General features: G+C 36.0%; 3 protein-coding genes and 2 non-coding genes across 6 annotated transcripts; 3 read left to right on the top strand and 2 right to left on the bottom strand.

Moving 5' to 3' along the window:
• Positions 1-14,165: 14,165 nt before the first annotated feature.
• On the top strand, positions 14,166-14,271 carry LOC132638950 (small nucleolar RNA R71). Its single transcript, XR_009582005.1, has one exon. It is a non-coding gene; the product is annotated as a small nucleolar RNA R71 (small nucleolar RNA).
• Positions 14,272-19,090: 4,819 nt separating this feature from the next.
• On the top strand, positions 19,091-19,196 carry LOC132638962 (small nucleolar RNA R71). Its single transcript, XR_009582016.1, has one exon. It is a non-coding gene; the product is annotated as a small nucleolar RNA R71 (small nucleolar RNA).
• Positions 19,197-25,857: 6,661 nt separating this feature from the next.
• On the top strand, positions 25,858-35,105 carry LOC132635577 (uncharacterized). Of its 2 annotated transcripts, none has more exons than XM_060352017.1 (14): positions 25,858-26,283; positions 28,051-28,178; positions 28,298-28,477; positions 30,012-30,080; positions 30,171-30,227; positions 31,334-31,387; positions 31,452-31,514; positions 31,619-31,681; positions 32,549-32,713; positions 32,879-33,034; positions 33,892-33,972; positions 34,080-34,141; positions 34,270-34,402; positions 34,732-35,105. In XM_060352017.1, the coding sequence occupies exons 1-13, from the start codon at positions 26,106-26,108 to the stop codon at positions 34,349-34,351; spliced, it is 1,338 nt and encodes a 445-aa protein (XP_060208000.1). In that variant the 5' UTR covers positions 25,858-26,105; the 3' UTR covers positions 34,352-34,402; positions 34,732-35,105. The 2 variants fall into 2 exon arrangements, with proteins under 2 accessions (XP_060208000.1, XP_060207999.1); XM_060352016.1 differs by having other exon boundaries at positions 25,862-26,283; positions 28,292-28,477.
• Positions 35,106-36,074: 969 nt separating this feature from the next.
• Positions 36,075-41,172, bottom strand: LOC132635576 (NAC domain-containing protein 100-like). Its single transcript, XM_060352015.1, has 3 exons — positions 40,635-41,172; positions 39,401-39,672; positions 36,075-36,838 (listed from the first exon to the last, which is right to left on the bottom strand). Exons 1-3 carry the CDS (start codon positions 40,795-40,797, stop codon positions 36,263-36,265), a joined length of 1,011 nt encoding a protein of 336 aa, XP_060207998.1. The 5' UTR covers positions 40,798-41,172; the 3' UTR covers positions 36,075-36,262.
• Positions 41,173-58,905: 17,733 nt separating this feature from the next.
• Positions 58,906-68,817, bottom strand: LOC132635575 (RNA-binding KH domain-containing protein PEPPER-like). The gene is made up of 6 exons (XM_060352014.1): positions 68,357-68,817; positions 65,702-65,951; positions 63,101-63,249; positions 62,754-63,029; positions 60,048-60,242; positions 58,906-59,212 (listed from the first exon to the last, which is right to left on the bottom strand). The coding sequence occupies exons 1-6, from the start codon at positions 68,714-68,716 to the stop codon at positions 59,039-59,041; spliced, it is 1,404 nt and encodes a 467-aa protein (XP_060207997.1). The 5' UTR covers positions 68,717-68,817; the 3' UTR covers positions 58,906-59,038.
• Positions 68,818-71,327: the final 2,510 nt, after the last annotated feature.

Below are 71,327 nucleotides of genomic sequence, written 5' to 3'. Positions count from 1 at the left end.
GTTATTTCTTTTAGATGACATCATCACCATTCAAAACTTTTTAATCATTTTAAAGACTATTGAACTTTTTTATATTTACCAAATTGAAAGTGGCAACCTAAGTAATAAAAGAACAAAATAGGGCTAAATATATGATACAAAGGAAGTCATGGTACATACTTCGCTTGCAAAAAGTTGAACTAAGGGCCATGTAATCAAACCTGTCAACCGGTGACCGAAACCGGTCCAACTGGGTCCGGTGGACTGGTTAACCGGCCCGGCCGGTTGGCCACCCGGTTACCGGTCATTTTTTTTATTTTTATTTTTAATAATTGGGCCCAAATATGACCGTTGACTAACGAACCATTTTGCAAAAATGACCATTGGCAACAGCCAAAAACGCCAATTTTGACCCCCCCACCACCCCCGACCCCCCAAGATTTTATTTTTAACACTTTAACCCCTCCCCCACGCTTATATAAACCCCTCTCCATTTCATTTTCATCCTCACCAATTCTCTCTACACTTTCTCTCAATTTATAGCTATTTTGCAATAATTAACCACTTTAAATTACAATTTTTCTCAATTATACACTATAAAGTTTCGTTCAAGTTTCAATTTTATATTTTGTAATTATATAAACAAAGTGTTGGTGAAGTTGGAGATTTTACAACGGTGTTGGTGGAGTTAGAGATTTTGCAACAATCCGAAGTAGCTTCAAAGCTTTGGTGGATTTGCAATTCTAGCCGCCTTCAATTCAATGTTTGTATTGTCGGAATTTATTCCGGCAATTTGATGTTATACCCCGTATTTTTATACGACGGATTATTCATAAGTTAATCAACATAAATCCAATGACAAGATTATTTTTGGATAGGAGACAAGGACTTTTAATTCCGATTTTAATAATTGCACTTTTTGCTAATTAATTACAATTAGTGGAAATATTAGTGGAGATTTGGGAATAATTTACCATTATTTGATTATTAAGTGGGGATTAGTGACTAATGGAGATTAATTAAGTTAATTAGACCACTAAGTAGGCCCCACAACATGTGGCTAAATTTGATTTGGTACATGGATGATAATGGGACACATGTCAATCCAAGGGAGGCATATAAATTCATGAAATATGAGTCATATATCTCATTTTTCAGATTTAGCAAAGTGTATTTTAGTGAGAGAAGCTCTCAACTTAAAGAGAGAGAAGTTCACGGGCACTGTTCACGGCGGCGCCACTGTTCACGGGCACTGTTCACGGCGGCGCACTGTTCACGGCCAGCCCCACCTTACACCATTAAATTGTTCAATTTTCAATCACAATTGGAGGAGAAAGAGTGAAGGAAGCTCACGGCCAAGGTATATTTTTTTAGCCAAATTTATTAAGGTAAGGTTTAATATTTTCCTACATGTTTTAGAATATGATTAGTCTTTGTATGAATTGGTGGATGTGGAAGAAATTGCAAGAGTTGTATATGTTGATATGGAAGTGGAGTTTGAGTCGTATGGGGCCAATTTAAACTAGCTATGGTAAATTAAGTTTAATTAGTAGTATGGTTGTTGTTATCATGGATTATATGACAAAAGGATTAGAAAGTTAAAGTTGAAATTTTGTTGATATGAATATGTTGTTGTTTTCGTTGAATTGAAGGAATTGAAGATATGATTGTATCCATATGTTGTTGTTGGTATTTCTGTGTCAACAGGAGAGCAATTGGAAATTTGGGATAGGCGAATGTATAGGGGAAGTGCTGCCGGATTTTCGCTAGATTTTTGGATAATAAAAAAAATAACCCTAAATGAGGATATATAAACTAAAGTATAGGTTCAATAAGAAATGGGTTATAGAATTGTGGACTAGAAAATATAGTTACTAACGATAACGTTACTTTTATATAAATAGGCTAAAAGAGCGACGAGGCGAAAAGGATTCACGAATAGTCGCTGATAGGTATGTAAAGCCTACCGTTCCTTCTTTTTGGCATGACCCTTTTGGAATGAACAAAAATGTATATATATGCTTATAAAGAAAATCCTACTCTTAGAGCCACTAGGATGGCTAATATATTTGACTTCCATAAGCTATTTCATATGGCTTGATACATATTTGTGATATTCGAAGATTCTAGTTGTTATGTTTCCGAATGTTGTTCGAAAGAAAGTCGAGACGATTAAAGTCTTTGATGAATATTTGGTACGTAAATATGGTCCAAAAGTCTCCATTTGATTTGATCCCTAATGCTATTCGGAAGTTTCCTAATATGAATATTTGATCCATAATGATGTTCGAAAGTTTTCTAATATGAATGATACTGGAATTTCCAAGTATGACTTATGAAATGTTTTTCAGAAGGTTCTGTACTTCAAAAGCTCGTAACTTTCTTATACTAATTTCGATTGACCCGAATCTTATTTTTGAGCCTTCAGATGTCGGTAAATATATTTGTCCATTGAGTTTTGAAATTTATTTATGTACTTATATGCATATGGTTTCCTCACTACTCCGCTCGTGCATACTACTACGATATCGTTCGCCGGATCCCGGGCCGGTTTTGCTATCGTGCGCACTATGATATATTCGGCAGTATGATGTGTTACGGTTCCCGAGTCCCTCGCTATAGGGCCGGGTACCGCTTATATACGGAGTTATGATGTGTTATTGATACGCTCAAATTACACCTATTATTGGTATAACGCGGACGTTGTCAAATATAGTAACCCAACAAGGTTGGGGTCGAATCCCACAGGGAATATGGTGTGAAAAGGTTACTAAAGTCGTAAATGCTAAGTTCTAGGTCTAATATCTTAATCCGATAATGTTGGTAAAAGTTGGGTTTTGTCTATGACTAATTTCTAAACTATTGTTTTAGTGACTATTTATGGTAAAAGAAACTAAGGTTGTGTCCCCGTTAGATAGGGTGTATGATCATGGGTATTGATCTTGAGATACTTGTAATGGATCATTATATGAATGCACTTAATCTCTATGTGAATCTCTACTATTTCCCAATAAATAAAGATTATATCTTTCTATGATTTTCCCAAATATAAGAAAGTGATTATGAAGAACGATTAATCATGCCAAGTAAACTCCTCTTATTCCTAAGTGAATTTATTAAACAAAGTTTAAAGCTTTGAGTTCTTGTTAATTATTCTTACCAACCCTAATTATTTTCCCAAATAAATTAAGGTTTATGGCTTTAATCAATGTTTGCAACCATTAATTATGAATGAAGAATGAAGAATAATCAAATTTTAATAATCCATTATGTGTATATCAATCACAACACCCAATCACAAAACACCCATCATTGGGTTCACAACCCTAGTAAGGAAATTTAGCTACTCATGACAAAGAACAAGAAATAAGAAATTGAAGAATTCATAAATGCTTACTTTGGAATAAAAAAAGAATTGGTAATACTTGAATTGATGTTTGAATCTTCAAAAACTAGAGAGAAGTTTTTGTTCTAAGTCAAGAGACAAAAATATATTGAATGGTGACTATTAAAACCCTACAATGACTATTTATAGGTTTTGAAAATACATAAGTTATAGATTTTGCACTTCAGTCCCGTCATGATGAAATACGGTCCGTAAATCACTTTACGGACCGTAAACATGGTTTACGCCCAACTCGTTCTCTCAGCTGTGTGCAACTTATCCTTCCAAAATACGGACCGTAAAGTGGTTTACGGTCCGTAAACTGCTTGGTCGTAATTCAACATCTGATACTTCGACTTTCTGCCAGATGCTCAACTGGTTAAATACGTGATGGAATACGGACCGTAAACTGAAATACGGTCCGTAAACCTAGCTCGTAAACCACCATCTTCTCAGCTTGACTTTCTGGTTCTGTTATCCTTAGACACGACCATGGAATACGGCCCGTATTGTAGAATACGGACCGTAAACATCACTTTACGACCTGGTTCTGCACTTCAACTGTGATTGTGCCGAATCTGTTCCTTTACCTGAAAAACACTAAAAACCACGTAAAATCACATAGGCTTGCTTAAAAACAAGTAAAACTTAGAGTCAAAAAACATCGATTGTGGCGTAAAACCACGCCACATCAACACCCCCAACTTAAAGTATTTGCTTGTCCTCAAGCAGGCCATACCACACAACGACTCAATCTAACACTTAGATATTATAAAATAACAATGTCTACATCGGTTTTGACTTGGAACTTTTGGCATGCATGTTCCCTTTCAACTGACCACCCCAACTGTAATTTGTAAAGCAATATACACACTTGAAGAACGTTATGACTAATCATGAAGCTTCTATACATGACATCACATTATCGAACATGCTTTTGTGCACACAAACGCTACTTTCGGCAGTCACTTTATTTTGTTCAATTCTCATCCTTATGCCCTCACATAGACCAAAGAATGTCCCAACACACGTATATACAACAAGAATGGGACGAAGATGAAAGAGAAGAGAAAACACTCACACTCACAAAGAAATTCATATCGACACATGCAAATACCATAGGCTTGCCCTTATTTTCTATGTTTTCATCCTAGGCTCGTTCGGTTGTGATCACATTAGGACTTGTTTCAGCTTGTAATGTAGGCTTCGGGACGGGTAGGATACTTTTTGGGTATTAGTGACTCACCCTCCTTGACACTACAACATCTCTTTACCTTGATTCGCCTCTTTTCTTTCCAACCCCTTTATTTTCTTTCATGTTTTTCGACCTCGAGGTGGTTTTATTCCTATCCAACTAGCAATTCTTTTGTGTTTAAATTTTTCTGATGATGATTTTTTTTTTTTGGATTTATTTAGTGTCAACTACCACATCGACTCTCTATTAGCAAATTCCACCACCCCCAACCTTTGTTCTCAACATCCACTTCACATTTGATTTACCCCCAACTTAGGCGCTTGGCCTCGTCTATCTAGTAGCATCAAGGAGGGAACGGGTGCGAAGATGGGTAAATTTCAGAACGGGTGAGGTTTCATTCGGCTAACCAAGAAAAAGGTCAAAAAGGCTCAAAAAGGGACAACTAGTGATATTTTCAGCTTTTGGAGAGGCTTATTTAGGCACAGTGACTTAACACAAAGAAAGCCTACGATCCTGTCACAACCAAACTAACTTTCGTATTTCAAACAAGACCAACCAGGCAAGTTCTAGATTATACATGCGTAAACAAAATTAAACTAACGACTCACACTCACATCGGCATAAGGACAATCATTTTTACACTTGTGACCTCATAAGTAATCATTCCTCACACACAACACCCCAATAATCACAATGTCATATCAAGAATCAATCATGTCAGACTATAACTGTTCTAAGTATGCATTTTTCAAAAATTCTGAGGGGTCCAAATTTTCAACAAACTACAACACATGCCATTAGTTACAAAGTAACACCAAATAAGTCAAAATTATTCTATTCAACCTAAGCAACATCCTAAACATGCCAGTTTCAACAAAATAAAACCCCCCTCAGGAAAAGAACTCTGGCAAAGAAAAGTCGAGGGGGTTCCTAAACACCTATTTACACTATTCTACTATCAATTAGTCCCACCCCCAACTCAAGAATCAAGCACTGTCTCAGTGCTTCAGTTATAAGAATGAGGGAAAGGAAATGGTACCTTGTTGCTGGGAGCACCTCATGACTGGCCTGCCGCATCTGACGGTTGACTGGAGGACTCTCCTGGTTGGCGCTACGGCTTAACTAGTGACTGAAAGATCGTCTGCTGCAGGTCCTAATTTTCACTCCTCTTTAATCTCTTAGCCAACTCCTCCGGGTCCTCGGATGAGGCAAGAATCCTTTTTCCAGTATTGCGAACAGAGGGTTCGGCCTCCTCCGTCTCCTCCTCAGAATCTAGCAAGTCCAGCACCTTGAATGTGGTAGGCAAAATGGGTTGTGGTGCTGGTGCTGGTGCTGGTGTGGCTATCATCCCGTGCCCCTTGAGTGTTTCAAGCTCCTTTTTCAGCTTCTCCAACTCACTCCTCAAGGAACTAGACTCCCCACCGGGTGCGGTCTGCTCTCGAGTCAACAATCTCACCTCAAAGCTGTCAAGCCTAGCCTGATACACCTCGTGCTTTTTCTCAAACTCAGCACGGATCTCTGTGGTCGCCTCAGTAACCAACTGCTGCACTATTTTCTTCACCGTCAGCCTGAATTGTAGCAAGATTTTGTCTACTTGCCTTTCGGTCCGCACCGCTTTAATTGTAATTTGGCTGTAGTTACCAGGACTGAAGTGCAGCAATCCCAGCTCTGGATCAGCAGGCTCGGCTGTTGCAGCAGCAGTGGCGGACCCCGAAGGATGATCCTGTGTGACAGTAGGTGGTGGTGGAGTTCTTGCCTCAGAACTACCAAGTGTGGCAGCGGCCTCCTGAGCATGGACAGTCCCAGAAACACCTGTCGTGGTAACCTCAGGCCCAGTAGTAGCAGCACCAAAATCGGACCCTACTGGATCAATCCCATAACCACGGCTCGGACTCAACTCTAACTGAGTGTCGTCGTCATCACCGGACTGATCTGCCTCCCGGTCCTTTTTGCTTACCGGCTTGTTTTTCCTCCAATCCCCTACATGTGCGGCGGTGATGGTACCGTCCCAATCTGGAAGCCGAACTATCTTTGCCCGTCGACATAATTCCGTGATCAGACACGGAAAGACCATGTTTTGGTTGGGCTTGTGTGCCCGCACATGCAGCTCCTCAGCTATTAACTCGCCAATATCCATCGGGTACCGGGACATGAAGGAGGCAATAGTTACTGCCTGACTGGTGGATAGGGTATTATCTGCCTGGGTTGGCGTGATCCTGTACCGTAACAACGTCCACCAGAATTTAGCCTCTGTGGACAAACAACTTTTAGTGATCTTCACTTTCCCATCATTAGTCCATTTCTGCTCGTGTGGCTCAGCTGTGATAAGTGTCGCAGTCCACTCCCTGACGGATTTCTTGTCCTTCCTGTCGCGTTTGTCTAGGAACAGGCTCAAATAAGTAGGAGCCACAAAATCATCACCAAACAGGACCCTGTTGATGGCTTTGGAGGAAATATCAACCAGGGAGTTCCGGACCGTCACATTTTCCAGCATGGGAATCTGATGCCAAGCAAGACTCCGTTTCTTCATCGACATTAGGACGGCCCCATATGAAGCATAGAACTCCCGCACAATATGCGGAGCATACTCTCCCGGCTCATGAGTGAGTGCATCTAACTTGTACCCTTTGATGGTATCATCCAGCTGTGGATGAGTTGAAATACCATCGAAAATCAGCCGCCGTTCTTCAAGTATTTTCCGCAACGGCTGTCCATCAGTTCCTGTCCCGGCCATCCATTGGTCATACAACTGCTTTGACCCCTTTACCGAGAACCACAACTTCTCTTCATCCAACCGTTTGGTCCTGACGACCAGCTTACGACCCTTAGGTGGCGTATCATCAACTGGATCACTGCCTTCACTAGGCCCTGCTGAGTCACTCTCTGGTGGAGTCTGGGTGGCAGCCCCCCTGCTTGATGCCTCCGCATCAGAATCCCCCTCTTCAGACTGGGAGGCTTCCGACGCAGACTTTGATGGAGTCATGGGTGAGGGCAGGGTTGATGTGGTTGCCATTTTTTCTTGGGTGGGGGCCCCCCGGACTTTTGGTGGCGGTATAACCTCGGCACACTCGGATCCTGATTGTTCCCCTTCCGAAGTGGAAGGTTCATCTATCAACCTTGAATCCGAGCGCGCTCTCTTTTTCTTGCCCGTACTGTGGGCCCCCGCTCTCGTTGCTTTTCTTTTCTGACCCATTCCTGCAAAAGACACCACATATCAGTTATCATGAACAATCAACCAAAGATAAGAGTATATGACTGTGCACAGAATACATGTTCTGTCTGTGGTCGTAAACACAAAAGACGGACCGTAAACTGGTTTACGGTCTATAAACTGCGATCGTAAATTGAGCAGTCATCTTCAGAACATTCTGTCCCCTGGTGAAATCTTAAATACGGACCGTAAACTGGTTTACGGTCCATAAAGTTAGATCGTAAACTGGGATTCCTTTAGGATGTCATTTTGTCCACTTAACATGCTTAAATACGGACTGTAAAGTGCAATACGGTTCGTAATGTGCAGTCGTAATTCGCACCACAGACAGACACAAATTTTGATTTCACAATTTCATATCATATCTCGGTTTCACATTGTGTTGGGGTTTAGGCTACTCAGACTTCGCCTATTTTTCTATCAATATTCATAATTCCCGCAAGTGTCAAGCCATTGGTGGGCAGACCAAAAACTTCAAATTTTGAAGTATGGAATGCCCTCCAACCCATTTGGGTGTTATTAACAATTACCCACGAGAATTAAAAGAAATTGAACACCTCTATCCCCTCACTAGATCATTAACCAAGGGAATTAAGCACTTAATTTCACCAACCCAGTCTAAACAATCACTTACCACCAAGTTCAAGTTCACAGATAACAAAGAAGGATGGGGAGCATGAGTCATACCTTTCAATGATGAATCAGACCACTAGAAACACAGATTTGTAGAGCACCACTGCAATCACACACGAAATTAAACCTAGGGCAGAGGGAGATTTCGAATTCTTGGTGAGATGGAATTGTTGGTGGGCTGGGTTTTGATTTTGGGTGAAGTTTGCGTATTTATGGTGGTTAGAAAGATGGAAGGTGATGGTTTAATGGTGGGTAGACGTGGGGATGGAAGATAATGGAAAAGAAGACGTGAAGATGGAGAGAAGTCGATTGGAGTGTTTGGTTCATCTACCCTGGTTTAAATCGTGGGGGTTTTATTTAAATTGTTGCGTTATTTATTTATTTTTATTTTTAAATTTTTTTTTAGCCTTTTTGATTTACGGCCCGTATTTAGAGATGTTATATCGGGCAGTGCACTGTATTGTCTCATGTTAGTTTACGTTCAGGTTTTCGGATACGGTCCGTCCTACGTGGTCGTAAACCAGCATGTTACATTACAGTGCTCACTGTTTTGCAGCATTGTTAAATACGCCCTGTGGTACGAGCCGTATTGTGAAATACGGTCCGTATACTTCAGGCGTCTTTTGCAATGTTGCAGAACAGTGTCTGACAACTGAACTTACCTGCTTCTCAGCAGAATTTTTCTGTCATATATTCCTGCACCAAAACAACCATTACCCTATATGTACGAAGAATAACAAAGAAAAATAAATATTACACTTGGGTTGCCTCCCAAGAAGCGCTTGATTTAACGTCGCGGCACGACGGTGGTGACCATTCACTTCTTCTCTTGGTACACCAGATCATTGTTCGTTCCGAGGTGTTTCAACCTGTAGCGATCAACAATCCTATCCTCCGAAACCATTCCGTGGTAGTGCTTCAATCTCTGCCCATTCACCTTAAATGTCCGAGTACCATCTCCGGATTTCAATTCAACCGCACCATGGGGTGAGGCACCTACCACCTCAAACGGACCAGACCACCTGGATTTCAGCTTACCCGGTAGCAACTTCAGCCGAGAGTTAAACAGTAATACAGAGTCGCCCTTGTAGAACTCTTGCTTCAGAATCTTCTTGTCATGGTATTGTTTCATCCTTTCTTTATAGAGGGCTGCACTCTCATACGCCTGGTACCGAAATTCATCCATCTCATTTAATTGGAACAACCGCAGCTTGGTTGCTTCCTCCCAATCCGTGTTCAGCTTCTTCAGCGCCCACATAGCTTTGTGTTCAAGTTCAACCGGCAAGTGATAAGCTTTCCCGAATACAAGATTGAAGGGAGAAGTCCCAATTGGAGTCTTGAAAGCAGTCTGGTATGCCCACAGAGCATCATCGAGCTTGCGGGCCAAATCAGTTCTATTGGCATTCACTGTCTTTGCTAGAATACTTTTGATCTCCCTATTGGACACTTCAACCTGTCCACTTGTCTGAGGGTGGTAAGGTGTTGCTACCCTATGCTTTACACCATATTTCTCCATCAGTCTCGCGAACGCTTTATTGCAAAAGTGGGATCCACCATCGCTGATTATCGCCCTCGGAGTACCAAAACGAGTAAATATGTTCTTCTTAAGGAACCCCATAACACTCTTGGCCTCATTATTGGGTAAAGCCACCGCTTCTACCCATTTTGACACATAATCCACAGCTACCAAGATGTATTTCATTCCACCAGAACTCACAACAGGTCTCATAAAGTCGATCCCCTAGACATCGAACACTTCCACCTCCATAACAAAATTCATAAGCATCTCTTGCCTTTTGCCGATATTCCCTTGCCTTTGACATTGGTCACAGGACCGCACCAAAATATTAGCATCATGAAAAATAGTCGGCCAGTAATAGCCGAACTCAAGTACCTTGGCTGCAGTCCGGTTTCCGCTATGATGACCCCCAACAGGAGAGTCATGGCATGCCTTTAGAATTGCCATCACTTCACTTTCCGGAACACAGCGCCGAATGATGTTATCAGCGCATGTGCGGAACAAATAAGGCTCGTCCCAATAGTACTGCCGAGCATCCCGCAAGAATTTCTTCTTTTGGTAAGTTTTGATATCATCGGGAACTATACCTGTTACCAAATAATTGGCAAAATCAGCATACCATGGTGCTACCTCATTTGACACCGCCAACACCCTCTCGTCTGGAAAAGCATCATCTATATCAAGCTCATCAGACGGTCTCCCAGCTTCTTCAAGCCGAGAGAGATGGTCAGCCACCTGGTTTTCAGTGCCCTTTCGGTCTTTTACCTCAAAATCGAACTCTTGCAGCAGTAGCACCCATTTGATCAGTCGCGGCTTTGCTTCCTTCTTTGCCATGAGGTATCTCAAGGCTGCATGATCAGTATAAACCACAACTTTGGACCCCAACAAGTAGGCCCGAAATTTTTCGAAGGCAAACACAATGGCAAGCAGCTCTTGCTCCGTCACTGTGTAATTCATTTGTGCAGCATTCAGTGTTCTACTAGCATAATAGATCGGGTGCATAATTTTATTGTGCCTCTGCCCAAGCACAGCACCAATCGCAAAACCACTAGCATCACACATCAGTTCGAATGGTAGGGACCAGTCAGGAGCAACAATAATAGGAGCAGTAGTGAGACGCACTTTTAACTCCTCAAACGCCTTCTGGCACTTCTCATCAAACACAAATTTAGCCTCTTTTTCAAGAAGCTTGCACAAAGGATTGGCAACTTTAGAGAAATCTTTGATGAAGCGCCTGTAGAACCCAGCATGCCTCAAGAAACTTCGGACACCTTTGACTGAGATAGGTGGAGGAAGTTTGGAGATCACATCAATTTTTACTTGATCGACCTCGATTCCCTTTTCAGAGATTTTGTGACCGAGGATGATTCCTTCCTTCACCATAAAATGGCATTTCTCCCAGTTCAGCACCAGATTAGTCTCTTCACACCTTTTTAGCACTTGACCCAGATGGCCAAGACAATAATCAAATGAGTCACCCACCACGGAAAAATCATCCATGAACACCTCCAAGAAATCCTCCACCATGTCGAAGAAGATTGACATCATGCACCTCTGAAAGGTCGTTGGTGCATTACACAAACCAAAAGGCATCCGGCTGAATGCAAATGTCCCATAAGGACAAGTGAATGTGGTCTTCTCCTGTTCTTCCAGAGCAATGTTGATCTGATTGTAACCCGAATAACCATCAAGGAAACAATAATAAGAACGCCCTGTTAGTCTATCCAACATCTGATCAATGAAGGGCATAGGGAAGTGGTCCTTGCTCGTGGCTGTGTTGAGCTTGCGATAATCCATGCAAACTCTCCAACCGGTGACAGTTCTGGTCGGGATCAACTCATTCTTCGCATTCGGTACAACAGTAATGCCGCCCTTCTTAGGAACACATTGGACCGGGCTCACCCATTTACTATCAGCGATCGGGAAAACCACGCCTGCATCTAGCCATTTGATGATTTCTTTCTTGATGACCTCTTGCATATTCTCATTTAGTCGCCTCTGATGCTCTACACTTGGTTTGCTGCCCTCCTCCAACTGAATTTTGTGCTCACAAATCCCAGATGGGATACCTCGAATATCTGCTATGGTCCAACCAATAGCACGCCTATACTCCCTCAATACCTCCAAAAGCTGCACAATCTGCTCCTCAGTCAATGAAGCTGAAACAATCACCGGTAATGTGCTGTCTGGACCAAGAAACTCATATTTCAGGTGTGACGGGAGCTGCTTAAGCTCCAACTTAGGTGGCTCAATGATCGAAGGCTTTGCTGGAGGAGTTGTTCTATTTTCCAGATCAAGACTCAGCTTCTTTGGGTGGTATGTGTATGAGCCCAACCCAACAAGTGAGTTAACTGTCTCCTCATAGCCTTCCATGTCTTCAGCATCGAAATTCATCAGAATGCCAGCCAAAGCCTCACCCAAGCTCTCTTCTTCCATTTTGAACTCCACTGCATCATCAACTATATCAAATGAATCAATTACCGAAATGCTCTCATAAGCACTTGGTAACTTCATCCCTTTGCTAGCCTAAAAAGTCACTTCTTCATTGTTGACTCGAAACTTGATTTCATTTTTTTCAGAATCCATCAAAGCCCTCCCTGTAGCAAGGAAAGGCCTCCCCAGAATGATAGGAATGTCCCGATCAACAGCACAGTCAAGAATCACAAAGTCAGCGGGCAACAAAAACTCACCAACCCGCACAATCACATCATCAACCACCCCAACAGGTCTTTTGATAGACCTATCAGCCATCTGCAACCTCATCGTAGTAGGCCGTGGCATTCCCAAACCTGATTGCTTATATATAGAAAGGGGCATCAAATTAATACTCGCCCCATTATCACACAAAGCGCGAGCAAAGTCATGGTACCCAATAGAACAAGGAATGGTGAATGCCCCAGGATCTCTTTTTTTCTGAACAGTTGTGGTTGAGATAATAGAACTCACAGTGTGAGTCAAACTCACGGTTTCATGTTGAACCGTCTTCTTCTTAGTCAGCAACTCCTTCAGATATTTTGCAAAACCGGGCATCTCTTTGACAGCTTCCAAGAAGGGAAAATTCAGAGATAACTGCTTCAGCTGATCATAAAACTTGTCAAACTTCGCATCTTCATTCTTCTTTACCAACCTCTGAGGAAAAGGAGGTTTAGCTTTGAAAAGCTGTGTCAAAGGGCGGAGAGCCCCTTTTACATCCTGTTTACTTGTGTCATCAGCTTCTCTCACCATCTCTGGAATATCAGCAACCTTCTTGTCAGTAGGCCTCTTATCAGCAATAATGGGTGTTTCAGACTGCACCTCATTCTCTTTATTTATCTGCTCAAGATCATTCACCTCCTCAGCAGCCCCCTGTATTGTTTTGTCACTTCTAGTAGTGATGGCAAATGCGCGGTCTATACCGCCTCCCCCATTCTTGGGATTTGGAATAGTGTCACTCGGAAGTCCTCCCTTTTTAGGAGGGTGATGCTCTCTGGATATATCCCTCATCTGCGACACAAGCTTCTGAATAGCTGCTGGATGAGAACCCACTGTCTCTGTCAGCCCAGATAAAGTCCTTTCAGACTTCGATTGATTAGCCAGAATCTTCTCAAGCATTGCTTCAACTTTTGAACTACCCTGCTCTGTCGACTGCCCTTTTGGTGGTATATAAGGATTGGAACTCTTGTTCCCAAAATTGTTGCTGTTGTTGTAGCTCCCTTGGTTCTCACCACCATAGTTATTGTTGTAGTTCCCAGAGTTGTTGTAAGCACCTTGACCTTGCTGAGGTCTCCATTGATTCTGATTTTGATAGCCACCTTGGTAATTCTGTCTTTGATAACTCCCTTGAGAGTTATTAACATAATTGGCATCTTCAACCTGCATGGGTGGCCCATCAAGGAATGGACCATCATGAGCATGGTACATCCCTTTTGGCAAAACTACATCATCCTCACAAATATTTACTTTTTTGATCTGAGATTCATCGAACTTCTTCGTCAGCAAGGAAATATTTGTTGCAAGCTCTGCCAATGTTTGCTGGGTATCCTGATTTTCCTTCACTATATTCTGGAGCATAGCACTACCATATGGTACCACTTCAGCATTGTTTGAGTGCCAAGCCTGATTATTAGTTGTCAGCTTGTTAAGTATGGTGGTCACTCGTCGAAAGGTCTTGTTCATAAAACACCCATCAGCTGCATTGTTAGATATTGACTGTGTCACTGGATCTAACCCTATGTAGAACTTCTCCATCAATATATTTTCCGAAAAACCATGATTAGGGCTCTTCTGCAAATACTCTTTGAACCTCTCCCAGGCTTCATATAGTTGTTCCCCCGGTCGCTGCTTGAATTCATAAATCTTGTCGCAAATCTCAGCCTTCTTGCTAGGGGGGTACCACTTTGTAAGAAAAACAGCTACCATTTCTGCCCATGAAGTAATCGAATTTCGGGGCAGCTTCTCGAACCATGTTCTTGCCTCCCCAGCTAAGGAATATTTGAATAACCTCAACCGAATAGCATCTTGTGGAACATTATTCTGGATATGATTAGCACACACATCCATAAAATTCTGCAAATGACGTTGAGGGTCATTCTCGGTAGAGTTCCGAAAGTATCCCTCAAGTTTCAACAGCTGGTATAAAGATGAGTCAATTTTCACTGTAGCAGCTCCAACTCGAGGTTGAACAATAGCAGATGCATAGTCCTCCTCTTGGACGAGTTCAGCAAAAATATTCTCATCATCAGATTCATTCGCCTGATTGTTCAACCGATTCACCTGATTACCAGCACGCTGATTCTGCTGATTTTGATTCATGTTCACCTAGTTTACACAGAGTAGAAAACAAGGTGTGATGGAATAAGCAAAAGACTTTAATCAAAGCAAACACTATTTAGTAATTTCAAAACCGTATTCCCCGGCAGCGGCGCCAAAATTTGATACGCTCAAATTACACCTATTATTGGTATAACGCGGACGTTGTCAAATATAGTAACCCAACAAGGTTGGGGTCGAATCCCACAGGGAATATGGTGTGAAAAGTTTACTAAAGTCGTAAATGCTAAGTTCTAGGTCTAATATCTTAATCCGATAATGTTGGTAAAAGTTGGGTTTTGTCTATGACTAATTTCTAAACTATTGTTTTAGTGACTATTTATGGTAAAAGAAATTAAGGTTGTGTCCCCGTTAGATAGGGTGTATGATCATGGGTATTGATCTTGAGATACTTGTAATGGATCATTATATGAATGCACTTAATCTCTATGTGAATCTCTACTATTTCCCAATAAATAAAAATTATATCTTTCTATGATTTTCCCAAATATAAGAAAGTGATTATGAAGAACGATTAATCATGCCAAGTAAACTCCTCTTATTCCTAAGTGAATTTATTAAACAAAGTTTAAAGCTTTGAGTTCTTGTTAATTATTCTTACCAACCCTAATTATTTTCCCAAATAAATTAAGGTTTATGGCTTTAATCAATGTTTGCAACCATTAATTATGAATGAAGAATGAAGAATAATCAAACCCTAATAATCCATTATGTGTATATCAATCACAACACCCAATCACAAAACACCCATCATTGGGTTCACAACCCTAGTAAGGAAATTTAGCTACTCATGACAAAGAACAAGAAATAAGAAATTGAAGAATTCATAAATGCTTACTTTGGAATAAAAAAAGAATTGGTAATACTTGAATTGATGTTTGAATCTTTAAAAACTAGAGAGAAGTTTTTGTTCTAAGTCAAGAGACAAAAATATATTGAATGGTGACTATTAAAATCCTACAATGACTATTTGTAGGTTTTGAAAATACATAAGTTACAGATTTTGCACTTCAGTCCCGTCATGATGAAATACGGTCCGTAAATCACTTTACGGACCGTAAACATGGTTTACGCCCAACTCGTTCTCTCAGCTGTGTGCAACTTATCCTTCCAAAATATGGACCGTAAAGTGGTTTACGGTCCGTAAACTGCTTGGTCGTAATTCAACATCTGATACTTCGACTTTCTGCCAGATGCTCAACTGGTTAAATACGTGATGGAATACGGACCGTAAACTGAAATACGGTCCGTAAACCTAGCTCGTAAACCACCATCTTCTCAGCTTGACTTTCTGGTTCTGTTATCCTTAGACACGACCATGGAATACAGCCCGTATTGTAGAATACGGACCGTAAACATCACTTTACGACCTGGTTCTGCACTTCAACTGTGATTGTGCCGAATCTGTTCCTTTACCTGAAAAACACTAAAAACCACGTAAAATCACATAGGCTTGCTTAAAAACAAGTAAAACTTAGAGTCAAAAAGCATCGATTGTGGCGTAAAACCACGCCACATCAGTTATGTCATATGCTGTGTTATGACGTTGTGATATGTTATGATGATACGATATGTTCGGGATTGTACGGAGATTTGAAACCTTCTGGAGTATGATGTGTTGTGGCGCCAGCGTCGGAGTGGCGACCACGTTCCTGAGCCCTATGCATGATTTTTATTTGCCTTACTTATGTTTTCAGCGCAGGTTTTGATATACTAATTCAGTATCCATTTTCCGTACTTCTCACTTCATTTATGCTTTGGATTACTGTATTTCATGCTTTACATACTCAGTACATATTTCGTACTGACCCCCTTTCTTCGGGAGTTGCGTTTCATGCCCGCAGGTGAAGACGTTCGTTCTGGTGACCAGCCAGTGTAGGATACTTATTCTGCTATTTGGACTACTACTTTGATCCGGAGCCCATATTTTTGGTACATATCTTTTATTGTATATGTTTCTGTATATACAACTATTTGGGGTACGGCGGGGCCCTGTCCCGTCATATGTTTCTGTTGTGGTTTGTAGAGGCCTGTAGACATATATGTATGTCATGGGTCGTGTTTGTTCGGTGATGTCTGTGACTTGTGCCTTAAGCGGTCCCGTTTGCTATTATGGCCGAAACGGCCCATATGTATGTATATGTATGTATATTCGGGTGATGTGTATTCCGCCAGCCTGCCGGCTTCTGTATGATATTTTTGTTACAGGTGACCGCTTAAGACGACGTCTGTTCTCAATATCTGTGCAAAATAACGTATGTTAAATATGAATAAGTCTTTGATATGTCGATTTGGTAAGTGAATGAGTATGGGTGTCCAGTTAGGGCACTAGTCACGGCCCACGGGGTTGGGTCGTGACATTTGATACCTTCGTTCCAACTCTATCTTTAATTTTCTCAATTTAATTCTTGCAATTTAATTTTCGCAATTTAATTTCTTGCAATTTAATTTCTTACAAATTATTTTCTTGCGATTTGTTTGCTTGCGATTTAATTTCTTGCTATTTAATTATGAAGAGACGGGCTTCTTTGGTGGTAGTAGTAGTAGTGTTAGGGGGAGAGGAAATATGGATGAAACATTTGTGGCTAAAACACCTAATATAGGTTATGACATTAGTGAAAATAGTCCAATTTTAGATATCGAAGTAATGGAACACATATTTGGCCCAACCTTTCATCAAGTTGATGATGATGAAACACAATCACCGGAACAGCCAATAGGAGATACATAAGCACAACAATCACAAACACAGTCAAAACCCGCTCGTAAGCCAACCTCTAAAGTTTGGAATTATATAACTAAAGATAGGGAGAAAGAATAGTCACATGTAATATATGTAATAAAACATTTGTGTTCAGGTGTAGGAACAATAAGGATGGGGGAATGGGTTCACTATCGAGTCATTTAGCGGTAAAACATAGGGATGTTTGGGGATCACAAACGGGTTCCAGGGATATTAAAAAAACAATAGACCCACATACCGGAAAAACTTTTAGTTACAACAAGAAGAAAGACCGTGTAGAGATAGCTAAAATGGTAGCTTATGATGCTTTATCATTTTCCTTTCCTTCGAGGCCGGATTTTGTTACTTATATTCAACGTAATTATAATTCGATGTTTGAGGGTATTCCTAGAAATACTTGTAGAGCGGATATTATTGATTTATATAAAAAAGTATAGATTTTATTTGCACCATGTACTTAATTCTTTAAATTGTAATGTTTCCCTTACCGCCGATCTTGGTCTGAGTGTTTATAAGTTAGATTTTTTTGCTATTACATGTCATTGGATAGGATAGTTGAGTGATGCAAAAAAGAATTATAGCTTTTATATATGATGAAGGGAAGGGTCGTCACAACGGTAAATTTTTAGCTAATGGAATAACAACTAATATAAACTTTTTTAACATTTACAAAAACACACTTTGTATTGCTTTATATAATGCTTCTAACAACACAAAGGCGGTTGGCCTTATAAAAAATGAATTAAACCCTCCACTAGGAAATATTTTTCATGTGAGATGTAGTTGTCACATTTTAAACTTGATTGTTAAAGATGGTCTTAAGTTATTTGATGATCCTATTCACAAGGTTAGAAATGCGGTTGCTTTTCTTTTTTGTAATGCCAATAGGGCTGAAATTAGAGATTTTAAGAGTCATTGTGTGAGTGTTGGTCTTATACCTAAGAAAATTCAAGTTGAAGTTGATACTAGGTGAAACTACACTTACATTATATTGCAACAAGCATATGAATATAAGGTTCCATACAAAATACTCACAATAATCACAATGAGGAGATTAGTGAGTGGTTAAGTAATTCCGATTGGGAAGATGTTGTGGAATGTACTACACTTTTAGAAAAAATTTATAATGCTACTCTTGTTTTTTCTAGACAATTCTATCCCACGGTTAAATATTAGCATACTTAGTCGAAATAACTAGAGTTTTATATGAGTATACTGAAAAATCGGGTTATCAAGCGGCTATTTATAGTATGAGGAAAAAATTTAAGAAGTATTATTTTCCCATCCCAACTTTATTTATATTGAGTTCTATTGTAAATCCTTATCTTAAAACTTGTTATACCGTTGAGTTGGTTAGACAAATTTATCGTTATTTAGATATTACTACTCTCTCGTGGTTTTCTTTTGCAACAACAGCTAGTGATGGACTACCATAAGAGAGACTCTCACTATCAGTAGAATGCCAAGCTTGATTGTGGGTGGTGAGTTTATCAAGTAAACGGGTGATGTTGATAAATGACTTGTCCATGAAGCATCCTCCCGCGGCAGTATTGGCAGCAATCTGATTCATTGTATCTAAGCCCTTGTAGAATTTCTCGGTGAGAATAGCATCCGGAAACCCGTGAGTTGGAGATTGAGCTAGATAGTACTTGAACCGCTCCCATGCCGAATATAATTGTTCCCCCGGGAGCTGTTTGAACTCAAAGATCTTATCTCGAAGTTCAGCCTTTTTGCTCGGTAGGAACCACTTCTTCAGAAATGTATTGGCTAGCTCGCTCCAGGTATGAATAGAATTGCTGGGAAGCTTTTCATACCATTCCCTTGCTTGGCCAGCCAAGGAATATTTGAAGACCCGTAACCGAAATGCATCAGCAGAAACAACACCTTGGGATTGTTGAGCACACACGTGCAGGAAGCTCTTCAAATGTCGGAGTGGACAATCCTCCGAAGAATTTCAAAAATAACCTTCAAGTTTCAGCAGCTGATAGATAGAACTATCAATTTTGAAAGTAGCATTTCAAGTCCTAGGAGGGACCACAACAGAAGCATAATCAGCTTTATTGATGAATTCCGCAAATATATTCTCATCTTCATCCTCTTCTGGTGCAGGTGGGTTCACTTGGAGTCCACCTTGGTTTCCTTGATTTCGATTCTGTCTTCTTGCCATATTCACCTGGGTCACCACAACAGCAAACAAGGTGTGATGGAATAGAAAAAGTTTTAAAGAAGAGTACGCAACAATCAGTAATTTCAAAACCGTATTCCCCGGCAACGGCGCCAAAATTTGATACGCTCAAATTACACCTATGAGTGACGTAAAGCGGCCGTTGTCAAATATAATAACCCAAATAAGGTTGGGGTCGAATCCCACAGGGAATATGGAGAGAAAAGGGTACTAATTGTATGCGATACTAGTCTTTAAAGGCTTTAATCCTATTCCGAATAGTTTGAAATATTTGTTGTGTAATGCAATTGAATACTTTGACTTGAATTGTACTTAATGTGAGAGAGAGACTAAGGTTGTGTTCCCCACTTTGATTAGATATTATGCTTCAGGTTTCAATGTGATATACTTCTAATGGTTGTTCTAAGAGTATGCACTTGATCTCTTAAGGACTTCCTAATGTTTCTCAACAGTTAGGCCGTATTTCCTCTTTATGATTTTTCCAAATGTAAAAGAATTGAACTCGAAGAGCGACCAATAATGCCAATTAAATTTGTTCTTATCTCTAAGTTAGTCTATTAAATGAGGGTTAATGCCCTGAGTCATTGTTATTCAATCTTACCAATACTAACTCTCTTTCCCAAGAAAAGTTAGTATAATGGCTTAGGCTAATGCTGGCAATCATTCCCCAACGCTAATGCACAAAGATAGAATAAATACCAACAACCATTATGCATATATCAATAGTAGAAACTCATTCACATAATATCCATCATAGGGTCCATAACCTTAGAATTAAAATTATCTACTCATCATTTTGGTTAACAAAGAAAGCTTAAAAGTTAACATAATGTACTTACAATGCTAATACAATGTGGAATGAGGGTGAAGTTGGTGCTTTAAATGCTCCAACCATTTCACAAATATCCAAGCCTTAAAGTTAATGCTCCAAAAGATCATAATGAATGTTAAAAACCTAACTTTAAGTATTTATAGGGCCAAAAATCGCGCCAAAGTTCTGCACAAAAATACCTTTTCGCGGGACGGACCGTAACACAGGTTACGGTCCGTCCTTCGGATTTGTCCTTTGTCAGCTTGATATAGGTCAACCATTACGGCTTCTTGCGGCGGACCATAACACAGGTTACGGTCCGTATCTTCCAGCGGATCATGGCTTCAGTGTTCAGTGGCCAATGCGTTACGCCATGATGTTACGCCCCGTAACCTGCGTTACGGACCGTCCTTCTGGGCGTAACATATGACACTACTTAGGCTTCTTACTGGAAATTTTCTTCAGATTACGGTACACGTTACGGCCCGTAACATGAATTACGGACCGTCCTTTAGAGCGGCACGTATCTGGATCTTCCTCTCTTGTATGGATCACGTTACGGTCCGTAGCTCGAGTTACGGACCGTCCTTTTGCTCCAAGTTGTCCGTTTTTCAGCATTTCTTATCATTTCCATTCCTTAGTCAACCAACCCTACAAAATACCAAAATAACCTAAGAAACGATGTAAAAACACTTAAAAACAAGCAACACTTCTAGTGAAAAAGACATAAAATGTGCCAAAATTCACGGCACATCAGTATTATTTTCCCATCCCAAATTTATTTATATTGAGTTCTATTCTAAATCCTTATCTTAAAACTTGTTATACAGTTGAGTTGGTTAGACAAATTTATCGTTATTTAGATATTACTACCGAGGAACCATCTAAATTTGAGGCTGAGAAAGCGGTAGATGTTGAGTTTTTTTTTTTTTTTTACACATTATTCTAAGTTGGAAGAAAATGCTACACCCGTTGCTCCATGCCCTACTACTTCTACTTCTCAAACTAAAAAACGTAGCAAGTCTAGTTTAGGAATACCACGCCCTACTACTTCTACTTCTCAAACTAAAAAACGTACCATGTCTAGTTTAGGAATTTGGAGAAACATTTCTACTACTCCTTCTAGTAAGAGTGCAAACTTTGATGAACTTCACTTTTATTTGACGCAACCGGTGGTGGAAATGAGCGACGAAGTGGACGTCTTAGCATGGTGAAAGAAATACAAGGCGAATTATCCGGTACTTGAAAGAATGGCTCGGGATATCCTTAATGTTCAAATATCAACCGTGGCCTCGGAAAATGCATTTAGCCAAGGAAGACAACAAATTAGAGATCATAGACTCTCCTTATCCGAATTTAACTTGCAAGTACTAGTTTGCATCTGCGATTGGATTAGATTGGAGCGGCACAACCAAAGTCTAGCGGCAGTGGAAGGCGAAGAGCAAGAGATTGAAGTTTTAATAGCAAGTGAAGAAGACCAAATTGAAGACATGGAAGATATCTCAATGGATGAATATGATAAGGCGGACATTACCCAAATGGTTGAAACAATGTGATTTTATTCTTGTACTACTTAGTTGCCACTCATGTATTATTTGCAAGTTAAAAAAATACAAACTTGCAAATAAATGTTATCCATTAATGAATAAAATATATGGCTCATTGAGTTTTCTTCTATTTACTTGTGTTCATATTCTTACAAGTATTCAAGTTAATATTACTTATATTAAGTTAGGAATATACCTACAATATACTTAGAATATACATCTATGTAAATTATAAAATAGAAAGTTATAACTATATATATTTATAAATATACAATCTTGAATTTTATAATACTCATGAGTTATTAGTAAATATAAAATTTAAGTTATAATACATATAGCTTAAACATATATACCTACAATATACTTAGAATATACTTATAATATACATATACTTAAGTTATAAAATAGAAAGTTATATACTTAGAAAAAAACAATCTTGAATTTTATAATACTCATAAGTTGTTAGTAAATATATAAACTTAAGTTATATAATCCATATAACTTAAACATATATATATATATATATATATATATATATATATATATATATATATATATATATATAGACACACACTTACATAACATATATAAATATAATTAAGTTAAAAATATACTTGAAAATAAAAAGTATACAATCTATATTACATACTACACTTATAAGCATAAGTATATATGAAACTCATATATATTATAATTTAATAATAATAATATATATATATATATAACCGGCCGGTTACGATTCTAGTATTTTCAACCGGTAGCCATGACCGGTTTTTTAACAGGCAACCGGCCGGTTGTGCCAACCGGGCCGGGTTACCCGGTTGACAGGTTTACATGTAATTACCAAAAAGGTTTGAGTGTCATGATTTATTAGAAACATACTTTGGTAGATCATGTAATAAATAGCAAGTACAAGGGCAAATTTGGAAGACTCCTTCTTTTTTATTAGCAAGATGCTCAACTAAATAATTGAGATACAACTAAGTATTACAAAAATCATTGGATTGCCCCTTATTTATTATAGTAATTTATATTTATTTATCATGACTTGCATGTCACCATGTTGATTTTTGTTTTTGGTTGTTTGTTTGTAATTTTGAAATCATGACGATTTAGTACGGTTTGTAATACTGTCATGACTTGCATGCCCCAGTTCATCGATTTTGATTCCTCTTGTCGTTATTTATACCCCTCAACTTAAGACTATTTTAGTCTAAAAAAAATTCACGAAATCCAAAAAAGTCATGTTCACATAAATATCAAAATTAGAGGCAGTAGTTATTAAATAACAAACAAAAGTATCCCATTTTGTAAATAATTGATATATGATTTTTTTTTATTATATGCCTCACGCAAGTACAACTAATGCTAATTGTGCAAGATAACTTTGTATTATAAAAAAGTGAACCATAGTTTATAAATTCACAAATTTTAAATTCATTTTTTCTTGTGAGATAAATATCAACCTCACAACCTATTATCAGACGCATCAAGTTGAGGCAACTACTGGACCATTTCTACTTGTGGTTTGCATCGGAGGCTAAATGTGCAACTAGAGGACGATGCGTTGTGAGCTCTATACCATCGAATTCAACAATAGCAATATAAACATTTTATTGTATAGTGGCCGAGTTGACCTGATCTTTATATGATTGGAAAATTATTTCAAAGGGTTACAATAGATTCCTTTCTAACTTATACATGTACTGATAAAATTGTCCAAAATACTATTAAGTGTCTCGATTAGGTACATATATTCAATCGGTTTGACCCTCATCATATGTCAGTCACGGGATCACGGGATCTTACTCGTGTCTTAAAAAGTAGATTTGGATCACAAATTACAAATTTTAGAGAGAAAATGATCATATCATATTATATCAGATCTGATTTTGTCAGGTCAGTGTAGATCCTACAAAATCAGATTTGATTCACAAATCAATAATAGCTATATACACAACAAACAAATTGAAAAAAATGAAATCAGATATGATTCACAAATCAACAATAGCTATATACACAACAAACAAATCGAAAAAATGAAAGTAAAATTGGAAGTTTGTCTTACCAGCAGAATGAACACATCCGCAATAAAACTTGAAGCTCTATCTATAGCTTGGGTTTCACTAATCATCTTAACTTTGGAATTGGGTTTCACCTCCTTAATTCGAACAACACCTGCATTGTACGTGTGTGTTAATGATTTAATTGTTGATCTGAAACCTTGATGAGAAGACGCCCTTCTTTTTATTTCTTTAGCAATTCTTTTAGTGAGGGACTCATACGTGCGTTTGAACTTCTAATTTTAAGTTCTTTTGCTATCCGTGTTGTTAAGTGGTATCAGAGCTTTACATGATTGGGTATTCTTATACTCACCGATCTATTAATTTGAAAGCTGAAAAATTACAGAAAGTTAGCTACAATAAATCGACTACTGTAGTATCCAGAAAATCTAAATATTTTGGGAGTTTTTAATTAACCTAGGATTTTGAGTTGTTTTTTTGATGGATGCAAGTGGGAATACTTAAAAACTCATAGTTTGTTTGGGGTGTAAGGATTTCTTATTCCTCATCTCATTGAATTCATTTGTTTTAAAACTCAAAATTTGCTCAAGTAAACTGTGAGAATAATAACTTCCTTCTTGATCACTTATTTTTGGTTTATCGTGCGAATGGAAAAATTCATGGTAGAGAGCGCTTCTACCTTAAATGGATTCTACGCGATGCAAATCTGAATGAATTGGGTTAGTGCGTAGAAAATACAAGATGGTTAAAAATATTCAAGAAATTGCTTGGAGTGTCGCTTGCTACACTAATATTTATTTGGGAGCCATTTTTTGCATATGATGCAAAAATGTACATATTTGGATTTACAGGTAAAACAAATGAGATCGTGCCCTTCAAATAGAAGTTGGCAAATTACAAGCTTTCAGAACAAGCTGCATCCGAGTCAAAAGACAACTTATAATGGTTTGGTATGATTTGTGAGTAATCCGACATGATATATGTTGAACATAACATGAAGTTATTTCGATTTGTCCTGATTTACATGTCATCACTTGATTTTTTTTTTTATTGTAACTTTGAAATCATAAAAAAGAGGTATCATGAGTGAATGTAATAAATAAAGAAGAGGTACAATAAAGATTTTTTAGATGAGGTATCATAAGTGAAACTTGAAATCATGACAATTTGCTACACGATGGGAGTTATCCAACATGTTAAATATAATATGTATTTCTATTTATTTATCATAATTTGCATGTCACCATGTTGATTTTTTTGATTGTTTGTTTGCAATTTTGAAATCATGATGATTCAATACGATTTGCTAGTAATTCAACCGGTCATCTATGTGGGCTGTAATGACTTGCTTGTTCCAGTTCATCAATTTTGATTCCTCTTGCCGTTATTTGTACCGCTCAACTTAAGACTATTTTAGTCTCAAAAAATTTTCACGAAATCTAAAAAATTCATGTTCACATAAATATCAAAATTAGAGGCAATAGTTATTAAATAACAAACAAAAGTATCCCATTTTGTAAATAACCGATATATGATTTTTTTTTATTATATGACTCACACAAGTACAACTAATGTTAACTGTGCGAGACAACTTTATTTTATAAAAAAAGTGAATCATAATTTATAAATTCACAAATTTTATATTCACTTTTTCTTGTGAGATAAATATCAACCTCACAACACATAATTTATAAATTCAGAAATTTTAAATTCACTTTTTCCTGTGAGATAAATATCCAACCTCACGACACTACTATCAACACATAATAAAGAATTTTCATACACATATACCTTGAAGCAAAGAATGCCAAGTGTGACATGGTTTAAGATTCAAACAAAGTCATCAGATTCCACCATAACCAGACACGTACATTTAACAACACAACGCCAACTACCCACGCACCGCCGCCCCCTTTGATAAATGTACTACTCTATTTGCCTAGCACTCTTCTTGGAAAGTCCGAAAAACAAAAACATATCCAAAGCACATCTTCTATATAGTTAAAACCCATTATTATTAGATTACCAGAGCCTTGGTTTTATCTCAGGCTTTGGAGTTCAAACATGGCGTGTTCATGGAAGTTCTTGTTTTTATCCTTTGTTCTTTTTGTTGCTGTGGTTGTTCCTAAAGTCAAAGGTGATGTTGGGGCTTCGTTGGATGATGAAGTTGAAGTGGTTAGATCAGATGTTCACCCCACTTCTCAAGAATTAGAACATCTTAAGTCCAAGATCCAATCTTTAGGTTAGTTTGTGAATCTTTTTCTTTAGTAAAATTTAATTAGTGTTGTGAGTGTGCATGTTTTGATTCTTGGGGAAGTGTACTTTTTTGAATTTGATGGGTGGACTTACTTAAAGGTGCTGTTTTCTTGAAAGTTTGTTATTAATGAATTGGAAGTATGAAAAAAGGAGGGGTTTTTAGTAAGACTAGCACATTATTACAGGATTTTCCTTGTATTGTTATGACTTGTGAATTGTTCCCTTTTTTTTCTTTCCTAAAATTAATTGGTATTGTGAGTGTTCATGTTTTGATAATTTGGAAAGTGTAGTTTATATTTTCAGTATTGATTACACTGTTGGAAGTGTAGAAATTGTTTGGAGGTCAGTTTGATGGGTGAGCTTACTTAAAGGTCTTATATTTATTGAGAATTTGTTATTAATGAGCTGGGATTTTTGAAGAAAGAAGGGATTTTTAGTGAGACTAGCCATATTATTACTGGATTTTTCTTTGTATTGTGTATAATGTTTACGGAGTGTAGAAATGATCAGTTTTTCATTGTATTGTGTATAATGTTCACAATGAATTACTTTTACCAATGAATGGACCATCTTAAGTCCAAGATTCAATCTTTAGGTTAGTTGTGACTTGTGAGTTGTTCCCTTTTTTATTATTTCTTAAAATTTTGATTGGTGTTGTGAAGTGTTCATGTTTTGAATCTTCGGGAAGTGTAGTTCTTTGAATTTCAGTACTGATTATGTGGTTGGAAGTTTAGATTTTTAATCAAAAGGAATTGTTTGGAGGTCAATTTGATGGGTGGACTTACTTAAAAATGTTATATTGAAAATTTGTTATTAATGAGCTAGAATTATGTAGAAATAAGGGATTTTTAGTAAGACTAGAATATTATTACAGGATTTTTCGTTGTATTGTGTATAATGTTCAAAACGGAGAGTAGAAATGAACAATGTTTTTCGTTTTTCAGCCTATCATCTATAATGTTCATAATGAATTACTTTATACCTACAAAATGAACTTGTGAAATAAACTTCAATATTTCAAGTTGAAGTCCAAATTCTTTTGAGAACTTGTGAAACTAACTTCAAATTTTGAATAAAAGTAACATTGTTTTCAAGTGAAGTTGTTAGAGAAACGGACGCTTGAGATTTTGCTATAGGAAGCTGCAGATTTCAATTTGGTAGTTTTCTTTAATTCCAAGATTTATGTTGCAGTCAGTTTCATTTGAAGTGGGTCGATTGGAAGATGAACATAGTGATGTAATAACTTTGAATATTTGAAGCACAATAAAATGCGCCATGTATGTTCTTGGATCTATGAAAAAATGGTGGCGTGTTGGTATGCTATTGAAGAATTACTCCAGGGATAGGGAGATACAATTTCGGAAACTGCACAAATTTTTAGGATAACCTGCAATTACACTTCTCTTTGGAAACTGTACAAATCAGAGATTATATGCAAAGCAGCACAGCTGATTTGGAATAGAGAGCCACAGCTCACAACCGATAATAAATAAAACATACTTGTAAAAATTTGAGACAAGGTTATAAATGGGGGAGGTGCCTATCCTGCGGTTGTCATACTTTGTACTTTGTCGGTGTCAAGTAATGAGGTTGTTAAATTTCATATAGGTTCTCTCTTGTTATGAGGTAATTCTGCAACAGTGAGTTTTGAATTGGTGCTTGGGATGTAGGGTGCTCCCATTTGTTTTGTTAAAAATTTTGGTTACCAAATATTAATTATTAGCCATATCTCTTATGGATTCTGTTTTTTAAGAATCAAACATTGAGGAGACTGTGCGAGCAGTGAAAGGAAAAGATGAGGTGATCGCTGACAAAGAGAAAATAATAAAAGAAAAATCGGAGAAGGTTAAGTCATTGTCATCTGAGTTGGCCTCTCTACAGGTGAGTCTCTCAAATTAGCAAGTCGGCTTTTGTATGCTATTTTAGTTTCATGAAAATGTTTTAACAGTGTTGATGTAAGTTGTAGGCCTCTTAAGTTGTATTGTTTTGTCTAGAAAAAGGGAACACTAGATGCTGAGGAGCAAGTTGGAAAGGCTCGGGCACGAGCTGATCAGCTTGAACAGCAGCTTGAGACACTAAAAGCGGAAGTTGAAATGAAGAATAAGGAGAAAAGAGACTTCGAAGCTCATAAAGGTGACACCGAGAAAAGAGTATCTGAGTTAAATTTGAAGGTTGGCAAGGTAAGCGTTTGATCTGCTTTACCTTTTTTTTTTTTTTAAAATAAAATAATAAGGAGCTCATTTACTTTCTTTTCTCTTTTCTTTGTAAGTGTGTTGTCTATGTCTTGATTATTCGCTACAGTAGTTATTCTAGCAGGTGGAATTTCACTATAAAAGATTCAACAACAAAGCATAAATGAACTTTTCATATAACACATTTTTAGATAGGAAGTCTTTTACGCGTTAAAACGATGAAGGGGAAAAAAAACTCGTCACTGGTGAGCTGCATGTATTTTTCCTTTTGTAAACTTCTAAGATCAGAGGATTACATTTTTCTGATCAGGAAGATTTGATGTTCTTTTGCTGTCTTTCTAATTGAAAGTCTGGAGCCAAGTAACTTATTGGATGCATGTTATTTTGGTTCTTGGTCACAAAAATTATCCTGCACATCATGCTAGAGTTATTATGACAGCTATCCAACTTGTTCAACCACTGCAACAAACAGAGAGGTACTAAAAAGAACCAACAGAGAAGTACTAAGAAGAAACAACTTCTAAATACTGTCCCTGCTTGATTTTCCTTATCAATTTAGTCCAATAGCGAATCTCATAGGAATATGTGCGAATGATTAAAAAAGTAAGCTGAAGCATAGAAAGGTGGAATTGGCTGCAGAGCTCTTACTTTCACAAAATATTCTTTTTGATAGAATCTAAATCTTAATAGCAAGGAGTGTGGACGACTTGTAAACAATATGGGCAATTAAGGAGTCAACATTATGATAATGTAGAACAAAGGAAGCCTAAGGTAGCACAGGATTGGAATGCGTGCCTCAGCAAACACCTTCATGTACTCATTTTTAGAGCATAAACAAGATGCTGCAGTTGCATCGTTGTAATTAATTGAGTCCAAAAGTTACTTAGAGCATAAACAAGATGCTGCAGTTGCATCGTTGTAATTAATTGAGTCCAAAATTTTTCCAAGAACGTTGGAAAAAGAAGAACAGATGGTGGTAAAAAATACCCTTTGAATGACAGGAATTTTGAAAGAACAAAATGCTTACATATTGTTGTACTTATCTTTGGCTGACCTTTAAATTGGTGGCATAGAATACCCAGTTACAGTTCTTTGCTTTTAGTCTCAAGTGCGTGGCAATGCATATGTAAATTTTGATGGGAACCAAATCTTGTTTTAAAAGACGGCTCCCTTAGCTCCTTTCAAAAAGAAAAAAGAAGAAAGATCATTTCTCCTTTCGTATCTCGAGATGATGTCATGGGAGAATTTTGTACATGAGTAAGCGTGATGACTGTTTTCTTGAAGATACTATGAAGCTTTTATGAGCAATGAAGTATTTTTGAAACTTAAGCTGCCTGTTATCAATTACACATTTGATTTCATTCTGCTACTAAACAGACTTTAAATTGCCATGTGGGTGTCTAGAAAGATCTTTTACTGAGTTTTACCTCTTGCTGGTGCTGGTCCAATTTAGTTTTGCTAGCTACGTGTGATGTTTCAGCTAACTTTATGAAGTTGTTCTGTTTCTACTTGGTTTATGCAGCTCCAAAAGACCATTGATGATCAGAAGGAGAAACTGAAAAAAACTGAACGAGCTCTTCAACTTGCTGAGGTGCTCTTGATATTACAGAACAGCTCAAAAGTTCTGAAGCTTGTGTGGTGGATAACAATTACTAAGGCCTCCCAATTTTGCTTTTTTCAGGAGGAAATGATTAGAGCAAGGTTTGAAGCCACATCGAAGATGAAGGAGCTCATGGAGGTAGATGTTGTAGCCCCTATGTCTTACCATGTGAATTCAGGATTATGATACTATTGAAGATAGGAGGTTCCATCTCAATTTTGCAGCTAGCTGACTAATGCTTTGATTCATCTTAATGTTTCTATCTACCATGGTATCTTGGTGCCTTCGGGCTTCCATTCATATTGTGTTTAAGAGTTTGATATGCCGGTTTTATGGGTTAGCTAGTTGTATCAGTTTGTGTATGTTGGAACTGGGGATATCAGTAGTTTCATGGACAGCTGGATGGTGGGTAGTTTTAGTTGTAAGGGGTAGTGTGGTGGTAGTGATGTTGGTCTTTAGCCTGTGGATTTGTTGCTGGTATAATTTTATAATTGACGGCTAAAAGGGAAAAGAAATGTGATGATAGATTTGGTCTATGCCATTTGTATTATAGAGCGTGATGGCTGTCACGTAAGTGGGTGATATTGGCTGAAGTGAAGAATAATGGAAGGATGATAATAGTCATAATGACCTAAGGTGGGATAATCAAGTACAATCTTCTTTTATTTAAATCATTGATAGCTGGTAGAGATGCTTTTGGTTTCTGTTGATTTATGGATAGCATGCAAAAAATGTTGAAGTTTCTTGTAATTTGAAATTTTAGCAAATTTTTCCGAATTTTGTGGGTTATCATGAGCTCGTCTAGAATTGGACTATCAGAGTCATAAAGATCCTTAAGGAGGAAAGGGTGGTTGTTGTAGTTTCCCTTCTGTTTTCCCTCTTGCTTGGTTTATGGAGTTATGATGTGTGGAAGTTATGTCAGGTTTGTGGTGATGTATGGCGATTTAGTTGTGAATATTTTTGGATGAGATTTTGATTCATGTGTAACCAGGTTATGCTTCCTGCACCATGCATAGCCTAGCGATAAGTGGAAAAGGGTTCAAAGTCACATTCTGCATCATTCATTTCCTGTGCTGTCCTCTTTAAGTTCAGCAATTCGCTATCTTATTTACAAGAATAAGAATGGGTTTTGGAAAACCTAGAAATTTGAGACGAGTTCTCCGGCGTTGCGTTGCGTTGTGTTGTAGATGATGAACTATTATATAAATGTTAACTTGGCTCTTTCCTTTTTGCTAAAAATCCAGGTGCATGGGGCATGGCTTCCACGTTGGCTAGCAGATCATTTGAATCACTACAAGGTATTTTGAACAATCATAACTAACCTTATTGTAAATGGATTGCTGACTGTGCTGTGAATTTCAGTCTCTTTTGGAGAGGCATTGGCAGGAGCACGGAAAACCTCCTATGGACATAATGATACAGAAGGTACGTCTTGTTGCTAGTGGATCCTGTTAAACTATTGATTATTGAATGAATGCTTGTTTGAGTTACTAATCTATCCTGTTTACTCTTCTTTACTTGCTTTTTAGGCAGTTGAGAAGAAGGCCCAAGCTGAGGTATGGGCTGCGCCACATGTAGAAACAGTCAAAACAGTAAGTCAGCTTTGCATCATTTAACATCTGAATCTTTTATTACCATATTAAATTTAATTAATTTAATGAATGAACTCATGGAAGTTGTGAAAGTCAGAAATGGGATGATGTCAAACCCTTTAGAATGTCCCAAAATGGCTAAGTGTTGTATAAATTGAAAAAGATAGAGTAGTTACTTCTTTTTGGGTTATACCACTTTTTCCTTCTGTATTTCTCATCATTTTGTGTTACGCATTTAACATAAAGAGAAGTCACTACATTATGTGGGTATATGATGATTAATTGACAGTTTGATGCCTAAACCTCTTATCAAGGTTCAACAAATTACAATGAGGACAGGACTAGATTTATCTGGAAGTTCCTGTTGCAGAATTAATAAAGACGTTATAGAATCTTATTGTTTCTTCTTGTGAATTCTGATACTGTGTGCTGAGATAGTAGACCGCCAAAAAACTAACGGCATACATGTAACGAGTATCTTATTACCTTTAACTCATCTCTTTATGGAAATAAGTACTTGAACACGAAACCTAGACTAATTTGAGATTTCCTTTTAACATAGTATCTTTAAACGATTAAAAAAATACAAAGTATCTATATTCTTACCAAGAGGTGAATCCTCTTATCTTGTAAATGGCATAAGTCACCTAGCATTCTGGAGGAGGAAAATCAAAAGTAGGACAAGCTAAAGAGTGGGGAGTAAGATGACTTCCAGAATTGGAAAGACTCTTTATTAGTTTTCAGATGTAGATATAATTTGGAATGTATCTACATTAATTTAATCTTAAGCTAGTTTTCGTGTTATATTTAAGATCAAGATAGAGGATCTTAGTAATTTTCTCATGTTTGCTGTTCTACTATTTGAAGAAATGGATGCCAGCTGCGAAGGAACAGTGGGTGGTGATGACCACTAACCTCAAGCCACATGTGGAATTGGTAAAGACCAAAGGATTAGAGATTTATGAGACATCTAAAGGCGCCATAACTCCACATATTGTCAAGGTTCAGGAATTAGCAGAACCTCACGTTCAGGTAACATCCTGTTAATTTAAATGAATAACAATTTCGGGTCTATCAAGAATACGAACAATAAAAAAGATAATTTCCTGTTATTGTACATTCATTAAATGTATAACTTCTACCTATTTTTCCTTTTTTTTTTTGTATGTGATGTGATGTGAGCATAGTTTTTTACAGGAACTTAAGAAAATCAGCAAGCCATACATTGATCAGGTTGCCACTGCTACAAAACCTCATGTTGAAAAAGTTCGTATTGCTGTAAAGCCATATACAGATGTGGCAGTTCATCATTATGGGAAGTTCCTTGAGTCTGCAACAGTTTACCACCGTCAGGTGTGTTTTTAGTCCCTGAAATATTCAGATCTCACAGAGGTGTACTTGTGATTGAGATATGCAAGTCATTGTCTCTTTTTAGACTTTTCCAGTATTTTTACTACTGCATCAGTTTCTCATGTATTTCGGCTTCGATAATCCCGTAAACCCAAAAAAAACCGGTAGACTCTTAAGTTACATTTCCTGCCTGTCTTCTTGCTGCGTCTGTATTCTTAGGCGGGAGAGGCTCGTCTTTTTAGGATCATTTTGCTTAAGCTACTAAATTATCCAAATTAACTCCGCGAGATGTCTTGCGAAATCAGTTGATGAAAAGTGCGTGAGCTTCCAGTGTGTATTCCCAACAATTTCCGATTTCCGAATGCTTTTGTGGTTTGGCTCTTCCACTAGGAAGTATCTGTTTGACCTCTGTATTAAAAGTAGATCCTTCCCTTGGTATTGTCAAATGGAAGGGACAAACCGATCTTTATGCAATCAGGGACAAGGGAAATGAGGACAAATTAGTCTTTTTTGTTTATCATGTCTTAATTCATTGAGTGGAGGAAATGGTCATTTTTCTTGTGCTTGCTGTGTTGGATTCATCTTCTCGTTACCTAATTTAGATGATAAAGGAAGAATGAAAATGTTATATTCTAGGTCTAGAGAGTAGCTTTTGAACTCTTGTCGGAAGAGGTAACGAGCTTATATCACTGTCAGAAGAGTGAACGAGGATATTTTTGTTCTGATCTTTGATTTGAATGATCTAGTGGAAGTATCGATTAAGTAGCAAATGCCTTTGTTTGTTATTACACTTTTTTGGTTATAGTATTTAAATTGTCTTGGCTCATCAATTCTAAATCAATGTTTCATGCTATTTGAAGCTGCAAGGCACAGTCGATGAAACACTGAAGAGACATGAGCTTACAAGACCTCTTGCAACAAAGGAGTTCATCTGGTTTGCTGTACGTATCTGACAGTCATATTCTATGGTCTTGCCATCCTGTCCTCCCTTTTAGTTCTACTTTGATGATCTCATACTTAAGATATCTACTGATCTTATGTGGTGTAGGCCTCAGCGGTGTTGGCTCTACCTGTTATAATTCTGTTCAAACTTTTGTCTGCCATTTTCTGGTTAGCATATTTACTCTGCTCCCTTATTTGCGTTTTCACAATGATCTACCTTCTATATTTCAAAGTGTCTGCAGATGTTTTCTTTCAATGAGGCTCAGAATTGTCTTGTCTTTTATTATTTATAACAGTACAAAGGCGAAGAATCCTACTCGAAATGGTAAATCCCACCATTCACGTCGCAAGTCCAAGAGGGCACACACAGACAAGTAGGGCGAGGTAGAAAATGCTTTCATCAGAAATCAAGCGCCTTTCAGTTTGCAGGTATAACATTTGGCTATTTGCCTTCTTTGTTTACCTGGGGCTAAGTTAATTTATGGATGCTTTGGTAACACTTCTGCGTTTCTACGTTCAATGAGTAAAAAGATGTAAGATTAGCTGTCATAGAACTAGATAGCCAGAGCCAAATACTTAATAGTGAATAAAGAATGTATTCATGAGTAGTTTCTAATAAAATAGTACGGGAAAGTCGGAATTATAGGAACATAGTGGGTTATCTATCATCTTCTTCAATCAGATTTTGCAGTTTTTTCACAATTATAGTATTAACTGCTGTGTGTGTGACGTTGGGTTTATTTCATCTTTATTTGCAGATCGATTGTGTCATTTTTGCACGGGGCTTTTGAAGTATCGACCAGTCTGCAGATTCTTTTGTTTTCCAAGTTCTGCATAGGTTTTCCATATGTGCATAAAGCATGAATGGGGAGGATAGTGGGTGTGAGATTTATTTTTGTAATATCGTTTCTTTGCTTTGGATAGTGTTAAATGTTGGTGTTTTATTATCTTCCCACCACGCTGTTAGGTTACAATCTTGTGACACTATATTTACTTGGTTGTAATATTTATCAAAGTTGTCTTAGTTGTATTAAGATCTTTATATTCATATTTGATCATATTTGTAACGATAGGGAAAAAACTATTTGACAAGTCAAACGGAGGATAAATATAAACAATTTACCGGGGTAAATTTGGCTTTCCTCCTTGATTTTTATGTAGCTTGTTGAACTTTGAAATTGCTCTGTCATGCTTTCTTTAGTATTTTTTGGCATGGTTTCTTCGCTCCCGTTTTCTTTTTCAAACTGTTTCTAAATGCTTTACTTGAGCCGAGGGTCGATCAGAAACATTAGAGGTAGAGGTAAGGTCAGCGTATACACTATTACGCTATTATCCCTTGTTGTTTGAACTTTGGATGTATTTTGTCGGGAGGAAATTGGTCTGGTTACAGCTAGCCCTTCAATTTTCTTCTATATTCATTAAATATTTGCACACTTTATTCTTCTTAAGAGTAAATTACAACGTAAGTCTGCACGTAGCCTTATAATCATCAGATATGGAGCCTGCTGGACGGGTTAATTCACTCGCTGGAAAAATGTTTCCTACCAAATATATCTCCATTCTCAAGATTAGAATTTCAGACATCTGATTGAGCAAATTAATTCCTGTTTGCCAGGGATAAACATATTTTCTCAGTATATGTTTTCTTTCTATTACTTTGTGTTTTTAATTTCTTATTCGTCCTGTCAGAAAGTATCTCTATAGCCATTTTGCCACCATTTTTCTTTTGGTTTTTTTATACCGCAAGTGTGTGGTATATATACAAATTCTGAGAAGGATTTTTTCTCTTTTTCATGTTTGGCTGGTCGACATAATGGTATTACAGCCGCAGAATATTAATATCATTCACATCTAATAAGCCCCAAAAATGCTTGTTCTAGCCTTCATTGACCATTTACGCTACTCTCTTGAAAGCAATTTTATTTGCTGGCGGAGCTCTTATTGATATTAAGATGACGTATTTGGAAGGAAACGGAAGGAGGACCTCTCCCTCCCTTCCATGTTTCCATCTTTTCCAAGAAAACTACGAACAAGCAAGAAATTAAGCCACAAAATTAAATTGACATTCATTCAAACTTTAGTCTCTAGCGACACAAAGAAAAATGAAAAACCGTACCATAATAGATCTATCACTATCGCCAAACTACAAATTATTTTATACAGAACTGGTCAAAAATAATTGCACTGTTTCCCTGGAGGATGTGACACGGGGTGCTATAGCTTAATTCTTTTGGAGGATTTGAACCACATATATAGTCTAGAAGTCCTTATTATGGAGTATTGTATAGATCAATAAGTAGGCCAATAATTCTCTAAATCAGCGCAATTCTCCATAGCCATGAATCTATTCATGGCATTTCCACTATTCATATCTGCACCATAACCAGCCTGATCATTTGTCATCAGCACATGAGAAGAAGAGCCCATATCTTGTTGGTTCATAACTTGTGGCTGTGGCACTGGCATTGACTGAGAACCAGTGGCACCACCACCTAGATTTAAATTCAAGCCTGAAATAGTAAAACAATTACCTCCTCCTCCACCACTACTACTTCCAGCTAAATTATAGTTCATTTGCGATTGTAGAATTGGCTGCAAGCTCATCATGTTAGACGAAGACGACGAACCGCCACCTCGAAAAACCCTATTGAATTCTTGAATTTCTGGATGGTTCATCATGTAACCACCTGATCTTCCCATGGCTAATTGAAAGCCATTATGTTCAGCTTGCATCATTTGTGAGGGGTTGATCTCTAGTGTACTGTAGGGGTTCACACGAACTGTTGTTCTTGAAGAGTTGTTAGGAGGGTATTTTTTCCCTCCTGTACTCTTCTGGAATACGCGGCAAACCACCCATTCATCTTGCTGAAATATATTGGAGTATAATTATGGAAATGCATATTCTAGAAGCTACATGTGGAACAAGTCATTATTAGCTAAATGTCAAAGATTGAGAAAATCAAGCATATATAGCACAATTGGCCAAGCTCTCAATGTCAAAATTGAGAAATACACTTACTTTTTTGTTAGAAGTGTTTTTTGAAAAAGTATCTTGGAGATTAGTAGTTTATATCTGGCTAATCAATTTAAAAAAACACTTTTATCAGTATTAGAGCAGTTCTTTGTGCTTGACCAATATTTTAAAAGCGCTTTTGAGGAAAAGCTAGACTTTTAAGCTTATGAAAAGTAGCTTCTGCTACTGCTCAAAAATACTTATTTTTTCTCTAATAGTTTAGCTAAACACTTCAATGGTATAAAATATATATATTTTTTTAAAAAGTATTTTTGATTTTCCAAAAACTTGGCGGCTAAACAGGGTAACTCATACTATGAATTAATTTGGAAAAGAGAAGAAAATGTATTTAATACGGAAATTTAAAAATAGCACGTAATTGAGATATTTATTCATCGCGCAAGAAATATTAAAGTTTTCCAGAGCTAACCGTACCCCTGCAGGAAGCAAGGATCTTTTTTTCTACAACTACCTCGTTTAACTTCCTCTTACGTCAACACAAATTGGTTTAGGTTAATTTGTGTATTATTTCCTACTTGTTTAGCTAGAAATTAAATTGAAAACAATAACCTTGACCAAAGGAACACCATATTATATTGTTGTTATTCATACATGTAGGGCGTGTAACATAAACACATGGTGATGATGACAAGTACATGTTTATCTGAATTCTGAAAGAAAATTTTGAAAATTATAGATCTCTTCTTTCTCCATACTTCAAATTTGATCTGGACAATACGATTATTTTGTTCAAGGTAAAAGAAATTTAACTAATTGTATACACAATCAGAGTCACAGTCAATGATGAAGGTAAGATTTTCTACGTGAGGGTTCAATATCATCTACTCCCTCCGTCCATTTTACCTGTCTTGTATATTAAAATAGCTATCCACTTTTATTTGTTCAGTTTGAAAATAAAAGATAATTTATTATTTCATACCTATTTTATCCTTATTATTAATTATTAAGCTGAAAGCTTCAAGAAATTATTAGTGGCTGCAGCTTCAAGGAATTATTAGTGGCTGCACAACTTTTAAAGTATGTTTGATTGATTTTAATGATCATTAGATGACTTAGTAATACTTAGAGGCGATATAGTAAAATTGTCATTCTATTTAAGGAAGAGGGTCAAATTTACCCTCCAAGTATGGTTTATAGTTTACATTTGCCCTCCGTCAAAGTTTGAGATCAAATTTGCACTCTCCGTCAAAGTTTGGGATCAAATTTGCCCTCCCCGTTAGGATACTTGATAAATTTTCCCTTATATGGATGGAAGTCTGACTTGGACTCCACAACATAAAAAAAATTAGCCACGTCGGATCCACATAGGCTCTACGTAGACTCCCAAACCCAATTCTCTTTTAACCAGTTTCCCAATCCCAATTCTCTTAACCCGTCTAGACTATTGCTGACATTAAGGCACCATGTAGTAACGTGAAAAGCCGGAGTTTTAATAGCATCGAGGTACACACATAATGCATGTGATAAAATAGGAGGCATGTAAGAAAAATTTCTGCAGCAACAACAAATGTTTAATACGACCAAGGATTCGTTGTTCTCTCTAGAAACATAGAATTTATCTGACCAACAAAGCTTTCTTGAACATGACATCTATCTTAGGTGAACTTCGACGTAGCTAACTTAACTCATTGTTGTCGCCTCCTTGTCAGAACCTCTCAAAAACTATTCAAGAGAACTGAAAACGGATAAGTTGAAGAGAACTGAAAATGGATTTTCAAAGCTGAACTGCACAAATTTATTTTGTTGTCTTGTTATCACTTTTTCAGGATCATAGCTTTTCTGATCTTATTTTCGTTATACGTTTAGGAATGTATTCTAAGAAAAAATTGTTTTCCTCTGTTCAGAAATGCTCTGAAGAGTTCATGAAGAAACCTTCACTATCACAAAACAAATGCTGCAGGGGAATTTTCAAAAGAGAATTGGGATTGGGAGTCTACGTGGAGCCTATATGGATCCGACGTGACTAATTTTTTTGTGTTGTGGAGTTCAAGTCAGACTTTCATCCATATAAGGGCAAATTTATCAATTATCCTAACGGGGAGGGCAAATTTGATCTTAAACTTTGACGAGAGGGAAAATTTGATCTCAAACTTTGACGGAGAGGGCAAATTTGATCTCAAACTTTGACGGGGAGGGCAAATTTGATCCCAAACTTTGACGGAGGGCAAATTTAAACTATAAATCATACTTGGAAGGTAAATTTGACCCTTTTCCCTTCTATTTATGACTCCTTAAGGGTGTGCCAAGTAAATACATGACTAGCAAAAATGGATGGAGCGGTATTATATATATTTACGCTATCAACAAAAATCTTTCTTTCTTAAATTTCGTGCCTAGTTAAAATGCCACATAAATTGAAACAGAGGCAATACTGGAAGCGAAGTTATACGTACCTTGTGTGTTCTATAGGAAGATTTGGAGTGAATCCTATATTCATGCATTACCCAATTTGTTTTCTCTCCTCTGGGAGCTCTTCCTCTATAAAATACCAATGTTTTCTTCATACCAACCAATTCAGAAGTTGAGCTGTTGAAGATCTCCTTATCTTTGCCAGTGGTTTTCCAATATCCAGTATTTGTTGCTCTATTTGTTCTCACTCCTGTTGGGTACTTCCTATCACGTAGGCTGAAGAAGTACCACTCTTTCTCTCCCATTTTCGCCTTCCCTGATATACACATAAATTCCATAAAGTCAATTTGTAAAGCTAATTATGACGTTTAGATTTTAGAATAGAAATTTTAGATTTTTGTTGGGGAAATTTTCAAGTTATCTAAATTAATACTAGTACAAGAATGACTCTTTTCTTTTTTAACTTCGGTATTGAAAAAGGAAAGAAAAATCTTTTGTAGCGAGGCTTGCAGAAATGGAAGATGCACTATAGAGTATTATTGGGCGTCTTTATGTATTTATATTTCGGAAAAGCTTGGCTATTATTTACACAATCATGTTAATACAAATGTAATGATAGGTAGAATATTATATGTAACAAATATTGAGTGGTAACTTGAAATAGACGGTAAGTTAACATGTATATCGTTATACTAGGGTAAATATTTTTAAAACTATAAGTAAATATAACTTAAATCCTATCCCAAAACGTAAGATCTTGCTTCAAGGGGTTTAAGAAATTAAGGAAAAAGAATAGCAAACGAGTATTGTACGTCTTTTGTTTAATCACATGGCGTTCGAACCTCATAACTGATTAGCTTGACTAATCCAGGTTCATGTTGCGTCAGACCCATTTAAGGGGTTCTCTATCAGAAATTTTGTCTATTTCCAGAGCTCAAACCTGAAATTTCTGAATTTCAGTGGAGGAATTAATTCATCCTAGAAATTTTGTCTATTGTTCATTGAAAAAACTTGAGCTTGCTCTTTCGCAAGTTTATCATTTTTGAAAAATATTACTACTAAGCATGATAAAAATGATGCTGGATCTGGATGAAGTATGAACGAAGCAAAGTTTGCTTACTCAATTATCTGAAGAGAAAATAACTTAATTATAATATAAAAAACATCTCAAAAACCTAGCTATTGCTTTCTTGATTTATACAACCATATGGATTACTATTTAACTTCAATATGAATGTAAATGATGTAGTAAGAAGTTTTGAGGATCATTAAAAGTACCTGGAAGATCCCAGGGCTCAGATTTGTTAAGATCGACATCTCCAATAGCCCTTGCAGTAAAATTAGTAGAATCAGAAATCTTGTTCACAAGATAATATGTTATAAGCTCTTCATCACTTGGATGAAAACGAAACCCTGGTGGTAGATCAATATTCTCTTCCATTTATCTTTTTTTCACCTCCTCCTTAACTAGAAACACTTCGAGAAATTTGACTAGTTCAAAGAAAACCCTAGACCTTGAAACTTGTAAATTAAACAAGGAAAAAAAACTTCTCTTTTGCACCACTTATTTCCTTTAGTCAAACGATCACATGAAAGATGGATTTAGAAAGTGTATGAAAATTGAAAACCTAAAGCTTTCTCAAGAAGAGGAAGAAAACGATTTTTATCCAAGGGACATGTAAATGAAACCTGGCTAGCTGGCTAATTTTGTTGTTGGCTTAGTGTTGCAAGAAACTTTTTTGTTGCTTGCATGTAGAGAATATATAGGGAGGTATCTTTGGATAACTTGTTGCTAAACATTTGCTAGAAGTATAAGCTTGAGGATTCTTGAAATGTAGAGGAAGAGTTTTCTTCTTGTTGAATTTAAAGAAGATATAACTAATGTGTTTAAGAAGCTCTCACCTACCATGGGTCTTAAGGTACACGATGCCTCAACACGTGCTTCAACTTCTTAATTAATTGAGAAGTTAATCAAAGAAGGTACATGATTTTGAAAGAGTTTAAGTCATATACATTGTTAGTGCAAAGATTTTTTTACACTATCATCAGGTTACATGTACGCCTCATCAAAATATGATATTTGTAATTTTAAAAATAAGACATGCATGTTACCCACTTCAATGCAGCAAGCAAATGTAACATGATAGTGTAATTTTTTTTAGACATGATGGTGTAATTTTTTTTAATACTAAATGTATATAACTTAAACTCATTCTAAAACTATAATTACATCTTTGCTAGTTTGCCTGCCGAAAATTCTAACAAATAGAGGATTTAAAAAAAATGCAATTACGCCACACTTGGGGATTTGAATCTGCGACTTAAGACAATTTTTTATCCAGGTTTGCCGATATATATACTAAAAACTCTTTTATATATGTTAGGGAAGAAATAGCAACTTTTTATATATATATATATATATATATATATATATATATATATATATATATATATATATATATATATATATATATATATATATATATATACCAAAGAGATTTAATTCAACCCCTTCGAAACATGTAATGTCACCCTTTGGCCTGTGGCTAATATATATGGCACCAGTTAGCATTCTAAATGATTAATCGTTGCAATATTTGCTCGAGTATATATATTTTGCATATGTATATTCTTCTCGGTATACAAGTTGTGTGTCTCACAATTTGCACAACTTGTGTTCTTTTTAGCAAAACAAAGAGTAAGCACTTAGCTTAAGTTTTATTTATTTTTTGTATATGATTGAGCTATCTCAATTTGATTTGTACCAGGAGGTCAGGCTGATGTCTCCACTGTAACAATGATTTTTTTTTTTTTTAAGGAGTATTACAGTAGCACAAAAGGACTTATAAAAACCATTTCATGATGAATTTTCAAATTCAAAAATAGTTTGTATTTAAATGTGGGGTTAATTTCACATCATTTTATTGTACCGAAGTCATTCAAAAATTAGTTTTGTGACTTTTGTGATAATTAAATAAGTTGAATGATTTGTTCATTTCAAAAAAATAATTTTAATGATTTTAGTGCGATAAAGTACAATTGAGTAACAATCCGTGAAATTAACAAAGTAACAATTGAGTAACAGTCCGTGAAATTAAACCCACAAATATGATTAATTAGGAGAGGGAACATTGAGAACATCTCAAGTGCTTCCTAAATATCCAAATATTCCCAGTTAAAACTTTATTTATCATTTTCAATAGTTAAAGCACTCGAAAACACTATATAAGAGGGTGTTGACTAAGCTTATAAGCCATATCGACATGTTTATAAACTGGCTTATAATCATTTTTGGCATATCTACATGTTTGGTAAACATTCAAAGTACTTATTATAAGCCAAAATCAATCAAATGATACAAGTTGGTCACCCCCCAATTTATGATTTTTTAGCTTATATATAAGCACTTTAATTTGACCAAGACTTTACTATTTTATCCTTTATATTTTTTCTAATTCTCAAAGTAGCTTTTCTAAAACAAAAGCCCTAACTTTCTCTGCATTTTATATATGCCATTCATCCTTAGAAAGATACTTTTAAATTTAAAATATTACGTAAGAAAAACATTATGGGTATTTTACACCTGGCCAAACTTTTTTAACCAATTACATTTCAACAACTCATCAATTTCAAAACTTTTATCCAAAGACGTCTATTTATAAATTTAGTTTCAGCTATTAAAAGTTAAAAAGTGTATATATCACACGACATCAACTAAATAAAATGTACTAACTATATGTATTAAACTATAAACTATACATAGTTCTTTTTGCATTTAATCCATACCTTATTGTTTTCCTCTGGTTTTCATGCAAGATAAACAGTTTGGAGAAACGACAAAAGACCATATTAGCATCTTTCACATACTAGATGGCTTATGCCCGTGCTGCGCACGGGTCCAACACTTTGGATTATAGTGTATCTATGTGTATGTAGTTGTGTTTTGGATAGTGATAATATATATATATACTATGTTCAAAATACAATTAATATAACATTGTAGTTTGTGCTTCATATCTAAAAATTTAGTATATTCATGTTTGCTAAGAATACAAAGTCGGCAAAAATTTATTAATACTTTTTAAAAGAGAAGATTTGTTTAAAAGGAAACTATTTTCCTCTCTTTGAGATAAAACAATAGCAATATTTAAGCATCAGTTGATACTTTCAATTTTAATTCGATTAATTTAAAAGTGTAAAATACTTATTATTTTTATCAAATTTTGATTTGGATAATTTTAATTCAAATTATTAAATTAATTTTACATGTTTAAAACGAAACAAAGTAGAAATTGATTTTCTATTTAAACGAAGAAATACTATTTTTAAATTTTTGGTAAATATTCTCGGTTTAGCTCATTTTACTTGTCATGTTGTCTTTTGCATAGTTTTTTAAGGAAATGTGAATTAGAATTAGAATTTGATTAATTTACCTTATTCATTATTTGATCTCCATTTGATATTAATTTCTTTTCACATTTAATAGAGTAAGAATAAAAATGAAAAAGTAATTAAATTCTATGTTGTTTTAAAATATAAATATTTTAAGTATATTTATTTTAGTAAACATAACAAATAAATGACATCGCCGAATAGCAAATACAACAATTAAATATCTAATCTAAGGCTAATATAAGAAAAGAAAGGAAATAATATGTATTTGCCTACTTAACCTTTTGAAGAAAAGCAATAATATGGGGTCCATATTTTTTACTGTGCAATAATTTCATTTGCTCCCACTAATAGGTTGATACGCATGTGGCAATGAATCCACTGTTATTGACTTGATGAGGATACTTTGGGAATTACATGAATATTGTTTGATTTTTTAATAAATAGGATGCACGTTTTTTTTTTTCTGACATTGCTTTTTTTTTTTTTTAATATGGGGTCCACTTTTTTTTCATGAGTTTGGAGAGGGTGGGGTCCACTTTTTTCCTTTTTTTTTTTTTTAATATTGCTTGGCGTTTTTAGTATGAGGTCCACCTTATTATTTTTTTTAAGAGTAACTGACGAAAAAAGAATGGGTAAACCGATGCTTTTATATAGTAGAAAAATAGAAATATAATAAAGTATTTCTATCTACTTTTTAGAAGAGTTGGTAATATAAAGTATAAAATGTCATTTTTTTTCCCTTAAATAAAAAAGTGGGACCAAAGGACGGACGACGATCTTGCTTATAAACCGGCTCTTCTATAGTAGTAAAGTAATATATATATATATATATATATATATATATATATATATATATATATATATATATATATATATATTATGTCCAAAACACGATTAATATAACATTGTAGTTTGTGCTCCGTATTCAAAACTTTATTATATTAGTGTTTGCTACAAATACAAAGTTAGTAAAAATTTATTAATACTTTTTAAAAGAGAAGGCTTATTTAAAAGGAAACTATTTTCCTCTTTTTGAGATAAAATAATAGTAATATTTAAGCATTAGTTGATGCTTTGAATTTTAATTCAATTAATTTAAAGGTGTAAAATATTCTATTGTTAATGTATGTAGATTGGGCCTAAATAATACCTATTATTTTTTATCAAATTTTGATTTGGATAATTCTAATTCAAATTATTATATTAATTTTGCATGTTTAAATTTAAAATGAAACAAAGTAGAAATTTGATTTTCCATTTTTGATTTTCCATTTAAATTAAGAACTACTATTTTTTAATTTTTGGTAAATATTTTTGGTTTAGCTCATTTTACTTGTCATGTTGTCTTTTGCACATTTTTTTAAGGAAACGTCAATTATAATTATAATTTCACTAATTTACCTTATTAATTATTTGATCCCCATTTAATATTATTTTTTCTTTTATGACATTAATCTCTTTTCACATTTGTTAGAGTAAGGAAAAAAATAAAAAAATAATTAAATTCTATCTTATTTTAAAATATGAGTATTTTAAGTATATTTATTTTAGTAAACATAACAAATAAATAACATGGCGGAATAGCAAATACAACAGTTCAATATCTAGATTACATCTCAGGCTAATATTAAAAAAAGAAAGAAAATTGTATGGTTTGACTACTTAACCTTTTGAAGAAAAACAATAATATGAGGTCGATGTTTTTTGATGTACAATAATTTCATTTGCTCCCAATAATGAGTCGATACGCATGTGACAATGAATCCATCATTATTGATTTAATGAGATACTTTGAAAATTACATGAATATTGTTTGATTTTTTAATATGGGATGCGTTTTTTTTTTTTTGACATTGTTTGTTTTTTTAATATGGGATTCACTTTTTTTTTATATATATTGCTTGATTTTGTTAATATGGGGTCTACTTTTTTTTTCCGTGAGTTTGGAGATGGTGGATTCCACTTTTTTTTTTTTTTTTTTAAATATTGGTTGGTGTTTAGTATGAGGCCCAAATTTTTTTTTTAAATATTGGTTGGTGTTTAGTATGGGGCCCACACTTTTTTTTTTTTTAAATGATGGACGGACGACATTTTTTTTTTTCAATATTCTTAGTTAAACCGGAACATTAATTTACAAATGAGTTTCTTAAGGACAAACGAAAAGTTGTAGTAATTCAGATTAGCTCAGTCATTTTATTCTATAAATAAACATCAAATTAACAGTAAAATAAAAAAGGAAACTATATGTGTCATTACTACTCTACACGTGGAAGTATTTCAGTATAACAAATTGTTATGTGCTACTACAAAAACTCAAAATGGACAACACAAATGAAAAGTAAATAGAGCAGCCATAATAAATTATATGTTCAACCAATGGGAAACCACAAGCTGAAGCAGGACGGACGACGATCCTGTCCTCCAAACCCGTGCTTCTATATAGTGTAATGTAATATATCACTAGATATATTACTTGTCCTTCACTTCGTTTATATATATATATATATATGCACGGATGCATGTATAGCTACTATAGAAAGTAATAAAGACAATGGTGTAATTATCAAAAGATTATGTCAAGTCATACAAGCAACTAATTTCAAAGTTATCTAGTTAGGGCCATCGAGTTAATTAGGGTTTCGTGCTTGTTTTAATAAACATTTCACTTGTAAATAATTATTGTCATCAGGCCAAAATCTCAGTGTTGTTATTTAACGAAGACTTTGCCGATTCACAGTTTTTGAATCATTGAGAGAAGTAGTTGATATGCCTTTTTCATGAAGGAGACTTTCTAGAAGAACCAAGAAAGAAACCCTAGTAACAAGCCTCATGCTATATATTTTTTAATAATCGGGTGTCTGGATTCTGGACCAAATTGCACGCATCTAGACTAATATCACGAGATGCCTGCTACCTCCCACCAGCACATGTGTTGAGTAATTATGTTCACCATGGCTTGGAGCCTTGGACAGCTGAAAAGAATCACTTCCTTCGTTCCATATAAATTAATTTTTGGCACTTTTTTTATCGTCTAAAATGAATGAATATTCCAAAGTTTAAAGATGTATTAATCAACTTCTTCCAAAATCATCCTTCTCTTTAATGAGTTTTTCAACTATGTTACATTTTCGAGGAGTATATATTATTAAATGAAGGAGTATTCTTTTAAGAGATGATTTGCACTAATTACAAAGGGTAATATTGACAGATTATCCTTTGATTAATGTCTTTAACTAACTTTATTAACGGGTGTGCCGTGTGCCACACCCCAAAAATTCATTTATTTTAAAATGAAGAGAGTAATATCTTTTATCTCCACTAAAATTTAAAACTGAAACCTCTCGATTCTCAACCAAGTCTCATCCTACTATATTGTTTCATACTTGACAGACTATATGTCACGCCCCGAATCATGGCCTGGGCGAAACACGGCACTCAGTGCCTTACTGCATGTGACCGAGCGAACCACATGACTTGCTAAATCATCATGAGGCATAACATGAGCGGAATATAATGTGAATGCATGATGAGCCTTTACAAAATTTAATAAGTCATAATACTTAATCAAAATACTTGTTTAAACATGAGTGCGGAAATAACATGAATGAGCCAAAATGGCTATACGACTCCGAAAGTGTGACATGACATAACCGACTTGTCTAGTCTATGAAACCTCTAACATAAGTCTGAACATGGAAAACATACTCGCTGGGACAAGGCCCCCAGCATACCTTAGATGCATAGCTAATCATTAAATAAAGAGTTGACTAAACCCCGAATGAGATGGGGCTCACCAATAAGCTGATACGAATGCTGTCCTACTGAGCAGATGTGTCGTCCTGTAAATCAGTACCTGCATCGTGAAATGCAGGCCCCCGGGCAAATAAAAGGGGACGACAACACATTGAATGTACTGGTATGTAAAGCAACTGAAGAAATAACATGGGACATGGAATAACATGATAAGAACTGAAACTGAAACCCTGGATATGCACATGAGCATGAGCATGAGTATATATATAACATAAGTAAAACATGATAAGTAGGGAGAGCATTTTATAAACCGACAACATGATATCACCACGTGGGTACGTGGAGTCTGGTACCTCGCCGGACCAGCAGAGCCCCCATACCTTGCCAGGGTATAAGGTGGTAACGTGCCTGATGGATCCATTCAGGGTATAAGGAAATCGTCCTAACTGGGCGAAGCGATCCTTGTCCTATGGTGGCTACGTAGTTTCAGGCTATCTGAGCCTTCTCGGTAATTCGTGCAACTCCCAAAAACATGAACATGATATAATTGGCTAAGAAGCCCATGATTTTCGTGAATTAACTTGTACTTGCCTTGTAATCATGATTTCACGAAATAACTTGTAAACATGGTTTCATAAAATAACTTGTAAACATGGTTTCATGAAATAACTTGTATTTAGCATGTATGTATCTTGAGTCATGGCATGAAGATAGTTATATAATACAATTGCATGAAAACTTGTAGACATGTAGGATATTCATGAAATAAACATTTTTATTTAAAAACATGCATGCAAGAACCCATGGAATACAAGATATGGGTTTTCATGGATTACGGACGGATTCTGAATAATCATAAAGAAATATTAAGAACTCAATGATGGAATTATAATAATTCATACATAATATAATCATGGACATGGACCTAGGGTTATCATGAGCATGGTATAGAAACCTTAGTTTTAGTAGAGAATTATAATTTATGGATTATGAGGCGTGGGGAAGAACAATGATGTTCCCACACGTAGATAGTAACTCTACATACCTGGTAATGCTCCAAACTTGAATTAAAAATTTTAACTTTGAAGAAGATTTCCAAAATCTTGAATTCTTGAACCTTGAGATGGGTTTTCTTGAAAACCCTAGTTTAGGAACAATGATTTCTTGCTTAGATTATTAAAGTATATGTTAGAATTGAGTTGGAAGGGTTTGGATTGACTTACCTTGATGCTTTGGATTGTTGCTAGGGCTTGGAATTGTGAATAATGAAATAAAAGAACTCAAGGCTTGAATTTATACAAAAGTGAGGCGGAAATTATATGGACATATTATACGGTTCGTATAAAGTTACACGGTCCGTATAATATGAACATATTTTATCACGGCACAAAACAGAACGTCAGGTTGAGGTTTCGTGAAGTACAGACGACTTATACGGTCCGTATAAAATTATATGGGTCATATAAGTAGTTCGTATAACATGACCAGTGAACGGACTGCTTTGTACTCCTTCAGTAAAACGGCCATAACATTTTGTACAGATGTCCCCTTGACCCCCCATAATATACCGTTGGAAAGGTATTTCAAAGGGATACAACTTTTAAGAAGGAAGGGATCACAAATTCCTAACGTAAGTACCCGAAAACAGGCCATAAGTACAGACTATCCTAGACTTAGACGAATTTAGAAGGCCTTAAGAACTTCACTTTTTGGTTTGACTTCAAAACGACTGTTTATCACCCGAGTTCATCCCAAATAGATTCGTATAGCTAAAATATCACCTTTATACTAGATTCATACCTAATTCGGATTTACGGGATGTTACAATATCTCCCCCTTGGGATCATTCATCCTCGAATGATGGGTCTTGGTTAAGAATGGGACCGGACATGGCTTGAATACATGAACGTGAAGAAACACGACATGAAACATAAAAGCTCAACATAATTACGTGGGAACATGGTCATGGATCATGAGAACTAAATATGTCATTACATAGAAACATACATGGGAGCATGAAACTGAGTCGTACCTACCTGAATGAGAATCGTGAAACAACTGTCCTTGATTTATGAATAGAGGTTAAGAATCACTGCTAACTACGGAATCTAGAAAATTTTATGGTAGGACATCCTTCATAATTCAAACCCTCACGACATTTCTCAAACTCCTGCCAGCTAACTAAAGTACCAACACACAACTCACAGGGTATCTTATTACGCATGATGTGACATAACGTGATTTCTGAATCTTGAATGTGGCTAACATGAATACTGAGCTGGCCTGGCGCACGGATATTGGCTGAATGATTACATGATTACTATACATGGAGTATGGAAGAGAATCCGTAGGCACGAATGACATGAGTACTGGAAAATAGGCACGAACATTACATGATTATCTGGGCATGAAGAGCATGACATGGGACATAAATACATGAAAACTATCTGGCATGAATACATGAGTGCTAAACTGTCATGAGATACGAATACGTGTAAACATGGATATCATAACATGAGATCTGAATATCGGAAACATGATTGTTACAACAGGGGATTTGTATGATGAGCGGAGATGAGATCTGAACACTTAGAGGCTTGATCATAGATGTTCATATATCACCATCACGATTGACATAAAAGATATGAGTACGACTTAGGCTTTGAATGTGAGCGCAACTCGGTGCGAAGGAGACAGATTTGAGTCATATAATAGGAATATTATCCTACCTACATATTCATAAAGGTCTAGCATAGTCATGACATGAGTACGTCGAATCTGAGTAGAATACTCCTAAGATAAGCCCCATAGGGTGAAGGAAAGGAACTCTTGTTTGCTCTGAAACATAGATAGGAATACCTTGGCATACCTTGCTTATTATCGTGAGCGGATCATAAAGGATTAAGAGCGAGGAATCATTCGTTCGAATCATAGGAGGCACTTTGTCTTAGAACATAAATGTGGCATGCGTACATCAAACGGAAGGACGTAACATGTAACATTCATGGTAACAAGAATAATATGGCATAAAACATGAATACGTGAGTAGCAGGACATGGGATATGGGTACATGAGAAACATGGCATTTACATGGGTAGCATACCATGGCGTATGGACTTGAGTTTATGAGCATTGAAGTATGACTAAGACATAAGTGTGACTTGCATGGAGCACAATTTGTAGGATTCACTCTTGAGTGAGAGACATAGGCATGGATAAAACATTACCTTTATGATTTAGATATACCGAAAGAGTGGGACATGTTTCAACATAGCTAACTCTTATCACCGTGAGTAAACGCCCTTTTTTTTTTTATATAAATAAGGTTCATGAAAGAATGGATTATAGGCATGAATACTTCGTTTTTCGAGCATCTAAGACATGGGTAGATAGTCACCTTGAACATAAGAAGGCATAGATACTTAGCGAAAGGAGAAAGGGATCATGTCATCATGATTGTAAAACATTAGCTAAACGGACATAAGCATGTGTTACATAGAATCGTGGATAGGACATCCATCATGACTTACTCTCATTATTGCCTACCAACATCATTTTATACTATTTCTTTAGATGGATGCTCAAATAAGTCTATCGTGGACATGAGTACGTGAAAACATAGGCAGTATACCATTGGAGTCGAAATAAGTCATTCACCTAAGGCATTCTCCTCTTGTCCAAGGAATAGGTGTGCATTCCATAGGATTCTCAGTCTTTAAACTATTATGTTACTTTCCCTTCGATCCTTATCAACGTCAACATCATAATAAGAAATCACTTAGGAGCTAGAACGTGATCATGGGTATAAAAGCAAGATAAATACGTGAGACATGAATGCGTTCTTTAACCTTGGACATGAGTACAACCTGATGTGAGAAACATGAAAGAACATTCCCTTGCATAGCTTAATATCGTATGGAGTCTTAATTCTTGTATCTTAAATATGGAGTGTAAAGCTTTAACAAGGGCATAAGATAGGTATGCTAGGCATGTGTAGAGTACGTTTGGGAATTGGTACTACATAGTGCATGAATTATTCTGGAATTGGAACCGTTATACCCTTAAAATATGCCTTTCGATCTAGAACTTTATCTCATAACATAATTACCTAGTACTTGATCTCAACAGCATGACAAAAATCACATTCTACGCACCTTATCTTGGCTACATGAAACTGTGATCCTCTGACATAATCTCCTTAACACCTATCAACTAATGAAACACATAATCTATATTGGCACCTTATCACACGATCTCCCCCTTAGTTCAAAAACTGCCGTTTAAAGCCTGTGGATCCCTTGAGTTAGCAATAAGTGGTCATCTAGTGGTTTCGCTAATTTCCTCCAACATACTGACGACTCATTTCTTCGACTTACTTCAAGCAAGTCTTACTTACTGAGAAAATTGGATTACTTAAATGAACTGGTTTCTAATGTACATAACTAGCATACTAGCTTTGTCAGTCTTGAGGAAAACTCTTTCCTGATAACTCCTAAAGGCTTTTCTTCTATAGCTTGCTCTCATACTGCTTAGATGTTTTCTTCTTTCACCAATTTCTATACCTCAAATTTAACTTAAACCCTTTGGGTTCTAACACGCCTTCGATGTATTCAGACAGTTACCCACTTAATAGTGCTAACTTGACTAAGTGACTCAAATCGTATTTTTACTAACTCTGCTGAAAATTTCTAATTCACTGTATCTACTCAAACTTACTTACTATGCTTTTGTTAACCACTTGCTAGCATCATATTCTCTAATTCTTCTCTGAGTACTAATGTGAAGCATAAGGTTATTTCTAACTTCTCCTCCTTATCTGACTCTATTCTAGGGTTGTATGCTATCTTTCTGAACTATAGACATGGATCACACTTAGGGAAATTTCATCGGTCTCAAACAAGGAATTGGAACAACTAACCCCAAACTCCCTATACACTTTCAAAATTATAGCATACTATACACATCAGGGATAAATACTTAATCACATAACCTAAGAGGGAATTGTCATATCTTTTATTTCATAGTAATATCTGCTTCTTGTAGTAACTTACTAATGTCATACTCTCTAGGTCTGATCTGAATAAGCTTATATAATTTAAAACTAACCCTACAAAAAATTCAATATCGTCTGCTTGTGGTTTTCTTATCGCATCAGTCCCTTCCTAGTTATGTACATAGATAATATGGAAAAAATATATATATCCTTAAAAAAAGTCGAGACTTTCTAGTATTACAGGTGGTTGGCTCTTAGGCTATTTCCTGCTCAAAACTACCGTGGAAGTTTATGCTTGCTGCGGTTAACTTCATAACATGTTACCTCATGGGATCTTAAATCTGAACCATCATCCTTATATTATAGCTCTATGGTCAAAGAGTCCAATTAAACTTATTCTATAGGGTATATAACCTACGTGTACTACCATATCGAAACTTGCCTTTCAAATGGTACTATCCCTTGATAAACACACCATGCACTATTTAGCAAGTCTTGAGCCTCGAATTTCCTTCTCGCCACTTCCGCATTCGATACGTTTAGAATTCGATGGAAAAAGAATGCTACTTACTGCTCTAAGCTTCCTGGCACGAGTTAGAATAATTCCTGATGACTCCATTTGAAAGCAACACATTGATAATGATTAGATTTACATCTCCTCATCCATTGAGATGAGGCGTATTCGGTAGAATGAGAAATAACACACGACTCTGACTGATTTATGAGAACATAGCTTTATGCACGATCTAGAGTTGAAAGATGTGAGACAATTCTAATTGTCTTGGTGGTCAACTTTTTATATGTGTGGGCGCCACACACATATAAAAGTGACCCCATTGGACACGGTTTCATAGACTCCTTAAGATACCTGAACCTAGGGCTCTGATACCAAGCTTTGTCACGCCCCGAACCATGGCCTGGGCGAAACACGGCACTCGTTGCCTTACTGCATGTGACCGAGCGAACCACATGGCTTGCTAAATCATCACGAAGCATAACATGAGCGGAATATAATGTGAATGCATGATAAGCCTTTACAAAATGCAATAAGTCATAATACTTGTTTAAACATGAGTGCGGAAATAACATGAATGAGCCAAAATGGCTACACGACTCCGAAAGTGTGACATGACATAACTGACTTGTCTAGTCTATGAAACCTCTAACATAAGTCTGAACATGGAAAACATACTCACTGGGACAAAGCCCCCAGCATACCTTAGATGCATAGCTAATCATTAAATAAAGAGTTGACTAAACGCCGAATGAGATGGGGCTCACCAATAAGCTGATACGAATGCTGTCCTACTGAGCAGATGTGTCGTCCTGTAAAGCAGTACCTGCATCGTGAAATGCAGGCCCCCGGGCAAATAAAAGGGGACGACAACACATTGAATGTACTGGTATGTAAAGCAACTGAAGAAATAACATGGGACATGGAATAACATGATAAGAACTAAAACTGAAAACCTGGACATGAACATGAGCATGAGCATATATATAGCATAAGTAAAACATGATAAGTAGGGAGAGCATTTCATAAACCGACAACATGATATCACCACGTGGGTACGTGGAGTCTGGTACCTCGCCGGACCAGCAGAGCCCCCATACCTTGCCAGGGTATAAGGTGGTAACGTGCCTGATGGATCCATTCAGTGTCAAATTAAGGAAATCGTCCTAACTGGGCGGAGCGATCCTTGTCCTACGGTGGCTACGTAGTTTCAGGCTATCTGAGCCTTCTTGGTAATTCGTGCAACTCCCAAAAACATGAACATGATATAATTGGCTAAGAAGCCCATGATTTTCGTGAATTAACTTGTACTTGCCTTGTAATCATGATTTCACGAAATAACTTGTAAACATGGTTTCATAAAATAACTTGTAAACATGGTTTCATGAAATAACTTGTATTTAGCATGTATGTATCTTGAGTCATGGCATGAAGATAGTTATATAATACAATTGCATGAAAACTTGTAGACATGTAGGATATTCATGAAATAAACATTTTTATTTAAAAACATGCATGCAAGAACCCATGGAATACAAGATATGGGTTTTCATGGATTACGGACGGATTCTGAATAATCATAAAGAAATATTAAGAACTCAATGATGGAATTATAATAATTCATACATAATATAATCATGGACATGGACCTAGGGTTATCATGAGCATGGTATAGAAACCCTAGTTTTAGTAGAGAATCATAATTTATGGATTATGAGGCGTGGGGAAGAACAATGATGTTCCCACTCGTAGATAGTAACTCTACATACCTGGTAATGCTCCAAACTTGAATTAAAGATTTTAACTTTGAAGAAGATTTCCAAAATCTTGAATTCTTGAACCTTGAGATGGGTTTTCTTGAAAACCCTAATTTAGGAACAATGATTTCTTGCTTAGATTATTAGAGTATATGTTAGAATTGAGGTGGAAGGGTTTAGATTGACTTACCTTGATGTTTTGGATTGTTGCTAGGGCTTGGAATTGTGAATAATGAAATAAAAGAACTCAAGGCTTGAATTAATACAAAAGTGAGGCGGAAATTATATGGACATATTATACGGTCCGTATAAAGTTATACGGTCCGTATAATATGACCATATTTTATCATGGCACAAAACAGAACGTCAGGTTGAGGTTTCGTGAAGTATGGACGACTTATACGGTCCGTATAAAATTATATGGGCCGTATAAGTAGTTCGTATAACATGACCAGTGAACGGACTGCTCTGTACTCCTTCAGTAAAATGGCCATAACTTTTTATACAGATGTCCCCTTGACCCCCATAATATACCGTTGGAAAGGTATTTCAAAGGGATACAACTTTCAAGAAGGAAGGTTTCACAAAATCCTAACGCAAGTACCCGAAAACAGGCCATAAGTACATACTATCCTAGACTTAGACGAATTTAGAAGGCCTTAAGAACTTCACTTTTTGGTTTGACTTCAAAACGACTGTTTATCACCCGAGTTCATCCCAAATAGATTCGTATAGCTAAAATATCACCTTTATACTAGATTCATACCTAATTCGGATTTACGGGATGTTACACTATACTTGTCAACACTTCACAATAAGAAACATATATTACCAATGACTTTTCAAATCAGAATGGTATATAGTCGTAAAACTTACTTTGCCATGCATGCACCTTTTTAGTAGCTATTTACACAATCATATGATGAAACATATGCAGGTGGGAGAATCCAATAATTCATATAGGGATTCAAAAACTAGCGTAACGCTTAGGATGATTTGAACTTGTAACCTAATGAAAATTTTAAAATCTCATTACCACTACATTAGAATATGTTAAGGAATTAATTAATTCGTCATATATATTAATTTTCCAACAAATGAATTCAATTGAACCCCCTTGACTATATTCATAGTCACTAATCATTAATCATTTTCCAACAAATGAATTCAAAATGATTAATGAATTAAATAAAAGTTTAAGGTTACTACAAGCTCAGTAGCTCAACCGTGTCTTCCCTTGATCAGGAAAAGAAAACATCTGAGCATACTAGTGGAAAAAACAGTTCAGTTTCTGCAAAAGTCAGTGGTGGTACTAAATTATGCAAAGCGAACTTAATAGTATTAGGACGGTTTGGACTTCTACAGCTTCCTTCATTTATTATTCGAAGTTAAAGCATTCGATAAACATAGTTGCAAGCCTAGCCTAAACATCTAATTTAATATGATACATGCCGGGGTTTCGTTTCAGTGACGTTTACAGTACTAGCTCCAATTTGTGTTACCATTCAGCAATATGAACTCCTTTGAGTTTGTTAGTACTTTCAATAAGGCATAAGTACCCTGAACTTTACCCGAAGTTCCAGCGACACACTTTACCTTTACGTTCTATTATCCCGCAAAACTTTTTTCTCTGTATTTCTTTGCATCTTATGTGCTAAAATAACGTGGACCCAAACCCCACTTGTATTAGAAGCGATGCATACATGCGTTTTTTTATGAGCAGTGGCCCCATCCCATTCCTTTTCCCTTTAATTTTTTAACATGTTCATAATATTACCCAGACAAAAAATTACCCGATGCTTACAACACTCTGGCCCTCTTCGATCCTTCACTAAAATCACCCCCAAACCTAAGCTAGTATTTGGCCATAGATTCCCAAAAAGAGTTTGAAAAACTTTATTTGGATGAAGTTTTTCAAGTTTTGAAAATGTGTTTGGCCATAATTTTTCAAAATATATTTCACTTTTTATTTTGGAAAACATGAAACATTACTTATACCAATAAGTTCTAAAAACTATCAAGAATGCCCAACCATACAAAACATACATACTTGCTAATTTCAAATTATGCAGAACATAATTTTTTGATAACAACTTCTAATAACACGCGTACTAGCTACTACAGTTCAAATAACAATACAAAAATCCATCCGTGCAAGGAAAAAAAACAACAACGGTAGTAACTAGCTATTCTTTAATATAATCTTTCCACATTGTAAGAACAATCTCTTCACGACGAGCATGCATTTCCAGATCAGATGATCAAGAAGATGAATCAACATTGTTACTCTGAGTCAATTGTTCGGCAGTTTCATCAACAACCATATCATCATGTTCATATTCCATCACCGCTTTGGTGTTCATGCAAAAAATTATGTAATACGGCACAAACAACTACTTTTTCACATGCGTGTCAAATTCATAGTTGTTCATGCCTTGTCGTAGTTTTCTGAATCTACTTTTTCATGCACCAAAAGTTCTTTCAGTTACATAGAGAGGCGTGTCTACAGTTAAATAGCTCTTTCTCGTTCTTAGGCTCCCTCTGTAGTCCTGCAAATGATGTTGCATTCCTTTGTATGGAACGTAATTCAACAAAACTGATAATAAAATAATATCTGAAGAAAAATTCATACAAATCAAGCAAAACAAATATGAAGCAAAATCATACAAATCAAGCAAAACATTAGCAGATCCTAGCAAATTACCTTCAAATTTTTATCTTCGCAACATATTTCTACAGTTGGCAGAGCAATTTTTCCTAGAGTTTCTTCTTCTACTCTTTGGGCACAACTTAGCTCGTTGACTTTATAGAAGAGACTGTTTTAATTGTGGAAACATGATAGATATGACTTTAATGGAGGAACATGGAGATAGAATTAGTTGAGTCATAAATAGATGAGACTTTTTTATAAAATACAAAAGTTTGGGGTAATTTTTAAAAGTTTTGAAAATGCAAAAACATAGATCTTGGCCTAAAAACAGGTTTGATCCAGAATTTGAGATTTGAAGATTTGTTTTCAAAATCTGTCAAAATTTTATAGCCAAACAAAGATTTGAAAACAAATCTTCAAAATATGCTCCCAAAATCTATGAAAAAACGAGAGCTAAATTTCTTCTTTTAAATCTGGCCCAAAATATGTTGAAATCGAAATCATTGGAAATTGATTGTTTGAAAGTTGAACTGCGTTAACCATGGCTCAAAAAGAAATTGGAAGCCATTGTTAGGGTTTGAAGCTTCGAAAAAGAAATATGAAAATGAGTTTTGTTGATTCAGTATCTGTTTGAAGAAATTGGTGGTTGGGATTTGTTCACGAAATTGTGAGGAAGTTGTAACTCAAATTTGAGCTCTTGCGATTGAGTGCGGGAGGAGATTGGATAAAAAAAAATTGAGCTTTTTCTTTGAAGAAGATGATAAATTTGAAATTGCATATTAATTAATCATAATTAATTATGTATACTAATTAATTATAAAAGTGTCCAGTTAAAAAAGGACATGTGTCCATATTAATCAAAAATATGATTTATTTTTCGTCTCTCACGTACCTCCAAGAGTGAGCACACACTCTATGCCACTTCAGCATTGAAGGGTGTGTTTGTTACACTTTAAAATAGTTCGGGGGTAACAGAACCGCTATAAAGATCCGTAAAGGTAAATTGTATCGCTGGAACTTGAGATAAAGTTCAGGGGTATGCCTTAACCCTGATTTCCTATTATATAACTGATACCTTGTCCCTCCAAATTAAACTTAGCCTAATGGTTTCCCATTTATATATCATATGCCGCTAACTAGAAGAGTCGATACATAAACTGAACATTTAACGGTCGAGGAAAGCCATTGTTGCTTCTAAATTGTCATATCACAGTCCACAAGGAAAAGAAATAAATTTAATTCCAAAACAAAACTTTCTACAAGCAAATAAGAGTTCAGTATGTTAATATAACTTGTGTACTGTATGAATGTAGTAGGAAAGTAATGGTTAAAAGTTTTATTGATAGAGACATCATAAGAATTATATTTGAATAGTTAAAATAAATATGACTGACTTAATTGTAAAATTTTCTAGATAAAAGGTTAGATTTAGTACCAAAGTCACAACTCTAATGAGGATTTCCTTGATCCAGAAAAAGTACCAAACATTTTAAGTTCCAATACTAACTTTTCATTAAAATTTGAGTAAGTTAATTACATACATGAATCCATCCTAAAGTAGGGTTCCAAAAGTTGTAAAGAGAACTTTTTCCACGAACTGTTCCAAAAGGCTACCCGCGCTTAGTATCTAAAACTGTTGTATCCTCCTATATTAGAAGATCCATAACCCCCTAAACGCTGAGATTGAAATGAAGATGACGAATAAGAGTCACCGAAACGTGAAAAAGAACCAAATCCAGGCTCACCCGTCCCATATATGCTCGGGGCTGGCTCTTTGTGGGTGTTAATGAACTCCTGCGCAAAAACAAGTGAATAAATAAGCATAAGCTAGTTGAGTCGTGCTTTTACCAACATTTTTTCTCGTCTTCTGATCTTATTTATCATTTTTATCCTTTAACATTTAGTTTCTCCCAATGTTTTAATGAAACACGTAGAGCCGACCATATCCTGTAACAAGGAGGCCTCAAAGTAGTGATAAATCAGAAAAAGTGAGAAGATATGGCTGGATAACTTCTAATTTCTTTTATACCTAACTCAATGTTTGGTTTTGATTGTACATCTATTTCTGACTTATTTAGATAAAACTGACAAAAGATTAATCAATTTAATCAAAATAATAAAATAATTCTGCTTATAAAACTAAGTTAATCAAAAGGATCAGATTAATTTAGACCCATAAACCAAATAGGCCCCTTGGTAACAAATAGAACAAACTCCTTAAATTCTAAGTCGAAACGTACTTGTCAGGTATTCCTCATCCATACTAGATTTATCTACCGAACCCACCTAGAGTTCCTCTCCCAAACATGGAGTATAATCCATGTATATAGATTGCAACAACCTAAATTTGCAGACAGTTTATGACCACAAAGTTTTGCTCTCAACGCACAAAAACTACCAAAAAATGTCAACATATTTTGATCTTTTGTAATAGGTCCAATGAAAAAAGTTCCAGAGGGAATATAATCTGGTAGAGTAAACACATGAACGAATAACGACCAGCTAAAGGACCATGATCGCCTGCTATAGACTCGTATGAAACTACAAATTACTTGTGTCCACAGAATATATAAAAAGCAAAGTGAGGTGCAGGGAGGATGGGTCTGACCATCAAAGATGAGCTCCATACCTGAATAAGCTGTTCGGCTGTTTGAACCTCTGACGAGGTACCCTTAATCTCTATAGTTATCTCTTCAGGTAAGCCTCTGCTCTCTTGCACAGTAAGAATTGCCCCACTTGTGCGGCGAATATATGCTATATTGGCTCCACCAATACCAATGATATCCTCAGCATATGACAGGGGTACTTGCATTACCTTTGTCATCTGAGAGGGAACAAGGAAAGAGAGAGAGAAGCGATCCATATATCAGAGCTGACACATCGCATTAAATAGATTTAGCTAAAGGCGATGTTCTTAGGCTAGTGTCTAAGACAGAGTAGATCTAGTAAAGTTCAGAAAAACTGAATTAAAAATTAATTAGTTTATACGAATCATTAAAACACACTCAAGAGCATGATGCTCACGCAAAAACTGAAAAGAACCCCACCCCACGAAATACCTGCTCAAAGAGAAAATGAATATGTTCACTCTCCCAAAGTATTTTTATTTCGTTAAAGATAATATCCTAGCCAACTTACGCATACTTTAACCTACACACCGGGTACCTTCTAACTTTCACCAGCATAGCTATCAGGTATTCTGCCACCAAAGCATAGCCAGATCGAAAAGTTGCATATGCTGTGACTGGAACCTTAAATCACAAAGTAGTTACTCCAACTTCTTCGACAGTTAGGGCACCCCCAGAGTCCCACAAACAGCAATATATAGGTAACAAAGCAAGTGGTCCAAATCAAGGTACAGCTGAAGTGTAAACATTCTCACTTTAGCCACTAAGATCCTCCACCAAGTCACCAACACACACCCACGGAGAGTTATATAATTACAACCCTCCACCTCATGATTCATTTTTAGTTAACTGATTTGACAGGTTTATAAATATCTAATATCTCATATCTAAATTCAACTCTAAATAAAGAATAATAAATACACGGGGTCTTCTTTAGTTCGAAACATCTCATTAACTTTAACTGATTATGCGCTTCACTAAAATTAGGGAGTAAATAATAATACTCAACAGCTTGATTGATTTCTCTAAAGTCTTAAATTTTAAGCCTCGTGGTCCTTACCATTTTATTGCAAAGTCGCTCCATGAGATAAATTTACTGTTAAAAGAATTTATCAAGTCGTCAAAGGCGAAAAATGTAGAGAAGTGCAATTTTTTTTATTTTTTTATTTCACTCCTTATGGAGTTAGTTTGTGGAGATCTGTAAGAGTATTATGGCCTTTCTTGAGGAATCATACAGCAGTAAAGGTAAACAATGGAGATAAAACATCCTTTTGAGAGGATAAATGGTTGGACAATAGAAGTTTGAAGGACCTCTTTCCTGACATTTATGGGCTGGTCGTACATCAACAAGAGACTGTAGCTGAAACATGGACTCCTCAAGGATGGAACACTCAGTTTAGGAGGAATTTTAATGACTGGGAAATTGATACACTGACTGAATTCTTTAAAAAAGTTGGAAGAGTTCAAAGGCACTCATGATGGAGTAGATAAACTATGGTGGAAAGAAGACGGTAAAGGCATATTTAGAGTGAATTCAGCATACAAACTTTTGAACCAAGGTAATCAACAGGTGCAACATTGGCCTTGGAAGCATATATGGAAAGTGAAAATACCATACAAAGTAGCATGTTTCACTTGGTTGTTGGCAAGGGAAGCTGCTTTGACTCAGGAAAATCTTAAAAAGAGGAAGTTCTCTCTTTGTTCCAGATGCTATCTATGTGGTGAAGAGACTGAAACAGTCAGCCATCTATTTTTACAATGCAAGATAACAGACCAGCTTTGGAGGATTTTTGTTAACCTTAGGGGCTTGTCTTGGGTAATGCCAAACAAGATTACTCAAGTACTATATAGCTGGGAGGAGGCAGGAGTAGGAGCTGCAGACAGAGATAAATGGAGGATTGTTCCAGCCTGCATCTGGTGGACAATTTGGAAAGAAAGGAATTCAAGGTGTTTTGAGGACAGCAGCAACGAAGTACAAAAGATCAAACTGAATTGCATTAGATTTTTTTGTTTCTGGTGTAAGCAGATTTATCCAGAAGATACTGAGTCCATTAGAGATATTCTAGGATCTTGTTAGAATGTTGGATCACTGTTTTCCTTTTGCCTGATGTAAATATGGTTCTCAGCACAACCTATGTGCCGGTTTAGTCTATAGATACAACTGTTACCTTCTCACAAAAAAAAAAAAAAAACAACAACAACATTTTTTATTCAGATGCAAAAAAGCAATTTTACGTTTGTGAAGAGCATTTAACTACTTTCTTTTACTAAATTTCTAATTCTCATTCATAGTCACAAATACATTGATCCATAATGTTTACTTCTTTGTACAAATAATCCCTTTCATAACCATTATGTTATGTTCACGAAAATCACTACAAGCAGACACACATGGGCAATGAGCCGTACACTTAGTGCCTTAATGCCCAAAATTTAAACGCTAGCTAAGCAACGCAAAACACCTAGCTTATGTTACACTCTTTTTCAGGACTTAAGCAACTCTCCATCGAGCTTTTTCAGGTTGTATCGAGCACTCTTGTTGAGAATTCATTTCACGCTACTTAAATACAGATACAGCTTACTTACTTATATGCACTGTATAAACATCGATGCTCTGCTATGTAATAGGACCAACTTAAACCACAATGACGCCACAAATTCCACGAGACTAGCAGAAAATGGAGACATACAGTATCCATAAAACTGACCTGTGTTACTATAGGACCAGTTCGGCCAGCTACAGAAGTACGTACGCCACCAAGTCCAGGATCCTGTCCATATAGTGATAGTGTAGAGCGCGAGAGTTTGGATTCCAAAGCGGTTTCGCGATCAAGTAAGTAAGTGTCTCGGTTCATGGAAAAAGAATAATCAGAAACTGCCGCAGCTTGGGATGTAGGTGCAGGAACAGAAGGCTGAAAATTTGAGGACTGTGATTTATCAGCCCAGGACTCTGCTGGCCGATCATGAGAGATATTTGCATTGCCCTGGCAGTAGCACATGTATTAGTAAAAACACATTTAGACAATTAAGCTTCAGCCAATAGTATCAAATTTACCGTCTTTTCAAATATAGGTATCACACTATGATCAACCAAAAACTTTCTCAGTTGTCCCACCACCGCTTCCAAAGCATCAAGCACCTTCAAACCCTCTCCATGAATTTCAACAATTCTTTCATCTGAAGTGGCATAAGGGGGCAAGTCATCTGTGAAATTCAGAAATTGTTAGATGTTACCCACATGACTGAATGTTCCGTGCCACACAATAATAGCAAAACACACAATTGCCAGTTTGTCACCATCAAGAATTACATAGAAATACACTCCAAGATCACATCTAGAACTGCAATTTCATAACCAGTGTGTGGTCATCTGTTATAATCCAGGAAAGAGAAGCTCATCTCATACTTTGAAATCATCGAGTTAGAAATAACTACAATTTCATAATCACAGTGCATGGTTATCTGTTATGATTTGGGGAAAAAGAGTTTATCTTTACATTGAAATCATTGTTAAATAAATAACTAAGATGAAACTAGTTGCCTATGAAATCCACATTCCAACAGAGCATGTAGAAATAACATTTGAAGGAATCTTACATTGAGAGACAACTATCTATCAATAGCTCAATATACATTTATCGGCAGAAATTTGAGCACCACATCAAAGTGGACACAATGGTAGGATGACTTCAATTTTCCTGAAGCCACATTCTAGTTCCACTGTTAAGTCTTCCACATTGAAACTTTGTTAACAATAAGATTGGCTCATTCACTACTCCTGAAAAATAAACACAAACTCCGGAGTACTTTGTGGCTCCTGTTCCTCCCACCCCTGCCACCATCGCAGTCTACCCTCAAAGCGACCCTCCCCACCGTCCAGTTTCAGCCACCCCTTACTCCCCCCACTCGTAAGTCCTTCCCTTCCAAGCCTCCCTGACCACCATGTCGCAATAGAAAAGAAAGTTCCCTTATGCCAATTCACTCTAACCCACTCCCCCTCAGCATATGGAGTTTTTTCATTGCTATCTAGCATAACCATTAGGCATTAGCCTTTACTTCAGAGGGCTTCTAAAATGTTCAGACGCGAATTAGTCCATTGTGACATACGTCTCTTCGTTGCTTTTTTACTCGAGTATCATCAGGCAAAATGTTCAAATCAATGATCTTTCACTTCATAACTTTGAATCTAAAAAAATATCATATACCATTAGTTCTCTCTCTCTTTCTTTTTTTTTTTTTTTGGGATCAGTGACATACCATTAGTTCTTCTCTTCGGTCATTAACCCTTCTAGGTCATTTGAAATCCAGAATCAGTTCTTTTTTTTAATCTTGAAAGGGAAGATGATGGTTGACGGTGTTGGAACTTCTGGAGGCGCGCACTCTCAATCAATCAAATTATTCAAGTGCAGAAAAACATTTTAAATGTTCAATCAATTTTAATTAAAATGAAAATAATAGATAGGTACTTGTAGGTGTTCTTCAACATGTACCTCATCTACATGTATCATAAGTCATTATTATACTCCCCATTTAGCAAATATAGGCATCTACTAATTCATGTATTACACTTCTAAGTATTTAATTAAAACAGTCAAACGTAATAGGTCTTTTCATCTATCAATGCAACGTTCAATTTACAATACTCCTTGAACTTTGTATATAAAATTCCCAAAACATTCTTCAACGTCCCAAATTTCTCTTCCTCAACTCTTCTACTTGGCAGTTCACGTCATCTTTAGAAGACTCCTCTGCCTCAGCACATGTTTCCTTAGAACTACCCTAATCTGAGACTGAGGTTGTCTTTCTTTACTACTTGTAGTCACCAGAATTTTCCTCTTCACTGATACTCTCCTTATTTACCAAGTTATTCTCTAAATATTAAAAGAATGGTCCACCCTATCGGGAGCCTCATCAGATTCTTTGTCAAGGACATCAAGGACATTATTGCAAGACTCAATCTTACTTGTATACAGTAGCAGTCTTTATCTTGTCTACATAAGAATCACTTTTCTTCAGATCTATCACCCATCCTCTTTCATTATGGACTCATCCCTTGACTCATCTAATTTTCTTGGCTACAGTAAATCTACGTTACACAATGATGGATAATGTTTTTTTTTTCCAGATCTTCAAGAAGTTCTCACAGATCCCTCAAGAAAACTCTTTAGGTACCGCATGCTGGGAATGTCAAAAAGATGAGCGTTCTCAAATAATCAAATATCTTGAAACCAAGGTAAGCAAAAACTCAAGAAAATTCATTCCACTGCCAAATGTTAGGTCTAATGTTAGCTAGGATTTGATTAATCTTGTAAGAGATTTATATGTAAGTTGAAAATGTAAGAATTTTTAGTGCTAGAGAATCTAAGTTTTAAATATCTTATTGAGACAGGTTAAATGGCGTGACATTGAGAATTCATATAGCCGACTTCAACTAGCTTGGGATTGAGACGTAGTTAATTATTGTAGCTTTATTGAATGACCAGCTGTACATTTAGCTGTAATGTAGCTATAGGTTTAGATTCACGTATATATTCTGGATTGATGTCCTAGTCATTATAACCAAGTCTCCAATCATTTGATTCAAATACATCGAGAATTCTGTTGTGAATGATACTCGGATGAAAAACAAACAAACCAGTACAGACACAAAGCTCACCCTCAGATAACACTCGCAGGGAGGCACCAGATCTTTCCTGGATTGATTTGATTGTAGAACCATGCTTCCCAATCAAGTGAATGGCTTGCGATGACGCCACCAGTAACCTTAAAGAACAAAATGCTGCACCAGCAGCTAATGCTCCTGGATCATCATCGTTTAGTCCAGCAACACGCTTGAATACTCTTAGAGCAGCATCCATTGCAGGAGATACTTGTGCATCTGGATCTTCTCTTCCAGATATTAGGACCTGAAAGGCATATGCAGGAAGTCAGCAAGGAGTGGTACAGTTTCTTTTCATATGACTAGATCAAAAAGTTTCTTTTCATATGAATACTTCAACTATATAAAGTTAAATTATGTGAAGCAAATAGCTGCAGAAAAGAGATCATTGCAATATGAAAACTATAAGTTCCGCCTTGCATTAAAACATTTACCGTCAACAACAATTTCAAAGGTTGTATAGCCCGACAGACATTGTTTCCCAAAGAATAATATCATATTTTTTAGGCAGCTAAATAAAATTTAACATGTCAACCAGAAATTTATTACCCTCCCACAGCAACAGAGAAAAGGCAGATCATATATTGCGAATAGCATTCACCGATGTCCATTTCAACTATCACACCTCCACTAAAGATGCATCGAGAGCAGCCTCTATCAAACTATAAGAGTAATTTTCTCTAACTAATATCTCAAAACCAGACAGTTCCTAAGGTTCAAAGCTACAACAGGGCAGATTATAAGAGAGAGATGGCTGCAGAAGAAACAGTCAAACATCAGCCAACATCCTAACTAACTGTGATGTGTTGCAATAGAAAGATAGCTGCGTGAAGGGAGGCACAGAGGAGAGATAAGGGGTTGTTTGGTTAGAAATTGAAAAGTGAAGAGAGGTATTTTATCACTTCACACTAGCATACTTGAGTCCTTGCATTGGAGGTAGAAAGCAACTATATCTTAACACCCCCAACCCCCAAATTGTACCAAACAATCTAAAGGTAAAGTAATGATCATTTATCCTTCTCAATTTTCCCATTCCCTCCCTTCCTTGAACCAAAAGTACCCACATTCTAGTCAACAAAGCCGTTAATTAGTAGAAAGTTCTAAATGATCTTGCCTAAAAATCTTTGTATTTTACTATAATGAAAATCTCACACCAGTTAAAGTTTTAACAACCATCTAGACTAAGCATGTAAGGGAAGCCAAAGAAAGATAAAATAATATGATTCCGGACCTATCAAAGAGAAAAAATAAAAAGACCTAAGAGGTGGTGTCAGATTAGAACTGAAAACCAACTAGAGGCTCCCCCTCTCAAAAGGCATTTGGGAGGGTGAATCTTGAAGCTCATCTCAGGAGAAAACATCGTAAGATGTCTCATGGGGCACGGAGGGAAAGACAAGACTCTTCCAATCTGGAAGCCTTTAGGGATAAGGCCTACACCTCAACCATCGAGAGGTAGACACTCTTTAAGCCTTTTGGATCTATTTTAAGTTATGGATTGCAACTAACCCAACATTGGAAAGGGGACCCAATCTTACTTTATAGTATTTAGCAAAGATTTTAAAATTGGACACTTTTTGCTCTAACTCTATAGTTTATACATTATAAATGCAACTCAAGCAAAAGACAAACTAGTGGTATATTCTCAAGCGATACAGCTTCTCTCGAAGGTACTCTAGAAGCTCAACCAAGTCACCATTGGCAGTATATCATTTTTGGTGCAATCGCCCGGGAATTGAGAGAATTAAATTTTACTAAAATAGTTTCATTAGCTCCCGAGGTATTATAAAATGAAATTGTGATCTGTTTCTAGTGGGGTATTTGAAAGAAATAGATTAATTAGTAGATTGTGTCTCACGCATATATCTTTAATAATTCATATCATATTCAAAAGTAAATAAGTAAAAAACATTCAGCTCAAAGGTTGGAGTCTATCCAATGAAGAATGTGCATTGACATAAGTTCTTCATGAAATTTAGTGTTCCACGTTTTCCTAATGCCACTCACTACATTGATGTTTTATTTTACACTAAAAACAAAAGGCAAACTTTAACTAATTTAATACAAAATACATTATGGAAATTGTAACTCTTTACCAATTAGAAACATTTAAATTCAAATAAAAATTGCAAAGAGTAACAAAAAGGGAAAATTACCCTCTATGTCTATTTTTGAAAACATTTACGCCCCCTAGCCCATACTTTGAGTTTGTTACCCGATTTAGCTCATGTTTGCGTATAAAAACCTTTGATACACTTAATACAAGACTGATACAATATGTACAATGCTTTCCCCAGGTATAATGTTGTATACTTCCTCCGTTCATTTTTTACTTGTCCAGTAAGTATTCTAAAAATACATTTTCACTTTTATTCATCACTTTTAGCATATCAAGATAAAACAATTTCTTTTTTCTTGTTTACCCATAATATTAATAACTCATTTCAAATCAATTTTCATGTCCATTAATGGTAAAATATGCACTTATTTCTTAAGGGGTGTGCAAAGTGCACAGGGGGGGACAAGTAAAAGTGAACGGAGGGAGAAATATTGTATATTGGGCTGGGCTACGAGGCGTAATAATTTTCAAAAGCTGCATATTCTTAGAAGCAGAAATTAAACAGAGATATCATAATTACTGAAGTGACAACATACTATACGATCCGAATTGCCAAGAGGGCCTTCAAGGACACGAATTCGAGCACGAGTATCTTCACACATCTTCTTAACAAGCTCTCCTTTACGCCCAATTATACTCCCTACTTTCAAAACAGGCACTACCAGCCTAAACACATTGTCTCCAGGCCAACCCGGCCATTTCGCCACAATCGCTGGCTCCACCGGCGCATCCGTCACATCTCCGTTATCGTTGCCGTTATCCTCAGGCTTTACAGCAAACAATTCCGTCGGCGCCGGCGGAGCCACGTCATTCTCCGATTTAACGGCGAATGATTCCGGCGGCGGTGGAGCCGCCGTAGACGGAGGAAATGATTCGGTTAATGTAGAAGAAATCATTGATGAATTGTAAGGGTTTTGGGTGTAACGAACAAGAGAATTGTTTTTGTTCCTCGAGGGTTTGGCTTTAAGCTAAAAGGAGTACACTGAAATTAGTTCCCTAGTACTAGTATATATATTTGGGGGAAAACATCAGTTTACTGCTAACGCACCTAGGTTCTAAAAGAATCATACTTATCAAATTAAAAAAAAAAAAAAATTATTTTTATTAAATGATAAGTGATTAAAATTAATTTAGTTAAATTATTTATTTTTATTTAGAGATTAATATTTTCTTAAGATATACAAATGGCACTCTTTTTTAACCGGAGGGAGCAATGATTTTTGACAATTTGTCCCCCGACCTTTGTGTATTTAGGGTCATTTGATTTGGTACAAAAATAAATAATTCCAACATAAAATTTCGCTTAAAATAATATAATATATTTAATCTTAACAATGAAGCCTCACATGAGATATTTTTTGTGTTTGGTTGAAGGTATTAAATTATGAATAATTTATTTATTATTTTATGTGAGATACAATGTGAAAAATAATAGGGGGTTTGGTTATGGGGATTAGGGGTCTCACTATAAAATTTGGGATTAAATTTGTCCAATATTTAATTGTGGATATTAGTTAAGTTCGTGATAAAACTTATAAGAAAATCATGGGATTATTTATCTAGTGTAGAAGGTGAGATAATTATCATGAGAAAACCTTATTTTGATTTCTACGCGTATTAGTAATGCCGATAAAAATGCCTTTTTAGGGTAATTAATACAGGTATAATATTCTCTTTGTTAATAATCACCGCATAAGAATCTTTTCAGTATTAACTATTCCATAACAATTCTTTCATTTTTAATCACCACATAGATAATCGCTACATCGTTCACCTTGCATAACTTAGAGTAACTTACTTCAAAATCAAACGATACCTTATTACTCTGTACAATCATTTCAAATTGTTTGTTGAAGGTTGATTATACAAGAGTATCTAAGAAATATTCTCTTCATTATATTCTATATGACACTAGTGAATTTAGCCGAGGAGACGTAAGTAAATTGATGAAATAACAGTAGTGTTAAAACTATCATCAACTCTTTTATATATATATATATATTAATACAAATGGTCATATCTAGTAACAGTAAGTGGGTGTAATAATTTATCAATGAACACAAAAAGAAAGGAAGACCATTGTTGACCTATAAGTAATATAAATCAATTTCTTGGCCAAAGTCCCCTTCAATATTATGTTATTCATTGCAAGATCAAGAATCTAAACAAAAGAAATTTCACTCATATTTTTTTGTTCCTTTCCTTAGTTAGAAGTCTCACAAGTCAAGTATCATTCTATCATTTTATGTACTCCCATACAGTAGAAAACAACAATAAAAGTAAATCTAACGGATCATAAACATTACATCAATAGAAATTCAGTATCATTCAACAAAAACCACTCAGGATCGTTCCATGGAATTCATTGAGTTAATCTCCTTGGCCAACCTCTTTAGTCTTTACTAAAATAATTTCTGCACTACTAAATAAACAATTGATAATGAAAATTGTAGTAATTTGATGAGATATTAGTAGGTTCTTGATTGTTTTTGGTAAAGAAATATTTATAGTTAATTAAATATCTGCGTTGGCAGAAGCTTCTTGAAGAAATGAATAAAGAAATACCTCTTCAGTGATAAATCTTTCTTTCGAGATTTATTTTGCGCTGCACATTTATGCTCCATGATAGCTCTGCTAAAGAAACTATATGCAAAAAGTTAAACAAAAAAATTATGAATCAAGAAATATATTAGATTTCATTGGAAAAATATACATATGGGCATTATGAAGTAGAAGACCAACCTGAACATAATCAATGATGTCAATTGTGGTCATTGCATCCGTTCACCCATTCATGTGAACATCAAAATGAGAGAGGCGCGTTTACGAAGAAGTTAGATTTTCAGAAGACCAACCAAAGTATAAGCAAACAACTTTGTTATTCGGTCATTTGAATATATTAGTTATGATAAATGATTTTGTCACCATTATTAGACCTGAAAAGAAAAACAAAAGCCATCTTCCTAGAATATCTAATACCTCAAGATTGTGCAAGTAAAAATCCATATAATTACAGCGCAATGATAATTACCATCATTTGCACAATTGCCCTTCAAAGGCACTGATCTTTAATTTTTGCCACTCAAATTGTTGGTCTTTAATTTTTGCCCTTCGTCTAATACCCCGAGGTTCTGGGTTCGAACCTTGACTCAATAAAAAAATAAAAATCGCAAGGCAGATGTTTGTAGCAAAATTAGGCCTATTCGGGTAGAGGTTTGCCTCAAGGCAAACTTTTACCCAAAATTAGACCTTAACGCAAACCTCTACCTTAAGGCTTAACTTTTCAGGAAAAGTTAGGCCTATTCAGGTAGAAATTTCTTAATAGGCCTAATTTTGCTACAAAATTGTGCCTTGCGATTTTTTTTTTTTTATATTTAACTGAGCGAGGGTTCGAACTCGAAACCTATAAATTTTTAGGCGAGGGACAAAATTAAAAGACCAGTGCCTTTGAAGGGCTTTCCGCACAAAAAAAAGAAGAAAAGGGAGGGGCAACATTCTTAATGGGTT

The sequence above is a fragment of the Lycium barbarum genome, chromosome 4 (assembly GCF_019175385.1).
Source record: "Lycium barbarum isolate Lr01 chromosome 4, ASM1917538v2, whole genome shotgun sequence".
Taxonomy (NCBI): domain Eukaryota; kingdom Viridiplantae; phylum Streptophyta; class Magnoliopsida; order Solanales; family Solanaceae; genus Lycium; species Lycium barbarum.
The sequence above is the reverse complement of the archived record's forward strand: the minus strand, read 5'-3'. Positions and strand labels throughout refer to the sequence as shown.

Excerpts from the sequence above, each read along its gene's own strand:
- LOC132635577 (XM_060352016.1), top strand. The coding sequence starts at position 26,106 with ATGGCGTGTTCATGGAAGTTCTTGTTTTTATCCTTTGTTCTTTTTGTT. Across the intron at positions 30,228-31,333 it reads AGATGAAGGAGCTCATGGAG|GTGCATGGGGCATGGCTTCC; the intron begins GTAGATGTTGTA and ends CTAAAAATCCAG. Across the intron at positions 32,714-32,878 it reads TAGCAGAACCTCACGTTCAG|GAACTTAAGAAAATCAGCAA; the intron begins GTAACATCCTGT and ends AGTTTTTTACAG.
- LOC132635576 (XM_060352015.1), bottom strand. The coding sequence starts at position 40,797 with ATGGAAGAGAATATTGATCTACCACCAGGGTTTCGTTTTCATCCAAGT. Across the intron at positions 39,673-40,634 it reads TGAGCCCTGGGATCTTCCAG|GGAAGGCGAAAATGGGAGAG; the intron begins GTACTTTTAATG and ends TGTGTATATCAG. Across the intron at positions 36,839-39,400 it reads CTTCCTATAGAACACACAAG|CAAGATGAATGGGTGGTTTG; the intron begins GTACGTATAACT and ends AATATATTTCAG.
- LOC132635575 (XM_060352014.1), bottom strand. The coding sequence starts at position 68,716 with ATGATTTCTTCTACATTAACCGAATCATTTCCTCCGTCTACGGCGGCT. Across the intron at positions 63,030-63,100 it reads TACCTATATTTGAAAAGACG|GGCAATGCAAATATCTCTCA; the intron begins GTAAATTTGATA and ends TGCTACTGCCAG. Across the intron at positions 60,243-62,753 it reads CTGGTCCTATAGTAACACAG|ATGACAAAGGTAATGCAAGT; the intron begins GTCAGTTTTATG and ends GTTCCCTCTCAG.